Below are 72089 nucleotides of genomic sequence, written 5' to 3'. Positions count from 1 at the left end.
CTGATACATTTGTCCTAGGGTCACCATAGATCAGAAACTGTTTTGAAGGCATATAGCAGCAGCAGCAGCAGCAGCAGCAACAGCACAACAACAACAACAACAACAACAACAACGGTGATTAGAATCACTTCCTTCCTCCTGACTGAACATTTGTGGAAAATATTAACATACATCTGGTTTCTAAGTTTTATAAGATCCTTTGTTAAGGTCCTTGGAGAATTCACACTGGTTTTCTGATGGAGGCAAATCTTTGAAAAAAAACCCATCACGCTTTTTAGCTTTCAAGAACACATAAAATTGCATTGGATTGAGCCTTTACGATTTGCTTCAGGGAGGGCAATTACATCCCTGGCTTCTGTTTCATGGTAGCTCTCAATAGAAGAACAAGAAGTCTGTACAATATACAGTGAACATGATTTACATGCTGTAAACTTGGCAACTAAGCAGGTCGAGCCAGAGAGAGGTATGTGTGCTTTTCTTAGCTCCATTGCAGAGAGATAAAGGAGCTGCCAAACGGCAACATGAATGATGCCAGATCATGTCTCTGAAATGAAGGCAGAGATATCTCCACACTGTCTTCACTAACTGCCTGTGTAGCAGTATCTGAGGGACAGTTTTCAGTGCTGAAAGTCAAAGCTGCAGGCATCAAGGTGACAGTGAGTACATATTTCTTTTCTGATCTTAGCCATGCTAAGAAAGGAAAAGCGAATAGAGAGGAGAATGAGGAAGTGGTAACAAGAGTGAGAAAATGCTAAGAACTTCATCAGAATATATTTCACTTGTTTTGATGGGCTTGATACTTGAACTGTTTTAGCCTAGAGATGTCCTGAGTTAGTCCAGGGGTGAGAAATGTTAGGACCTCCAGATATTGTTGAACTGCAATTCCCAGAAACTGTTGCTAGCAAAGAAAATAAGGAGAGATGGTGGGGATTGAAGTCCAGCAACATCTGGAGGGGCATCTGCCTCCCATTGTTCTGGAACTAGCTGTGTTGCACTTATTCTCTTGAGCTTTCAGATCTGTTCATGAAGTTGTAGTGAAGACTGGTGTGAAGATTGCATCCTCAAGATCTAGGTGGACTGATAGGAACTTGGGTCCACCTAGTGGGAATATGGTGATGATGGGCATTGCAGTCCAACCAAATCTGGTGGAACACATGTTTTTGACTTCTACTCTACCAGAAGTGGCATCCTCCATTGTGCCCACTCTAGGATACAATGATGGAGGTGACTTTCATGCCAATCAGATGGTAGATTTGTTTTAGTATTTAGGGTTTAGATTTAGCAACTTGGGTAGCTCCATCAAAATTCAGAATAAACCCAGAGTGATTTCACCAGCCGCATATATGGGAACCATCAGCCACCACTGCATGCATGAAAACTTCTCTCCAGCATGAATGTGCCATTTTATGTATCTGAAAAGCAGAGCCATGCTGAGGTAATTTTCGGGAGTAGGCAACCGGAATTTTGGCGCCCCTCACAAATTTTGGCACCCCCCCAAACAAATTGCTGATAAATACCGGCGGCAGAAGGCCCAGCCACCCATCTGTGCGGCCGCCCTCCTGTTCTCCCTCGCTGTCTGAGGACTTCTCACCCGCCACCCACCTGTCAATGCAAAAAGCATGGTTGATGGGCCTGTGTGCGTGCGCAGACCTTCCAATCGACCATACAGTCAATTGGAAGGCCTGCACACACACACAGGCCCATCGATGGGCGGGCGGCGGGCGAGGAGTCCTCGGACAGCAAGGAAGAGCAGGAGGGCGGCTGCGTGGATGGGTGGCTGGGTCTTCTGCCGCCGCCGCCTCGACAGTGCCCCTGCATGGTCCGTGCCACAGGGGACCGTCTAATTCGCCTCATTGTTGGACTGCCTCTGCTGAAAAGTAATCTGGTACAAAATTCATAGTTAACTTTTTCCAGTGTGTCTGATTTCAACTCTTAATTATGGCAAAATACTCTAGAAGTGTTATAGGCATTTACCAGTATATTCTTCACTCAAAGAACAAACACCATATGTTCAGATCAATCAATAATAATTAACAAATAATGATGTAGTGAAATAAAGATGCTCCAATTACATAGGAAAGAAATGATGATACTGATAATGATAAAAACAACATTTTTGGGTAATTAATTAATCATTATTGCTCTATTCTTCATTTAAACATTGGATGATGTGTAGATTGGGTTCTAGGGCTGTAGCTGCAGTGTGAGAGGAGATGTGATTGGACTGATTTACGGCTACAGCACGAGGATTTTGGAGGAATGGATTTTAATCATATGTTTTTATATTTTTTATATTGTTTTAATTGTTTTATTGGATTTTTATTGCTGTTTTAATTATGTATAGGCATCGAATTGTTGCCAATTTTGTACGCCGCCCTGAGTCCCTTCGGGTGAGAAGGGCGGGATATAAATGTTGGAAATAAAATAAATAATAAATAAATGTGGGTGTATGATTTGGAGCAACAAAATTATAAACTGTTGCTTATAGGTATAGGCATATATGCTTGAGTGTGGAAAACAAGACATTTCTTCACTATACAGATCAAGAGTACCGGTAAGTATGTCTGGCTTATATCCTCATGTGTATAGGATTTCCATATCCACTATTTGAATTATCTCCAACTTTGCATGTGTTTGTGTGTGTTGGGGAAACCAGCTCAAAAGGGAAATTTACTGCTTTGTGGAATACTTCCCATTACAGTCCTGAAACTGCACCTGTAGATCCTTTTCAATTGCCTTGCTGGATGGAACAGGTGGAAGGTGGAAGTCAACACATCTGGAAAGGCAGAGATTCCCCACTCATATGGCAATTTTCAGTTTGCTTCTGTAATTGAAATGTAAAGAGATGTCTTTGAGATTAAGGAGTCTGGGCGATGGAGGGAAGCCGTGCGCACTGCAAACGCACCTCGCTTCCCTCCATATGATCACCAGGCCAACCGGTGAAACACAGCCAAAGGAGACAAGGTGAAATGACCACCTGCTCCATTAACAACAGCACCACCACACATGTGATGAAATCCTAAGACCTGAAACCCCTAAGTATAGTATATCCCTTATATCCATGGGGGATATGTTCTTGAATTTACCACTGAAGCAGGAAGCCATGGATAACAGCGAACCTATTGAAAATTATGACCTCTGCTCAGTGTCAGATTTACCATTGTGTTTAGATGTGCTTAAGCACAGGGTCCCATTGGCCAGGGGCCCCCATCTTACTGCCTTTTTTAAAAAACATGGATTTTACTTACATGGTGCAATTCTAAATTTGAAGGCATTTTGTTTAGGAGTGATTCCAGACATGATAGAGTTGATAGTCTATGGGAGTGTGCCACAAAGCAGACAGTGTAGGCCTGCTGGGCTTCAGGGCCCAAGGAAGGAAGGGGCCTCATAACTTAACTAGTACAGGGCCTCATTGGTCCTCTAACCAGCATGGCCTCTGCTAGACATTTCCATAGAAACTTGATGGAGGATGTGACTAGGTGAAACTGCGGATACCAGTCCCATGGGTATGAGGGTCATACTGTATATACGAGAACAAGCAGGCTTACATGGGATTGGGCTGGCATTATTCTGAATATTTTCTAACTCAACATACTGGTGTTTTCTTTTGGAAAAAATAATTAACTGGTTTGATTAGTTAGGGCTGCCTGCAGAACCACTATTTTGGAGTGGGCACGTGTGTTCTGGAAAGGCAGCAAGATATAGGATTTGTTTCCCAGCATATCTTTTGATCCCATTTTCTTTTTTAGTAGGGTTGTGTTTTACTATTTCAGTCTGTACTTTTTTCTTAAATGAGCAGCACACCGGAAAGGGCAGTAGAATATTTAATACTGTACCTTTTATTACAGGAACTCATTCTTTGCTGTTGGCACTGTAACAAATGCTGAGCTGTGCTTTTTATTAGAGGTTTGGCTAGCAGGTGGTAGAGGGAACTAATGCTAGTCATGACCTCATGACACAAAGTGTATTCTGGGGGAAGAACTCTTCTTTCACTCATTCTTCTCCCATCTTACTTGTAGTGGGTGTAGTGGGTTAGACCTATCTGTTTATGTATTTATGATTTTTTTGTGGTTGGCTTTCAAGAGCTCGGTTGTGATGATGATAAGGGGAAAAGGCCAGTGTTTCCTATCAGAGGTGGCAAAGCTTATTGTTTTTTCTGTGTGGCACAGATGTAATCTCAAAAGCTGTCTTGGAGAGCAGAGCATTACGAATGGTATCAAATCCTTCCTGGTCTTCGCTCCTCCTTAAGCTGCCTGACACGCTAGATTTGGAAGAAGAAAAGCCTCTCCTCAAGTCTTTAAATAAGCAAACCAATCTTTAAAAAAATAAAAGGAAGAAAGAAAAAGAAAAGGAAAAAAAGAAGGGCAAAAACAGATTAATCCCACTTCAAAACATAAATAAGACTCAAGTAAATATCATGTGCGGTGCTTGGAGGGACTTTGCTAATGAGAGGAATAAACTTTATTCCTCTTAAGGATGGCTAATCCAAAAATATGTGGAAATTGGAAGCAAAACTGCCATCAATGATGTTTGTTAGCACTCACCCCAAGAAACAAAAAAAGAAAGTTCTTGGCTCAGCTTCAGCCGATTTCATAGTTTATGTAAGCACAACCTTCATTAGCACGTGTCACTACAGACAGGAAGGCAAAATATCAAACCCAAAATAAATACAGAAATCTTCATGGAAAATATGTCTTTGGTTAAAAAAAAAACCCTAAAGTTTCTATCTGTGTGTGTTTGAGTAAGGAAACTTTCAGTGCATTCAAAGGGTGGCTTCCTAATTACATTAATGATGTCTACAGACAACACTCATGTGACTGGCACCAAAAACAGCCCCATTTCTCCTCCTTATGTTATCAGAATGACTGATGTCATCATGAAATTTTAGAAGACATCCCTGTTGGAAAAGAATATAGGAACTTTATAGTTTTTTTTTTGGACAAAGCTTGCAGAGCAACAAATGACTCCTGCCTTCACCAAACTATGACAAAGTTCTGTGCCACCTAGGGCCTAAAGCATACAACAACAACAATAACAACAACAACAATTTGTACCCCACCCTATCTCCCCATGGGGACTCAGGGCGGCTTCCAACACAGTAACAGGCAAATATTCAATGCCTATATAAACAAAAATAAATAAATAAAAGTGTTAAACAAAAGACAATACTAAACATTGTACAATAAGTTTAAGTAAACAGTTGTATTAAATAAGTATCATTAAAAGCAATTAAAAACCAGCCAAGGTAAAGTGTCATATCAGTTCCCCTTTGCCCCCTCTCAGGCTTCTCCTCTTGATGCAACCTAGAATGACATTGGCTTTTTCAGCTTCAGCCTCACACTGTTGGCTCATGGTCGACTAAGACTCCTTTCATTAGAATCCTAGAGTTGGAAGGGACCTCCAAAGGCCATAATGGCACTCTCCACACATTTAATATTAAAAGCTTTAAGGTCTGCCTGAGACATTTTTGAGTACTGAGACATTTTAAAAAGGCCAGAAAGGCACCCCTTCTAATCCATACACAGATGTAATCTAGAGTGTCAATTTAAGCCTACTTTAGCAATGAAGTCCCTTCGGGGAAAGAGGGCGGATTATAAATAAAGTATTATTATTATTATTATTATTATTATTATTATTATTATTATTATTATTATTATTTGATACACAACAAGATGAGTACATAGCAAACAAAATCACAGTGCTGGCTTTTGTATTAGATCACATGTCAGACATTTCTCAAGTGTCTAGGACTATGTGATGTATCGGTGGATAAAACATGCAGATCTGAGTAGGGTGCCTTTTGCAGCTGATAGATGGTAATTTTGTCAGTGCCAATTGTTTTTACGTGCTGGCCAAGGTCTTTAGGCGCTGCACCCAGTGTGCCGATCACCACTGAGACCACCTTTACTGGCTTGTGCTAGAGTCTTTGCAGTTTGAACTTTCTTTCTGTTGTTGTTGTTGTTGTTGTTGTTGTTGTTGTTGTTGTTGTTGTTGTTATTATTATTATTATTATTGTTATTATAGTATGTCCACACCACACTGTTGTAGTACTATGATTCTGTGTACTCTGATACACAATGTTCATCTCCCCCTTTGTGTTCCCAATGCTATAGATGGTCCTCCATATCCATGGGTTCACCCACCCATAGCTTGGAAATATTTTTTAAAAATCCAAAACGTAAACCTTGATTTTGCCATCTTATATAAGGCAAAATCAATATATATAGAGAGTCTCACTTATCCAACATAAACGGGCCGGCAGAACGTTGGATAAGCAAATATGTTGGATAATAAGGAGAGATTAAGAAAAAGCCTATTAAACATCAAAATAGGTTATGATTTTACAAATTAAACACCAAAACATCATGTTATACAACAAATTTGACAGAAAAAGTAGTTCATTACACATTAATGCTATGTAGTAATTACTGTATTTACGAATTTAGCACCAAAATATCACAATGCATTGAAAACATTGACTACAAAAATGCGTTTGATAATCCAGAAAGTTGGATAAGTGAGACTCTACTGTATATACTATGCCATTGTATCTAATGGGATGTGAACATCCACAGATTTTGGTGGATGCTCAGATTCCAATAGATATAATAGTATTAGACACAAACTTCAGCAGACATCGAGAGTCCACTGGATTCTTGTTTATAATATTCACAATGGAAATATTTTTTAAAACTTTTGATCATTTTCTAATGAAAAAAGAAATATTTAAGGGCACTAGGTTTTTAGTCTGTAAAATCTGAAAGGGTTGCAAAGCAGTTTTCAGACTGATTCCTTGGGGAAAGATGATGAGTATTGAGAAGAGTTTTAAATAACCTGTCCCCTTAGAGAAAAGCTCTGGTAAATGCTCTAGGTCCCTGGAGTGGGAGGAGGGTAGAACTTGACAGTGTGTATATGGAAATAAACTAGAAAATTTGAAAATACAGAATGAAGAAGCTCTTTGGTGGAATCAGGTAGCAAAACCACTTATAAAAATCTATAATCTATTAATCTGTCTTTCTGTCTGTCTGTCTACAAAGATCTCTCAGTCGCATATAAGAGACAAAATATAACCTCTCAGTGGTCAGAGGATGTTATTATACTATGATATGGCAAAAATACCATATTTGTTTAGATTTTAAAACTAAACAAATGTGGTGTTTTTGCCTTATCATACACCTCTGGGAGCCCAGGAAGGCACAAATGCATGTCATCATGTCATCATGTGGTATTTGGGAGGAATCGGGATAAATAATATGTAATTATTAATTTGTTTTGCAGTAACAGGTGTGAGGAGCTTGCAACGCTCTGGGGCATGTCCAGATGTATAGTAACATCCTCTGACCGCTGAAAGGTTATGTTTTTAGCCATGAAGTAGAAGTCTTTTTGCAGCAATAAGAACAGGAAGGATCCAGCACACTGACCCTTGATGAGATTCCACATAGCAAAAATAATAACATAAAAAGTCATCTAATACAAAGATTTTCAAATATAAAATCATTGACAGGAATCCTCTTGGACAATCCTTTCCTCATCCTTCCTTTCTTAGAAAAAAGGGGTTTTGTGGCTTCAAGCACAGTAGCATCGCCAGGTGCCTGTGGCTGGAATCTAGGATTATGCACAGTTTCATATTCATGATCCCTATGTAGCAGCAAGTTTAGGGCTATGTAGGGACCATGGAAGTCCCCACTTACTGGAAAGCAGCTGCTGTGATTGATGGGAGTCTGTTCCGCTGTTGAGTGAAAAGCAACAGGCTGATGGTTCCACTTCTCCTCCCATGAAAGTTCTCTGGGGTATCAGGGGTAATTGTGACAGGGATCCTGCTTCTGCTTATTACAATTGAGATTTTTCATGGTAGGGGATGGAAATAGCTGCCAGTTGCTTTTCAATTGACAGGGGAATAGATTTCTGTTGATTGTAGTGGCTGCTGCTTGGTAAGTGGGGATTAAGAAGGTTGGGGTAGGAGCAGGGCCGGCCCTAGGTAATTTTGAAGTGTAAGCGAACAGAAATTTGGTGCCCCCCCCAAACCAATCACTGAAAAACAAAAGCGCTGGATAAGCAAAAATGTTGGATAATAAGAAGGGATTAAGGAAAAGCCTATGAAACATCAAATTACATTATGATTTTACAAATTAAGCACCAAAACATCATGTTTTACATCAAATCAATAGAAAAAGCAGTTCAATACATGGTAATGTTATGTAGGAATTACTATATTTGTGAATTTAGCACCAAACATTGAACTGGGATATAGGGCAGTGTGGACTCAGATAACCCAGTTCAAAGCAGATATTGTGGGTTATTCTGCTTTGATGCTCTGGGTTATATGGCTGTGTGGAAGAGCACTGAGGGTCCTTCCACACAGGCATATAACCCAGAGTATCAAGGCAGATAATTAAAAGGCCACTGAAAGGGAATCTGTATTCTAAAATCAGGACAGTAAATAAAGAACAACACTCTGAAAACAAGGGAAATCCAGACAGGAAACAATCAGGGGCAGCTAACACCTCCCAACTAAGGATACCCCCAGGGAGGAAGCAGCCAGGCTTTGAATCTGCAAGACCATTAAATGCTAATCAAGCTGGCCAATTGCAACATTCAGACTAGCCTCATCAGACAAGAGCTCTTTCTCCCACCCTGGACTTTCCACAGATATATAAACCCCACTTATCCAACTTCTCTGAGGATGCCTGCCATTGGTGTAGGTTAACCGTCAGGAGAGAAAGCTATTGGAACATGGCCAGGCAGCCCCAAGACCTGGCCTTGAGGGTGAAGGCCAGGATGCGGAGGTGGGACAGGCTGCGGCCCGCGGGGCGGGCCAGGCCACGGCCGCAGAAGGGGAGGAAGGTCACGCCTGGGCAGAGGGTGCTGTGGGTGGAGGACCAGGAGGGAAGCCCAGGCGTGGCCTTCCTCTCCTTCCACTGCTTTGTCGCCGCCGCCTATTCCGCCTCCTCCTCCTCTCAACAGCAGTGACTTCCGGGGAGGGGGAGGAGGTTGGAGGGGGCAAACAGGGTGGGGGAACCAGGGAGGGGGAGGGAGGCAGGTTGCACCCTTCAGCAACCGCGTAGTTTGCCTAACAGTTGAACCACCCCTGGGTAGGAGTTCCTGCACAGCCACATCACTACAGTGGTTAATCCCTCAATACTCCCCAATAGGGTTCCAGCCATTACGTCGTAATGCACCAAATCCAGAAAGGATAACTAACCACTGAACATGTCCACATCATATGCCCTATGGTGTTTTCTGAAAGGCACTCCCCCGACCCCAAACCACTGAATACATATGAATTTGGGCATCCATGCATTTTGGTATCTATAGGAGGGTCTGGATCCAAATCCAGGTAGATACCAAGGGCTCACTGTAGACCCAAAACATAACTTTTTTTGGCTGAATCAAATGTAGTTTTTAATAAAAAATACATTTCAGATTTTGAAGACAGGGCAGTTTCTGCTGGTTAATTCATGCAGTGCAATCAAGCTCCTTATTCCATGCTACTAATTTGGTTAACATCACATTTTTCAACCTTTGTTAATAAGCTAATCTTGCTGGTTTTAGTTCCTCAAAGGATATAATAGTTACTTTCTGCATAGCAAGGGTAGTTGAGCTGCTTAGAACTGATATATAGGCACTAAAAGCTGTTGCAGTTGTAACATTGCCACAGTGCACCTGTTGGTAAGTGATTAAGTAGACTGCAATGACGAAAACTAAGCCAAAGAAGTATCATCTGGACAAGTCAATTGATCTAATGTTTAAATCTCACAAGTAAGCAATTTCCTCTGCAAAAAAAGTTGCCTTGATTACTTTCAAGTTGTTTCTGAAAGCCCTTCCATACAGTCACTATTTCCCAGGATCCGACCCCATGTTTTCTGTATTAAAATGGATTATATGAGTCTCCACTGCCAGATAATCTGGGATAAACAGAAAACCTGGGATCAAATCCTGAGATATAGAATGTGTCTGAAGGGGCCATGAGTTTGGCGATATTAAGGTGAATTTATCACACGGTTTTATTAACAAGATTTGTTCAGAGTGCTTTGCTTTTGCTTTCCTCTGAGGCTGAGAGAATGTTGTTCATACTTTTCTATACTTTGTTATATACATTGGCTGCCAGTTTGCTTCTGGCTACATTTAAGATGCATTTAAGATTACGTTTGATCTGTAATTGGCCAGAAGGTAGAAATGTGATCACCTAGTATCAGTATATTAACATTAAATGGTTGGAGAAAGTGCATCTATCATTATTAAGACATTGAAGGTCATTGATAATTAATCGTATTAAAGTGCTGACAAAATGTATTCAACATTAAAAACATTACCTCTAATTTTTCCATTAAGCAACAAAATAAAATGACATGAAACATTAATTTCTACTAAAAATGGTGTTGTTGGAATGTATTGGCCATGGTTAAACCCTTGTGCCAGCTGAACTGCTGACCTAAAGGTTGGTAATTTGAATCCATGAGATGGAGTGAGCTCCCATCTGTCAGCTCTAGCTTGCGGGGACATGAGAGAAGCCTCCCAGCAGAATGGTAACACATTAGTGCATCCCCTAGGCAACGTCTCTATAGACACACCAGAAGCGACTTGCAGTATGTTTGCTTCTGACACAATAAAAAATGGCTAAAATATCACATTTCAAATTTGTTGTTGGAAATTTTGAATGAATTAAGTGATTCTTAAAATGAATTATTTCTAAGCTGTCTGTGGGAATCGGATATTGGGGGAACATCTTTCCCATAAGGATTAAGGATGTCTGGGAAATCATTTATTTGAATGTCTGATTGGCAGCAAAGATTTTTTTTTTTACTTTTACTAGTAATAGGAGACTTTTGGTCACGGCACCTGTGCTCCAGAGCTATCTTTACAGAAATGGAATCTCTTGACCACAGTCACTATTTAAGGCGTCTTTTACTTTCTCAAGCTTTTGCTGACTTGGGAAATTGGGAACTGTTTGCAAAGGCCTACAGCTAAACAAATATACATCAAATAATCTCTCAACAATTGTGGCTTTGAGCACATTCAATTCCCTTTTAAATATTGATTTTGATAGTTTTTCCATTTTATGGTGTTTTCTATAATTTAATCTCTTACAAGAGGCACATGGCTATAAAGCAGGGTAAGAATGTATGAATAAATAAAGCAATGAATACACAAATGAATGAATGATGATGCCGCAAGTAGTCTCTTTTTGGGGTCATTTAAGAATCATAAAAAAGTGGTGTGTCTAGTGTGTGTGTGTGTGTGTGTGGGGAGAAAAGAGTGCTAAGGTGGAAATTTCATTTCCCCTCATTAGTACTCCAGTCTTGGCTGCCAGGATTTCAATGAAAAGGGTGAGCTTGCAGAGTTTAGTTGTAAAAGGTAAGTGCAGTCTGTTCGAACAGCTTCAGATGAAAGTTCAGATTCATACATCTGTTTCTAAGCTTGCAGATGCTATAATAACGGTGGTCTGATGAATATTCAAAGGGAAAAGAGAAAAAGAAAAGAAAGGAGCAGTAATTGTCTAGAAGTAAAAGCAAAAGTCACTTTTGGGCTACACCTTTTAAGGACTGCTTGTTGCCAATGGTAGGTCAGGCTGTCATTACCTATTGGTGGGGGCTTGCCATAGCAATGAATCTGTGAATCTGCCCTGAGATTTAGTTCAAACTTCAAAGGAGGTATTCACGTGCTGATTTCTTTTGGTGTTGCATGCTTTCAAGTCAGCTATTGTGGCTCTCAATGGTGGCTTGGTCATAGGATCTTATTGGTAAGATTGATTCAAAGAGGTTTTGCCATTGTTTCCTTCTGGGACTGAAAGAGTGGGACTTGCCCAAGGTCATCCAGTGGGTTTCCATGACTAAGCAGACATTTGATCCCTGCTCTTCTGCAATCGTAGTCAAATCGTCAAGTCATTGCATCACACTGAGTCCTACCATGGCAAATTCAGTACCTTGGAGAAGTCCCTAAATTTTTGGTCAAAAAGATCCTCAGAGCCACTGACATGGAAGCAATGAACTACTACTGGGAACCAATTAAAATGCCAGCAAAGTGTGCTAGCTTTTGAGGTCCCTAAAACTATTAATCAGCCCAGAACAAGTACAAAACTTTGGAACTGGGGGAAGAAACAGTCAGAATCCCTTGTCAAATCAACTCCAAATTATTCATTTATTTACAGTGGGCCTTTGGTATCTGCTGGGGTTTGGTTCCAGGAGCCCCCTGGATACCAAAATACATGGATAGACAAGTCCCATTATATATAGCAAAGCAAAGTTTGCTTTTGGAATTCTTTTTTTGGGAATATTTTCAAGCTGTGAATGATTGAATCCATGGTACACAATCAATAGCTACAAAGATCCAACTGTATTTATTTATTTGATTTATAGCCTGCTTTTCTCCTCATATGGGGCCTAAGGCTTATAGCAATCTACTGTCTCTTTAAAAGACTTACAAATTATTTGCTATTATGCTTGAAGGGCAAATGAAATTAGCATTGCCCAAGGATTCTGGAGCCCCTGGTGGCACAGCGGGTTAAACCCCTGAGCTGCTGAACTTGCTAACCAAAAGGTCAGTGGCTCAAATCCGGGGAGCGGTGTGAGCTCCCATTGCTATCCCCAGCTTCTGCCAACCTAGCAGTTCAAAAACATGCAAATGTGAGTAGATCAATAGGTACTACTGTGGCAGGATGTTAACAGTGCTCTATTCTGTCATGCTGGCCACATGACTTTGGAGGCGTCTGTGGACAACATCGGCTCTTCAGCTTAGAAATTGAGATGAGCACCAACTCCCAGAGTTGGACCGACTAACGTCAGGGGAAAACCTTTACCTTTTTAAAGGAATAACTCTATCCCATGCTCTTTCCCCCCAATTAAAATTGTCCCTCCAATTGCTATTTGTCCTGATAGAAAAAGTTATTAGTACAAAGCCTACACATGTATGTTTTTCTTACCAGGTCAAATAGTCCATTAGGATGGATGGTTTCTGCAGAGAAAAGAGTGCAGGGGGAAAGGAGTAATCACTCTTCTCTGTGTATCATGTATGGATCAAATCTAGGCATTCATCAAATAACTTTTTTATTTTTTTTATTTTTGAAGATATGGAGGAAAGTTTAATAGATTTACTCTTCTAAACCACAGCTCCAAAATTCATTATGGTCCAAGAAAGTATGTTTCTCAAACTTTGAATGTACGAGTATCCATCATATTTTTACATGAGCCTTTTGTCATCTTTGTTTACTGGGTTTCTTTGGTGAAGTCCCATGACCTATAATTTCAATTCACAGCCGGACTGTGGTGCAGCTGGTTAGTAGCCAGCTGCAATAAATCACTACTGACCAAAAGATCATGAGTTCGAAGCCTGGATCAGATTAAGTGCCCAACCATTAAATAGCCCCAGCTCGTTGTTTACCTAAGCAACCCGAAAGACAGTTGCATCTGTCAAGTAGGAAATTTATGGACCGTTTATGTGGGGAGGCTAATTTAATTAATTTACATCACCATAAAAATGTCCAGCGGCGTGCCGGAAGATGAGAAAGTATTCCATCAAGGACTCGGCATCACAGTGGATGATGAAGCAACAGCTCCTCCTGTGGCCAGAATCAAGCATACCCTCATGAAAGGTAGAAGCTGGAATGTTAAATAGCCTCTGTATCTCTGTCTGTATGTTGTATGTCTAATGGTATTGAATGTTTGCCATGAGAAGGTGAGAAGGGCAGAATGTAAATACTGCAAATAAATAAATAAATAAATAAATAAATAAATAAATAAATAAATCTTTATGGTTGGTCTTTTAGCAGGGTTATGTGCCTTCAGTTCCCAATAGATGAGAACAACACCACTAAGAAATTCTGTGATCATTTTATTCACAATTCCTCCAGGTTTGGTTATTTTTCATACATCTCTCTTCTGTTTCATTGTTTTTGGTGCCATTTGATTATTTCACGGTTCAGTGGTTATTCATTTTAGCAATGCTTGTAAAAAAGGGGCTTCTTCTAACTTCTGTCCCATAATTAAATAATATTTCAAATGTGTCAAAGGAAAAAATCAAGGGTCAAGTCCTAGTTTTGTATAGTCAGGACAAATGGATCCCAGCTGCTGAGTTGTGCTGGGCTTGTTTCCACTTTCAGCAGCTCACTTCAATGTGCTGGATAACTGACAGCTTATGCATCAGAGCTGCAGGACACTCAAGGCAGAACAAGGTGGAATATGAATATTTTAGCAGTGACATTTACAAAGATGTACATTCCTGCAAGCAAAGCGGTTGTGTTGCCCCCATAATACTAGGATGACAGAAAATGTTTCCTAGCAGACACTTCTCTGTCTCAAAACCTGGGGAAGTTACTTTTGAGGACTGCAACTTCCCAGACCCCTTTATCAACAATACTGTGGAAACTGCAATAAAAAAGTCTTCTGTTCCAGCTTCAGTGCTGTGACAAGAGCTCTGAAGTGTAAACTGTCAGTGACTGGAGGTGACCAGTCTTATTGGGTGAAACATTAGAGAAATAAAATTACATATATCACCAGAACACATTAGGAAGGAGCTGCTGGACCTAGAACACCTTCCTGGATGCAACAGGTCCATATAGTCAGCATATCATAGAGATATCTTTAAATATTTCCTGGCAGCAAAATATTCTCAGGATCTAGTTTGGTCCTTTGGTACTTTCAGACAAGGAAAGTTATAAAGGCTTTCTTGTTTGGGCTGGGTCATTTCCCAAGAAACAAGTCCTTTCTGGATCTGGTGTTTCTTTATTTCACTCTGCAGAGAACTCCTAGCTTGGCCTCTTGTTTTTACTCTTTTGGGAAGCCCTCTGTGGGAGATTTTCCTCTTCCCTTGGGAGAGGAATGGTATAAGCTTTGGCATCCATGTCTGTCATGTGGGCTACATAAACCCAGGAGAACAGCATGCTATTAAGGTACTACTCACAATAGTCCTTTTATTGCTGTCTCTTCACAGAAAGATTCAAAGGCATCTCTCTACATGGTTTCTGGTCTTCCTCCTCCCTTTCCTTCTCTGACCCATTTCCACACTTCCATATAATCCAGGTTATCAAAGCAGATAATACACATTATCTACTTCGAAAAAGATTATATGAGTCTACACTGCCATATAATCCAGTTCAAAGCAGAATATCTGGATTTTATATGGCAGTATAGATGGGGTCTCTGTGTCTTCCCTTTTTAGTTTTTCCCAGCCCTACCCTTCACACACACTACTTTCACAATGACTCTTCATCAACATGCATTGAGCTATGGCTTGTATATCTTCCTGTTGGATTAAGGGAGTATGCTTTCATTACTCCAAGTGCAGGGCCCTCTGCTTTCCTTACACTCTTACACCCTTCCTAAGCCTTAATGCCCTAAGCGTTAATGCCTTCCTAAGCCTTAATGCCCTAGGGGGCCAGGCTGTGGTGCAGGCTGGTTAGCAGCCAGCTGCAATAAATCACTCTGACCAAGAGGTCATGAGTTCGAAGCCAGCCCGTGTCGGGGTGAGCACCTGACAATTAAAAATAAAATATAGCCCCTGCTCGTTGCTGACCTAAGCAACCTGAAAGATAGTTGCACCTATCAAATAGGAAATTTAGGTACCATTTATATGTGGGGAGGCTAATTTATGACACCATAAAAATCACCCAGCCGCTGTTGGAATGAGGAAGTGCCGTCTCAGTGGATGATGAAGCAGCTGCTCCCCCTGTGGCTGGAATCAAGCATACCCTCAGGAAGCGGGAAGCTGGAAGCTGGAGAAGGTTTAAATTGCCTCTGCGTCTGTCTCTGTCTCTGTTCTATGTTATATGGCATTGAATGTTTGCCTTATATGTGTACAATGTGATCTGCTCTGAGTCCCCTTCGGGGTGAGAAGGGCGGAATATAAATACTGTAAATAAATAAATGAATGAATAAATAAATAAATAAATAGTGGATTCAGATCCTGTCTGATATAGCAGGCTAAGCAGGGTCAGCCCTGGTTGATCCTTAGATGGGAGATCACCAACAAATACCAGGTGCTCTAGGCTGCATTTCAGAAGCAAACTGGCAAAACCACCTCCGAAATATTCCTTGTCTAAGAAACCCTTATGAAATTCACAGGAGTGACAGGTAACAAAGGCACACATACACACAGTGGTAGAGCATGTGTTTTGCATGAAAAGGACAGAGTTCCAATCCATGGCATCTCCCAAACATCTCCGTACAAGGATATGATCCAGCCTTGAGAGTCTTCTGTTCTTAAACAATATATGGTAAAATCTTCATCACATTCTTTATTTTTGCCTTCAGTAGTGAGTGGGGGGACACATTCGAGAGGTTCAGGGGGCCCAGCTCTGGAGCCTGGAGTGTTAGCTTTCAAAAATACTTTTCTCTGTTATACATTACAATGTTTAAAAGGTCAACTGTTCCTGTTACTTGATGATGGAAAAATGGCATGTTTGTATATGCTGTGTTGCTTGCGACTATTCCATTATTTTTAATTGCTTATTATTGAAAAGGAAATAGAGCAAGATAAAAAGAAAGAGAACACTCAAAACCTCTTTTCAAAAAGCCTTTTAAAATACCTTTTGAAAATAACCAGAAGTATAAAAGCAATGAAGTAACTTTGCCATCTCTTGTTATACAGGAAAAACCTCTCTTATTTAGAATTCCAAAATCTAAAATACTGTAAAATAATTTAAATGGGTGGCTGAGATAGTGACACTTCTGCTTTCTGATGGTTCAATGTATTTTGTTTCATGCAGAAAATTATTAAAAATCTGGTATAAAATTACTGTCTGGCTGTGTGTATTAGTGCATATGAAATTTTGTGTTTAGACCTGGGTCCCATCTCCAAGATATTATTCTGTACATTTATGCAACAGCAGGCACTCCAAAATCTGAAAACCCTGAAATCCAAAGCACTTTGGGTTCCAAACATTTTGGATAATTGATATTCAACCTGTATTGTTTTTGCATGTAACCGTGTCATTTCGTTGTTAGCTCCCAAATTAAATAATTACAGGTAAGGATGGTACTTCTAGGCTCTGCCTTAGCCCTGTCAGTCTGCAGTTCCAAAAATAGCAGAGTCTTGCGGTGGTGTAAGACTGTAACAGATTTATTGTGGCCACAATGCCTTATGCCTTTCAACACATTTCTCATTTTCTTGTATGAAGAACAGGTGTTCTTCTCTGTTTTGTGGTAATCTTTGATTTTTGTTTAAATGGCATGTTTTCCATTTTAACCATGTTAGGATTCTTTTCTCAAAGTTAAATATTTATTGGCTTTCTTCTTTTTCCTCGTAGAAGATAGAAAACAAAATAAAGAAAGAACTCAGAAAGTGTGTTGTAGTGGTTTTAACCTCGGACTATGGCTTTGAACCTACTAAGTTGTTTTTTGTTGTGTCAGAAGCAACTTGAGAACATACCGCAAGTTGCTTCTGTTGTGAGAGATGTTGCCCAGGGGATGCCTAGATGTGTTGCCATCCTGCTGGGAGGCTTTTCTCATGTCCATGCAAGCTAGAGCTGACAGATGGGAGCTCACCCCATCTCATGTATTCGAACCGGTAAACTTCAGGTCAGCAACCCAACCTTTAGGTCAGCAATCCAGGAGACACAAGGGTTTAACCCATTGTGCCACTGTGGCATCCCAACCTACTAGGTGACTTTACGCAAGTCACACTCTCTCGGCCTCAGAAGAAGACAAAGGCAAATCCCTTTTGAATTGATCTTGACAAGAAAAATTGGTGATAGGGTTGCCCTACATCTGAAACGATTTGAAGGAACACAACAAAAACAATCCTAATTAATCTTTAATTGTACCTAACCTGGAAAGTGAGGTGCTAAACACCTGGCCCATTTGATTTCAGCCCGGCACTTCTTCCAAGTTGTGCAGGCCTGGTATCCTCCTTTGTGAGAATTATGTCCAAGCCCTATAACCACAATGCATCAGCACTTGAAAGAGTTGCCTGAGAAACACAGAAATAAGTCTCTGCCCCTCTATACAAGACAGACAACAGGGAAAACAGTAGGAGAAGAGAAGAAAAGACGGGGGGCGGGGGGGGGGGGGAGAGGTAGGTAGCTGAAGCACGGCTAGGTAGATAGGCTAAGGACTAAAGTCAGCCCATAGGTTTGAAAGCTTCATCTGAAAGAGCTTCCTGAATACTTTAGTGCACCAATTTTAAACCTTTTACTTCTTATAAATTTAATCATCCAAATCTCCTGAGGGCATATCTCAGAATATGCTGTCAGTGTCAGCGTTCATTGTTTGTGTGTTCCAATTTTGGCAGTTCTCTAGCATAAATCTGTTCCCACCAGTGCTTAATGAAATGAAGTGTGCCAGCCTTCCTCAATCTGATTAGGAACTACAGCTCCCAGCATCTTACAGCCAGCACAATCTCTAGTTTAAGAGATCTGGAGAGAACCAGCTTTTGGAAGGTTGCCCTTAATATGGAAAGGGATATTGTATTTGGTCTTATGACAGAATTTGGAAAAGTTATGTTTTCAACTATAGCTCCCAAAATCACCCATACAACATGGCATAACATCCCAAGTATAAAGAGTCCCAGGCTTCTCTGAATGTGGTAGCATTCCAAAACATAACAAGAGGGTTGTTGTTTCCCAATTATAAGCCTCTATCCAAATTCATCTCATCCTACTGTTTCTAACTCCTCATGAGACAAAGGCAAAGGGTGGCTCCCATGCCACTGGAGAGGGGAATCTGTCCCAAGTCTTTTGCTGGAACTTTGATGGTATTGTCCAAGGTCCTGATCCTATTTTGAGAATACAGCTCAACCCCTTAGGATAGTGCTTTTAAGGGCCCTTCTACACAGCCATATAACCCAGAATATCAAGGCAGATAATCCACAATATCTGTTTTGAACAGGATTATATGGCAGTGTGGACTCAGCTAAACCAGATCAAGGCAGATATTGTGGGTTATTCTGCTTTGATGTTCTGGGTTATATGGCTGTGTGGAAGAGCACTGAGGGTCCTTCCACACAGGCATATAACCCAGAATATCAAAGCAGATAATCCACATTATCTGCTTTGAACTGGATTATATGGCAGTGTGGACTCAGCTAAACCAGATCAAGGCAGATATTGTGGGTGCTTTGAATTGTGTGCTTTGAATTGTGTTATCTGAGTTCACACTGCCATATAATCAAGTTCAGTGTGGATTTTTTACAGCTGTGTGGAAGGGGCCTAAGCTGAGGTTTAAAAACCTGGAATTCAGTCACTGACATTAAATCCACCAGCTACTATTGTCTCCAGACACAGACATCCTAGAAATTGCTTGGACTGATACCCCTTTTTTTTGAATATCAGAAAAAGTTCTTGTTCAGAGTGGCAAATGCTCATTCTGCATAAAGGCAGTGATGTGGGACAGCCAGGGGACATTCTAAAGCAAGTCTGGGCACAAGTCATAAGGAGTCACAAGGCAACTGTGGTTAAAGAAGACGGCATGACCTGATAGTCTGTGATAAAAAGGCCTTTCCCAACAGTTCTAGACAGATCAAGACAGAAAGGAATGCATAGAACAGTGGTTCTCAACTTGTGGGTCCCCAGATGTTTTGGCCTTCAACTCCCAGAAATCCTAACAACTGGTAAACTGGCTGGGGTTTCTGGGAGTTGTAGGTCAAAACACCTGGGGACCCACAGGTTGAGAACCACTGGCCTAGACCCTGCCAGGGCCAAGAAGCCAAGTGGGTTTGTGAGCTAGATAACATGTATTATTTTGTGCCTTCAAATTGTTTCCAATTTGAAACCTTAAGGCAAACCTATCACATGGATTTCTGGGATGAGAGTGTGTGACATATTCAGAGTCACCCAGTGGATTTTCATGACTAAGTGGGGATTTGAGCTCTAGTCTCCACAATCATAGTCCAACATAGTCAGCATTAAAAAAGAAACAACCTTGAGACCAATAATCTCATGGCTTGCATATATGTGACTGTTCCGTAGTTAGCTATCTGAAGAAATCCAGCTGATGCCTGATTTAGCAGGTTGTCTTGAATCTTGACGTTCTTTTAGAGCTGTTTTTGAACCTGGTGTTCTTTCATATGGCTGGGGGAGGCAGCATAGATGGATTCCTATTGGAAAGTCCTGGCTCTGCCTTTTGACCAAGTGCCTCCAAAATGGTCTGACAGTCAGAACCTCCAGCTGTATCCCTCCCCATATTTTGTTGTTTGAACCTATCCTCCATGTAAGAAGAGGGAGCAATTTCAAGGTAAGGTATGATAGGAATATGTGAATTTTGCCCCACTGCAGTGGATGCTCTTGATCTGCAGCCAGCTTTTCTGCTTTCACATATAAAGGCCCACTAGGTAAAGGTAAAGGTTTTCCCCGACGTTAAGTCCAGTCATGTCCGACTCTGGGGGTTGGTGCTCATCTCCATTTCTAAGCCGAAGAGGCGGCGTTGTCTGTAGACACCTCCAAGGTCATGTGGCTGGCATGACTACATGGAGCACCGTTATTTCCCGCCGGAGCGGTACCTATTGATCTACTCACATTGTCATGTTATCGAACTGCTAGGTTGGCAGAAGCTGGAGCTAACAGCGGCCACTCATGCTGCTCCCGGGGTTTGAACCTGGGACCTTTCGGTCTCCAGCTCAGTGCTTTAACGCACTTCGCCACCGGGGCTCCTCTACCTGTAGCCAGTTATATTTAGTATAAACAAGGTTTGAAATGTTTTTCTCTACACTTCTTATGTACTACAGTTGATTCTTGCATAGTTTCCTCTCTTGCAGCTTCATGTGGTTCATCACAGATATCATCCACTTTAGTGTTAATTACTGCAATTACAAATTGTGCAAATCACAAAAGTTAATACAGTACCAGCACTTGAACAGTGCCAACACTTCATTTCTGTAGTGATTAAACTTCTCTGGAGATTTTTGATCAGAGGCTGGATGGCCATCTGTTGGGGTTGCTTTAATAGTGCTTTTCCTATCTGACTGAAGGAGGTTGGACTAGATGATCTCTTTCAACTCTGGTGAAATACAGACAGCCTGGTAGTCCAATGGAGTCTTCTTCTCTGGAAGTTTTTGAACTGAGGCTGGATGGCTGTTAAGGATTCCTCTTCTTCAGAAAAGGAAGGGTAGCAGGAAAGTGTTCATGAATCTGAGGGGGATTTGGAATCTGAGGAGGAGATTTTGCAAGTACCTACATTTTAGGAGAGATGAAAGGAAACAGAGCAGAGATGTCATTCAGCTAGAATAGCTGCCAGAAATGCAGCTGAGTAATTGGGAACTGCCCTAGAAGCTGTGAGGGAACTCAGGGCTATAAAGCAAATGTAGGTGTAGTCAGCTTTTGCTAGTAACAAACTGACTGTAATGCCTAAGCCTTCGCTCCCCTTGTGCCTGATTTGAGTCTGTATCTGGGAAACTGTTCCTAAGGATTTATTGCTGTTTCTTTGTCTAAAGTAAGACTGCTACTTGGTTTGTGAATTTATCAGAGACTAAGAATTGTCTTTACTCTAAGACTACTTTGATTTTTTTGCATTATACCACTGAGTGTGCTGTCCTTTATGTTTTGCTGAAGTAAAGCAGTTTTCATTTATTTACCACATTGTTGTAAGGCTGTTCTTGAAAGACAAAACAGGACAATAGCCATCTGTTGGGAGGGCTTTGATTGTGTCTTCCTGCCTGGCTGAAAGTGGTGGTGGGGGTGAGCATTTTTCATGTGACACACCTGTGGACTACAGGTGATGCATTAGTGTGTCCTGACACAGTTTGGAAAGCTCTGCTCTAGAGCTGTCCTAAACTAAAAATTCCGGCATTGGTGGGTAAAGTGGATTCTCAGTACAATACTTGTGTAGCTTTGAACAATCCCTTGAGCCAAATGGAGAAGGTGCGCTTCTTTTGCAATGTCTGATTAGTCAAGGTGGACCCCCTGAAAACAAATGTTGAGTTATCACAGAAGCATTGTCTGAAATTGAGTGTAGATGATCCTTTGAAAATTGAAAGAGACAGAGCTTGTTCTGCTCCTGCTGCCTGTGTTTCTGCTATGTGCCTACATGTACACACACACACACACACATGGATGGGGACATAGTGGTATGAAAATCCAGATTAGGAGTCCTAGTCAAGTGGCATTTCTTGCTCTAAATGAACACCACCAGCCTGAGGCAGAAGCAATGGAAGTGGCTGACGACTTCTTGGATTACTGGGCTGACAGTTAACTGGTTGGAAGCTTTCAGTCAGAGAGGAAACCTTAGGGGTTGAGGGTCTCATTAAGGCTGAAGAGCATGTTGATCCATTGCCAGTGTGCCCATGGCTCTTACCACCCTCTTTGCACAGCAACTGAAGAGCATTAAAGGACTGGAAATACCTTGCTGTTTGAGTGAGTGAAGGAAGGGCATGCAGCAGGGCAGATTTCATGATGGCCAAACAGCATCCATTCAGCACATCATCAAAGACTGGGAATCCTCAGAGTAATCCCCCCCCCCCCACACACACACACTTCATAATCACAGAAAGCCTTGCTCTTATTCATCTGGCCTGTTTGATGATTATTTACTTCCTATTAAAAGCTGAACTTGGAAAAGTTACACCATTTTGGACTAGAATACCCCAAATCTCACAACCAAAAACCCAGCCAAAGACCCTAGTGAGTGGCAGGTCCTGGGAGTTGCAGTCTCAAATAATAACTTTTTGGGTGCTGAATTTAAGAGAAAAACAGCATCAAGGGGAAGGGTATGGAGGGCCCTTCCACATAGCCTTATAATCCAGAATATCAAGGCAGAAAATCCCACAATATCTACTTTGAACTGGGCTGAGTCCACGATGTCATATATTCCTGTTCAAAGCAAAAAATGTGGGATTTTATTCAGCCATGTGGAAGAGGCCTGAGTAGTGGTTTAATGGCATAGTGATATCCAGAATATGTTGCTATGAATGGTTGAAACCTATGCTTGGAGATAGGGTTACAAGACTGAAAACTGGAGAAGGGCTTTATACCTTTGATGTTCATGTAGAAGAGAGGATTTCAGAAGGAGTTACTTTTTATGCAACCAAGTAACAAGCAGCCCCTGCTGAAATTCCTCATAACCATTAAAAATACAGGAATATCTCCAGTGTTCACTATGGCAACCCTACTGGAGGTGATGAGGGGTAAAATAAACTTTGGCATATGAGTAGAGTATTTTCCCCATATCCTCAAAAAGAGTATCCAGTTTTTCTTCTTTCCCATACTTGCTGAATATAAGCAGTCATACATAGCATATACCTATTTAGAAGTAAGTCTTACTGAATTCAAGATGACTAGCTTCCAGGCAAACATCCACACAGAAGTGTAACCTTAACATCTTATCTAGTTTGTTTCTCAATGTGAAGATGACTTAGTTTAAATTGAACTCAAAAGCAATTAACACTTATACATGTGAGGGCAATCTCTCACCAATCCTGCTGAAACTTTAGCTTTTTGCCACTGCAGTTTGTTGTTTCCCTTGTATATTTTTAAAATTTCTCTGTTTTGAAAATATACATGATTGAATGGACACATTGATTGAAATAATACAAAGAACCCACAACAATGACATCCAACACAAAATAGAGTAAAAATAAGAATTGCACAAAAATCAAGTGTACTGTTCAGGTTTGAAGCCCATGAAGAGTGAAGCACAGCAATAGTTTGACACACTTTGTAGGTGATCAGCACCTTGGACAACTTATATAAAGCTGGTTGTCCTATCAAATTGGAAGCAAGTGAACAAGCAGAGAGAGATTGGCAGATTGCTCCATTAGTAGTCCAGAACATATGCAGACTTGCAACCAGTTGGATGTCCCAAATTCCAGCTCTTCCAACACTTTGTGCTTAGTGGGATCCATGCCATATTATGGTAATTTTTGTTTTAGTAGGGTTAGAAAGATTCATTTTGTCCCTAGATGTGTGTAAAACGGACCTCTTGGCATGCAAAGAAGTTGTGGGAATAAATCCTTTGAGAAGAGCGAGCAGGACTACATTTTCAAGATGAAAAATATTGCAGAAATGTTGCCTTCGCAGGAAGTATTTAATGGGGCAGTTTGGGAGGATTTCTCCAGAATTACTTTCAATTTCTGTATATTCCAGTAAAATGTAACTTTTCTAAACTCTGCCTGAATCCAGCTTTTTAAAATCTTAATGTAGCTGCCTCCTTTTATGGTAAGGGCAATTTGGGTCTGGGGTAATGATTTCCTCAGACACAGGCATTTAATAAAAATAAGGCCGTATTTACCATTTTCACATTTCCTTGTTACCTTTGTGCTTTTTTTTCGGATGCCTAAACTGCATTTCGAAATGCTAAACTGAGGTTTTCAGTCATTTGAATGCTAGAAATGTGGGGTTTGAAGGAACATTTCATGAAGAAGGGGATCCTTAATGGGGGACTAATGGTCTAATTCTCCCCAGTTTAAATTCATCCCATAGATCCATCCTTGTTTGTTCTCCTAAATATTTGTGGGGAGGACAAATGAAGGGCTAGAGGTCGGTGCTTTGCCTAGTTGCTGATAGTTTCTTTCTGCCTTTCCTTTTGGGCCATGTGGCCACTCTTTTTTTATCTGCCATGAAAAATGCCACAATCAGCCACCCAGGGCAGGATTTACAATCAAAGGGAAAGATTTTCAATATCCAAGCAGAACTGCACTGCAGTGAGGGCTCCAATGACCTCAAACCAGTAAATAACACAAACAATTGGGCTTGAGCTGATGTTTTAAAAATAGCACGCCACCTAAATTTAATCCTTAACTTTGCTGATATAGATACTGCCATGTTTCTCTACATATCTCTACTCTAAAATTACTCTCTGGGCTTCTAAAAGAGGCAATGAACAGTTCCCAGGATAGCAACTAGCTCTCCAATCAATGAAGATGGTGATAACCCAGACAACCGAAAAGTGGTATTTTGACACCTCTTCTCTTCACAATATCCACTTTCCGTCTAGAGCAGTGGTTCTCAGCTTGTGGGTCTCCAGATGTTTTGGCTTTCGTCTCCCAGAAATCCCAACACTTGGTAAACTGGCTGGGATTTTTGGAAGTTGTAGGCCAAAATTCCGGCAGACCCACAGATTGAGAACCACTGATCTAGAAAGAGGCAGTGGCCAATCCACCAGGTCAAGTTTTTAGGCTCCCTTTATTATGATCTGCCATGGGCAGGGCCGGTTTGTAATGGAAGCCCTTGCTGGGCACTCTCGCGGCGGCAGTAGTGGCGACCATTAGGTCACTTGCCGTGGAACAAGGAAGTCCTTGCTATTCTCGCGAGATTTCGTGAGATTTCTGTGAGATCTCGCAGAAATCTTGTGAAATCTCATGAGAATAGCAAGGACTTTCTGGAGTTCTGCGGCTGGAGAGCGCTCCGCAACCACCGGTAAGTTTTTTTGGGGGGGTGTAATTTTGGGGGGGGGGGGTAGATTTGCGTACATAGTGAAAAAACCTAGGGCCGCTCCTGGCCATGGGTCTCATACTCTCCAATTTTTGCACCATCATGGCCTGATGATGAGTTCTTGAAAACTTAAATGTTCATTTGTACACAACTTTTGTAACATTTTGGGGTCCCCTACAAATGTACCATCAAACTTTGCTGTTTTTGCTTATGGGCCACCCAACTTTTGTTTGTTTCTCCTAGCTCTGCAGTTGATGCCCTCCCCTGGTAGCATAAGCAAGCAAAACGGAAGATTGACCATCTGTCTATTAAACACTTGTAACTCGTTTTATTTGTATTCTCCCCCACCCCCATGCATTTTATTGTTTGTTTGTTTGATTGATTGATTTACTTTACTTATACCTCGCCTTTCTCTACCTCGAGGTGGACTCAAGGTGGCTTTTTAGAATAAAAGGAGATACAAGTAAAATCACATATATTTAAAACATGCCAAAATTAATATTAAAATAATATTAAATTATTTGTGGAATGAAAACCATGCAAAACATTGATTTAAAAACAGAACAGCAATACAAAAAAGTATGATATAAAAAATAATCAGTTCCCAATGCCTGCTTGAATATACTTGAAAAAAAATCTTCACTTAAGTGGTGGAAAGGCAGCAAAGGTGAAGCCAGACTACTCTCCTTAGGGAGGGAGCAGCCACAGTGAAGGATCTCTCCTACATTTCACTGATGATCTTAAGGTTTGAGCAGGTTCATCCAGGAGTTCTTCTGATAGTCTGGACCCAAGCTGTATAGCAGTGGTTCTCAACCTGTGGGTCCCAGGTGTTTTGGCCTACAACTCCCAGAAATCCCAGCCTGTTTACTAGCCGTTAGGATTTCTGGGAGTTGTAGGCCAAAATGTCTGGGGACCCACAGGTTGAGAACAACTGCTGTATAGGGATTGATCGGTCATGATGAGGGCCTTGAATTTGCCTGGAAATGAACTAGCAGTCTGTAGAGATGCTGCAACAACAAAGTCATATGTTCCCTGAAGACGAATGGTTCCCAGACTTTGGTTTGGGACTTTAGCTCCCAGAATTCATGACCATTGGATGAGCTGGCTGCAGCTTCTGGTAGTTGAAGTTGAAAACAACTGAAAGAATAAAATTTGGAAATCATTGACAAATGAAGATATGTATCTAAGAGCGGGAGTGAGGGAGAGATTAGTTGGTTACATGTTACACAGGTATGTTGCCTCTTGATTCAGGAAACCTACATAAGAGCAGTGCTGCTGGAGAATGCCCGCTGTCCTTGTCAGGGTTAATTTATTCATCCCTATCAAATATTCTTTTCATCAAATGAATCCAATGGTGCATTTCTGAAATCCTGTCCTTGATCTCGCAATTATTCATTGGCTTCTCCCCTCCATTTCCTTACCAGCTCCTGCTGCATGTCTTGTGGCCCTGGCTGTATAAATCAATTGAACAGAAAAATATCCTCCCACTGGGATTAGAAAAGACAGCAGATCTGCGGGCAGTGTGGGGATTTTTTTTAAGTCTGATTGCTAATGATTACCCAGAGGAAAAAAAAATCAAAGAAAAGAAAGCGAGCTATGAATTGGTTCTTTTCCTGGCTGTCCCATCAACATGGGTTCAGTTTAAACAGACATATGATTGGATTAGGAGGTGGGTGAAGCATCACTAATGATACTGAAGGCGGTGGCGGGGGAGCCCTTTATATTGTGAAACAGAGTGCACTCCTGCTCCTGCCCTAGCGATACTGGTATAATTTAGTCAAAGTGTACTGTATTATATCCCTATTAGATCTGCAACGAACTTGTCATCTCTGAATTAACAATTGGAAGTCCCCAGAGCTAGGCATCTGTTAAACTGTGCAAATGTTGTAGTTCATATTTGAGATTCACTCTCTGACAGGCACTGTTACATTTCAATATTTCAGGGGCTTATATTTGATGATCACTAGGATCTGACAGCAGATATGTGAAATTCAGGACTACCTGAAAGTCTAAACTCACAAAATGTCTGTCTATATGTGTGTGATTCATCCACATAAAACAAAGCTGGCAAGTTCTAGCAAACCAGCAAGTAGCTTCATCCATTTATCTGAGTCTTAAGTGGTACCAAAGCTGGTGTAGTCACTTAATAGCCTAACTGCCTCATCACACTAGAGCGTGAATCTGGTTTCTGCCTCCTGCAGAATTCTGGGGTTTGTAGTTTGGTGAGGCCCAGGACCTGTTTGGTTGAGCTTTTTAAAGCCCCCTCCCTAAAGTGGATTTAAAGTGGATCTAAGCTCTACTGTAATGAGGTGTGAATTAGGAAATCCCTGAATCAAGAATCTTCATGAATTCTGTCTGGGCTATTCCAGGTTGCTCTAAAGAGGCGTGAGTTTCTGTGATATAGTTCAATGGGTTTTTGTCAGTTGTTGCTTCTGCATCCTTTCTTTAGATTGTTTTTGGGTGCCGGTTGTAATTTCTCGGGTATGCAGTACTTTTTTTTTTTTAAAAGGAGCGTGATTTACTGAAACAGAGTTATGATTTAAGGGTCAAATTCTTTCTTCCCTGATTTTGTTAGTTATAGTGTTGTGGTGCCATGTTCTATCTTCTAATATTTCACAGAGGAAGACTGGGAAACGTGTGGCCAAGCAATATCAGGCTATGGTTAAGATCGAAAACTTATTACAGATGAAAAACATCCAAGTTACAAAGAGTGGCAAGATTTCTATTCTTTTCCTCTACTGAGTTGAGTGCAAAGTACCTTCATATTTTTAGCTCAGTTGGCAGCAAATAACCTGAGGACAGAGGGGAAAAGTGGGAGGATGAGAGAGAAACTGGGATGTTTGAAAAGCAGCTGAAAACATGGGACAGAAGACAATTAATTGGGACTACCCCTGGCAAAGGAGAGTTAGAGGGTATGCTATTTCACAAATGCACTCTAGCACTGTAATTTATTTATTATTGATTTATTTGCGGTATTTATATACCACCCTTTTCAACCCCGAAGGGGACTCAGGGAGGTTCACAGTGTGGAGCAACAATGCAATGCCCTTGATAAAAAACAGTATAATAAATAAATAAAATTAAAATAAAGGAGAGAAAAGAACAGAACACATTATTCTAATATGTCTCAGAATGAAAAGGAAAGGCACTCAATTGTTGAAAGTGCTACCCTGTTTCCCTGAAAATAAGACAGTGTCTTATATTAATTTTTGCTCCCAAAGTTGTGCTAGGTCTTATTTTCAGGGGATGTCTTATTTTTTCATGAAGAAGAATGTACATTTATTGTTGAACAAAAAATGAACATTTATTATATACTGTACAATCACAAACCAACATAACCAGACAAATTGTGAATCCTATCAAGAATTTCTTATTACTACCATTCTATGGTACGTACATTTACCGATCCTGCATGTTCTGGTGTTCTGTTCTGCAGGCATGCATCCAAACACAAACTTTGCTAGGTCTTACTTTTGGGGGAAGTCTTATATTTAGTAATTCAGCAAAACCTCTACTAGGTCTTATTTTCTGGGGATGTCTTATTTTCGGGGAAACAGGGTAGGAATTGCTAGAAAGTAATCTAGGACAACAGAACTCTTGGGCTGGATCTACACAGGCATATAATCCAGTATCTGATCCCAGATCATCTGCTCTAAACTGGATTATATGTGTCTACATTGCCATATATACCAGTTCAAAGCAGATAATCTGGGATCAGAAACTGCTTATATAGCAGTGTAGGATATTTTTTTCAAATCCTGAGAACTACCTCATCAAAGAGTGCAATGTCCTGACACATTGATCCTCCCTAGAGTAATAATAATAATAATAATAATAATAATAATAATAATAATAATAATAATCTTTATTTATATTCTGCTCTATCTCCTCGGGGGGACTCAGAGCGGATTACAGAACACATAAAAGGCAAACAATCAATGCCTTTTTTTACACAATGACATACAACACAGAGACAGAGGTAAAGGTCTTCTCCCATTTTCATCTCCGGTATCTGGAGGTGATACTCAACTCTGGCCATGGGGAGGTGCTCTTGTTCAATTTTCCATGCAGAGGAGTCTGATATCTTTGATCATATTGCTGCCATGTTTTGCATATCTGCAAGGGTCACCCTTTTACCTTCCCACCGAGGCGGTACCTATTGATCTACTCACATTTCATGCTTTCCAACTGCTAAGTTGGCAGAAGTTTGGGCTGACAGTCAGCAGCTCACTCCGACTCGTGGCTTTGAACTGCCAATCCTCCAGTTGACAGATTTCCTGCAGCTAGCGATTTAATCTGCTGTGCCCCAATATGTGAATAAATTTCTCCTTTTAACCCCGAGTCAGTCAGAAATGTTGAGATAATAATAAAGATACACGCTATAGTATTGTGTTGTCGAAGGCTTTCATGGCTGTAATCACAGGGTTGTCGTGTGTTTTCCGGGCTGTGTGGCCATGTTCCAGAGGTATTCTCTCCTGACGTTTCGCCCACATCTATGGCAGGCATCCTCAGAGGTTGTGAAGTATATGGAACATGGCCATACAGCCCGGAAAACACACAACAGCCTTATAGGATTATTGTTAGGCTTCTAACAACATCACAAAGTGCTTTAAATTAAAGATGGAGAAACACCTTTATTTGTCCCCCTCTCATGACTACATCCCTAACTTTCTTCCTCTTTGTCAAAATTGGGTAACTTTAGTAGATATAACAAGAAGAGATCACTCAGCTGAATTTCAGATAAACAGGTGCAGAGTTTGGGGTACTGTGAGCCTGTATAGTTACATTTCTTTTTCAAGGGGATTGCTGATATAACCTCTTGGCAGAACTGCATGCTTCTGCTAGGGAATTAATTAGTTGAAGTAAACCTACAGGAAGCGGGCTGAAAGATATATAAAATCCATTGACCAAGTGTGGGGAAGATTAACTCAAAAAGCACAGTGCCTGGGTTGCAATAACAACAACCGGTGAGGCTTGAAAGCAGCCGTTGTTGCCTGTCTCGGCAAGGTCAGAATGGACTTTTTAAAAACCCTGGATTTATAACTGCAGGAAGGAATAGGTAATGGGGCTAAATCAATCAGGGATTCAAAGTCTTCTGGAAGAAGGAAGGAGAGAAGGAAGCATGGAAAAAACATTAAGTGGTTAACTAGAGCTTGAAAAGTTACATTTAAGATAAACAAATATAATGGGACACTGCGGTGATCTGCAACTGAACAGGGCATGATGATGCTCTATATCCCAAGACATGATGTGAGAACAGAGATATGGATGGTTACAGAATGGCATTATATCTGTTCTTCTTAAAGGTAACTTAGCAACCTCTTTTTCAGCCTTCCTGCCCATATCTTTAAAGTAAAATATTTTAACATCTTGGTCCAACGTTTTCTCATTGACCCACCCACTGTTGCTAGGGAATGTCTGAGAACTTCTCTGATTTGAATTGCAGTGGCTTTACCCCTGGATTTGTATAAGCAATAAATTAATCGTAGAGGTGCCCATTTGAATTCTGCAAAGTTTTAGAAAGATAATTTCACAAGCTAGGGGAAATGTCATATTTGAATGTATTTAAGATATATAAAGGCTGGTTTTTTTCTGTCAGAAGGGACTTGAGAAACTGCAAGTCGCTTCTGGTGTGAGAGAATTGGCTGTCTGCAAGGAGGTTGCCCAGGGGATGCTCAGATGTTTTGATATTTTTTCCATCCTTGTGGGAGGCTTCTCTCATGTCCACATGGAGCTGGAGCTGATAGAGGGAGCTCATCCGTGCTCTCCCCGGGTTGGATTCAAACTGGCAACCTAAAGGTCAGTGACCAACCTTCAAGTCAGCAGTCCTGCCGGCACAAGGATTTAACCAACTGCACCATCAGGGGCTCCATTGGACCTAGTGAAGTCAGGAAAAAGAAATAGTATTTTTCTATAAGCAGAGAAATAGAGGAATCCTTGGTAAAATATGCATTATCATTAGAAGGTGTGTTTGCCAGATGCTGAATCCTACTTACATCCATCCGTGCATGTGTTTTTTGTCTTCTTTCCCAATTCTGTTGCCCACAAAAAGCAGCTTCAAGTAAGTTGTAGGTTTGGTCTTGTGTGCTTTGGTGGAAAGGCCCTTTCATGTTGGGCAAAATAATCCTTAGGAGCTCTTTAACTGCCATGACTCAATGCTATGAAATCCCAGGAGTTGTATTTAAAATCCTGGGTCTTTCACCTTCTCTGCCAAAGAATGCCAGTACTTTACCAAATTAAAACTCCCAAATCTCATGGCACTGAGCTAAAGCAGTTAAAGTGATGTCAAACTGCATTAACTCCACAGTATAGATGTACCCCCAGTTGAACTGTACACTCAGCTCAATATATTATATCTACCTATTTTTTTTAAATAATGAAAAATATTTTATTTCAAGAGGGCTTTTAAAAAATCCTCATCTCCTACATTTTTCAGATTCTGATGAGAATAACAACATTCTCCCTGCCGGGTTAAATGTCCATCATCAGAACATAAGGATAGACAGAAAATGAGTTTATAACTGGTAAATAAGACAAGTGGGACAAGTAATTGAATGTGTTTCTCTTCAGGATTCCAATCAGGTAGCCAATCAAACTTACCCCAAGGGCAATACTTTCAATGTTCTCTTTTGCCCTTCAGTGTTTTAGATTTTTCTCCCAAGCGTAATTCAGCATTCTGTAACTATCAAGGATATTCGGTCTTCAATCAGCTTGTCTACCTACTCTTAATATTTTAAAATTTCTTTTTTGCACTTCTATAGCTCTTGGACTTTAACAAAATCTGCCGATACCAATCTCTTGTGTGAATGATGTGGTTTTGGGTACATAAAGTAGATTTTCAAAGAATGAATAGAGGGGGAAGGCAAACTGTGGATATGGGGCTGTTTGAAATCCTCAAGGCTTTGTGGTTATTATCCTTCCATATCTACCCAACTGACCTTTTTCTTGGAAAAGAGGAAGTGAATTCCAATTTTGGGAACTACCTGTATTGGTAACTAAAATTTAACCATAACTTTGTAGCCCAGAACCGTTTAACATCAAACTAGATAGAGGCACTGCAAACACTAGCATGATAGTAATAAAGGCACTAGAGTACTCATTAATGTATAAGTGCTCTAGTACCTCTGCTACTAGTAGTCAAATACCTGTAGTACATCTAGTATTAAAAACTAGGGGGAGACTTCCATACATTTTTGCTTCTTTTACTTTTAGTTATTTTTTACTTTCAAGACCAGAAAATCGCCCACACTCCTATCGAGGTTGTCCATCCCTGATATATAGGAATAGGATTATCTATAGACTGAGATAAATAACTCTGCAGGGGTACATTTGCCATTTTCTGGTTGAAAAATAAAAAGGAAAGTGTTTGGGAGAGTTACAAACCATTCTGTGTGTGAGTGGTTTGGGGAGGTTTTCAGGAAAGATCACCTAAAAAAATTATGCGAGGCAAAATTCATTTGGGAGTAGGTTTAAAGGGACTATGTGTGAAGGGGTGGGTCTTGGTGCTGCAAAAGGAAAATGCACAGGAACTACTTTCCTCGTCCCTACAATAAACCCTATGTTTTTATTCATGCTATTAGGTTACACCCAGTACAAAAGACGAGAATATCCTTGAAAGTAGGCTTTTTTTTTCTTCATGTCAGGAGCGACTTGAGAAACTGCAAGTCACTTCTGGTGTGAGAGAATTGGCTGTCTACAAGGACATTGCCCAGGGTACATCCAGCTGTTTTGATATTTTTACCATCCTTGTGGGAGGTTTCTCTCATGTCTGCATGGAGCTGGAGCTGATAGAGGGAGCTCATCTGTGCTCTCCCTGGGTTGGATTCAAACTGGCAACCTTCAGGTCAGTGACCAACCTTCAAGTCAGCAGTCCTGCCGACACAAGGATTTAACCAACTGCACCATCGGGGGCTTAGGAAGTAGGCTGAGAAAAGGCTACATATATGGATGTACATTTGTAATATGTATAAGTATATACTTTTATATACTTATAGTGATTCTCAAATTCACCATACAGAAGTTTTAAGTTAATGATTTTATGAGACAGATGTTTCTACCTAATTAGGTAGCAAAGTCAATTTATTCTGTTTCTCTCCTTCACACAATGTAATTAGAATGCCATGATTGCACTTTGACCACCACAATTTCATCCTGTGGACTGCTGGGATATAACAGCTTAGGGAGGGACACTGAGAATCCTCTGTGAGGGATCTCCTCTGATGCCACTCACCAAACCACAAACCCTAGGATTATATATGATGCAGCCATGGCAATTAAACTGGAATACAACTCTTTACTTTTGCCGTGTGAAAGTGCCCAAAAATGATTAGCAGTGGGAGAGGGCAAGAGGTTTCAGAGAGAAAACTTTGCTTGTCATCTGAACTCTCTCAGTCCTGGGAAAGAGCACTGGGCCTAATTAATATATTCATGCCAACGCTGCAATGCATGTGTTGCCTGGAAATCTACTTCGCATAGATTCTTGAAGCTTCTCAGGGTTGTGTAAAGATGGATCATACCAGAGGCTACTGCAAAGTGCAAAGTGATTTTTACCACATGTAGCAATATAGTGCAGAGCTTGGAGAATTTCCTTTTTTGGACTAGATCTTCCAGAATCCCTTAACCTCAACCAGCATCGTCCAAAATACTGAATTTCCTCACATTCTGTCAAAGGTTGAGCCATTGAGGAGGGCTATTTGAACTGAACAGTTGAGCAATGTCAGATTTCTTATTGTCCAAATTGTTTAGCTGGTTGCCAGTTTTCAAAAAATCTCCTGTATTAAACAGACATCATTGATTTGTCAGCCTTAGGAGCCAAAAAAAGTGTGTCCATTCACTGTAAGAAACTCCACCTATTCACATGGACAAAGGTAGAGGAGCAGAGCCAAGCTGTTCTTCCCCATCAGTTGGCAATCCTCCCTAGATCTGATTCATGTGTTGCCATAACAAAGCCTGCGACTCTTGCTTGGGAAGGATTCCGGCAATTTTCTCCTGCATTTTTGGACTGGAGAAGCCATAGGCCAGCTGCATATTAATCAGCCCTCAGGGAGGTTGGCGGCAGGAGCAATATGAATCATGGCAGCAGCATGTGGGCTGTCTAGAGGCCAGTGCATGGAGGCATCATATCCAAAGGGAGGAGGTTCATTAGAGAGAATTCTAAATAAAGAATTCCCCTATGAAGGCCGGGCTCCATCCCAGAATATGTGAAGGTTTAATGTAACTTGAATTACCAGACCACTGAAGGGGGTTCCTTGGATCTTGTGTGCTTATCAGAAAAAATACCTTTGGTTTTGTGCAAATGTTGAGCACAAAGGAAAAATATCTGGAGATAAGGAAGTGGTGCTATTTTCTCTTCCACTTTTTATTGAGCGCTGCACAATAAAATAGATTCCACAATTTTAAGCAACTACCGGCCAATTTCTAACCTGCCTTTCTTAGGCAAGGTTCTGGAGTGGGTGGTGGCCTCTCAGCTCCAGGGATTCTTGGATTATCTAGACCAAGTCTAGTTTTAGGCCTGGCCACGGTACGGAGATGGCTTTTGTCATCTTGGTGGATGACCTCTACAGAGAGGTCTACTGTGTCCCTGTTGGTTCTACTGGACATCTCAGCAGCTTTTGATACCATCGACCATGGTATCCTCCTGGGGCAGCTTTCAGGAATGGGTTTTGGGGGCATTGCTTTGCAGTGACTCCACTCCTTCCTGGAGGATTGTACCCAGTTGGTGAAGCTGGGGGGGGGGGGGTGCCTTCTCGAACCCTTGGCCTTTGACCTGTGGGGTTCCGCAAGGTTCTATGCTTTTCAACATCTACATGAAACCGCTGGGTGAGGTCATCCGGAGTTTCGGAGTTCGGTGCCATCTCTATGCTGATGATACCCAACTCTATTATTCTTGTTCACCGAATTCCAAGGAAGCCTCCCATGCCCTAAACCAGTGCCTAACAGCTGTGATGGTCTGGATGAGGGCTAACAAGTTGAAGCTCAATCCAGACAAGACAGAGGAACTCCTGGTCAGTAGTGGGTTCGATCGGGGCATTGGGTGGCAACCTGTGCTTGACGAGGTTGCACTCCCCCTGAAGGCACAGGCCCGCAACTTGGGGGTCCTCCTGGAGTCAGCGCTGACACTTGATGCTCAGGTGTCGGCGGTGACCGGGAGGGTTTTTGCACAGTTAAAACTCGTGTGCCAGCTGCAACCATACCTTGAGAAGCCGGACATGGCCACGGTGGTCCACACCTTGGTCACATCCAGACTGGATTACTGAAATGCTCTCTATGTGGGGTTGCCCTTGAAGACGGCCCAGAAATTTCAGCTGGTTCAAAGATTGGCAGCCAGGCTCCTAACCGGGGCCAATTATAGGGAGCATACAACACCTCTGCTAAAGCAGCTCCACTGCAGCCAATGAGCTGCTGGACCCAATTCAAGGTGCAGGTGATGACCTATAAAGCCCTACACAGATTGGGCCTTGCCTATCTACGTGATCGCATCTCCCCCTACGAACCAGTGTGGGCCTTAAGATCTGCTGGGGAGGCCCTCCTGTCACTCCCGCCACCATCACAAGCATGGTTGGTGGGGACGAGGGAGAGGGCCTTCTCGGTGGTGACTCCCCAGCTCTGGAACGTCCTTCCCAGAGAGATCAGACAAGCCCCTTCACTGTCTTCCTACTGCAAGGAATTGAAAACTTGGTGGTTCCTGCAGATCTTTGAGAAAGATTAGTTCTTGGCCCTCTCTTTTGACCCAGCTTAGCACTTTATCCGCTTCCTGGCCCCAAGATCTCCTGTTGCACAAGACTTGAATAGCACCTTATAGCTGGCCATTCCAACGTTGAACTCTGGGTCACCATAACTGGCCTGTAAATGGAGCATTGTTACTAGTTTTATTTTTCATTGTTAGATCATATGTTGTGTATTTTTGTTTATTACTTGTATTATTTTTAAATTGTTGTTTGGTTCTGTTTTTATTATCTGTATTGTATTGTTTTTATCATGTTGGAAACTGCCCTGAGTCCCCTGAGGAGATAGGGCAGTATATAAATAAAGTTTTATTATTATATATTATTATATTGTGACAAATGGATTGCTAAATTTCATTCAGGTCTGAAAGTTATGGGGAAAGTGTGGAGAAAAGAAGATTTGTGTAGATAATGAACCCATCTTTCAGGTCAGCAGTTCAGTTGGCACAACCACCATTACACCACCACGGCTCTAACAATTGGGATGCTTGTGCTTATATAACCTTGGCTACAGAGAAAAATAGTGGTACATATTGACTATTGTAACATAAAGGAAGACAAATGAACGGCTTTGATTATATGTGCTGATGATGGAACTTCCCTATGATTGGTCATCTTCCCTGAGATGGGGCTGGATTGTAGTCAGCTGGCAGAACAGTTTGAAGGTATCCTTCTCAATTCTCATTTGATTGCTTCCTTTAAAAAGCCGTTCTTGTTACTTAACAGGATAGTCAAGACACATTGTTATATATTCATCTTGGCTTGGATGCTGTCAGTTCCCCTGTGACTAGAGCTGACAGTTTTCACAGTAGTAACAGAGTTACCTGTGTATACTGAAGGTTTCATGGCATCAGAAGACATTTCTTACTAGTGGTGGCAGCCAGTAAAACTAGCAATGCACCTCTTACTCCCACTGAGTGAGGTGTTGTATATATACCAGCTTTCATCACACTTTAAGCTGTAGCTCAAAAAAGCAGAAAGCAAGCCTCCAAAACCCAACCCACACAATTTGTTTGTTAAACAATAGGAAAAGGCTAATATGATTTGTTTTTACTGTTGAGTTTTATATTGTTTATTGCCTGGGCTTGGCCCCATGTAAGCCACCCCGACTCCCCTCAGGGAGATGGGGCGGGGTATAAAAATAAAATTATAAAAAATTATAAAATTATTATAATAAGAAACTCAGGCTGTACATAAAGAGCTGCAGAGCACGGGGAAGGGGAAAATTCTTTTTGGAATGCAGTTCCCAGACCAGTTAGCATGCCCATGGATTCAAGAAGTTGCAGTGCAAAAAAATAAGTTTCCCATGTACCATTGACCTGCCAACATGACAGCGGTCATACTGACTGGATCATTTTTAGGACCTGTAGTCCAAAAAAGTAAGTTTCCTATGACCTGGGAAGCTGCCAGCTTGCTAAGATTTCAGGGAAGATTCTATGATGATTTGCCATGGATTATACCTGGAACCATTTACATGAAAATAGAGATACAGCTTATACTGACCTCAATCTCCCGTTGTTGTTGTTGTTGTTGTTGTTGTTGTTGTTGATTTATACCCTGATTTTTTTCTCCATAAGCAGACTCAAATAAGCACTCATATACATTTTTGTGCTATCACAAGACTGCCCATAAGACATCAAATCCTGTACTGTCATCCAGCACGTTTCTGCAATTGTTCAAAATATTTTAATATATGCAGTGACTTCAATCTGGAATCCTGCTAGTGGTTTGAGTTTATATAGCTGTAGATTAGGTAAAGGTAAAGGTTTTCCCCTGACGTTAAGTCCAGTCATGTCTGACTCTGGGGGTTGGTGCTCATCTCAATTTCTAAGCCATAGACACCTCCAAGGTCATGTGGCTGGCATGACTGCATGGAGCGCCATTACCTTCCCGCCAGAGCAGTACCTATTGATCTACTCACCTTGGCATGTTTTCAAACTACTAGGTCCGCAAGTTCCGCAGCTCAGTGCTTTAACACACCGGGGTTCCTAGCTGTAGATTATGTTAGTGTCAACATTTTCTGGGAACTTGGACATGCAGTACCTAGATGTGCAAGCAGGTATCTAGTAACTCTTTGCAAATATTCTCTTTCAAGCTGCCCAATAGGTGCAGTCCCACCACCATCACAAGCATGGTTGTTGGAAACGTGAGAGAGGGCCTTCTCTCTCAGTGGCTGTCCCTCGACTCTGGAACTCCCTTCTACCCCGGGAAGCCTTAATGGCTGTTTCCGTGCTGTCCTTCCAGCAGCATGCTACAACCTTTTTATTAAGGCAGGCTTTGACCGAAGAGAGTAGTCTGTCAGGGGTGTTGTGTTTTATGTAATTTTATAATTTTTTAATGATTTTATTGCTTTCATATTTCTGTGTTTAATTCTATTTTAATGGTACATGCATTAGGTTTTAATTCACACATTGTTATGGTTTTTAGTATTAACCGCTTTGAGTTTCCTTCAGCAGAAAAAAGTGGGGTATAAATACGTATCATCATCATCTCTAGCCTTATTTTGCATGGCCACTATTTGGTGATGCGGTATTCTTGAACATCTTCTGGCTGTTGTTGTGCTGTCAGGGAAAAAGGAGCTGCCTTTATTCTCCTGGACACCTTGTGTAATTACATGGACAGAGATTTACAGTCTGCCAATATCAAATAGGCTTTCTGTCTAGGCCAGCAGGATCCTTAATTTTATGTTGACATGGGTGTGTGTGACTGTGATAGTGGTGATTCTAAGGGCCTCATCAAAAAGGCCCATAGATTCAGCCAGCATCAGGGTGAATCTATGGGGTCCTGGCAGGGGGTGTGGAGAAGCCACCACTCCAAGCCTCCCATCACCTGCCTTACCTTGAGCCTCATCTGATGGGGGGAAGTATCGCCATCTGGTTCCCCTCCATTGCTGGAAAGGCAACACAGGAAGGTTCCCATATTGCTGCAGCAGCAGCATGTACTGCTTCTTCTTCCTTTCTGGCCCGGAGCCTGACTGGAAGTGCCTGTGCGTCATGTGATGGGCTCCGAGCCGAAAATGGATGGGAAGCAGTACACGACAGACAAATCAGCCTGTCTGATGAGGTAGTAAAACAAGTTAGGTGGTTAGTTCTTAGGACACTGCATCCACTTCAGGTTTTAGCCTAAATTTTAAAGTAACTATTGTTTTTTACTGCTGTTAAGTCAATTTTGACGTTAATGACTCCAAGACGTTCTATTCTTAACTCAGGTCTTGTGATGTCCCATGGCCCTCTGGGTCCTGACCCTGGTGCCATTATGGATCACAGCAATGAAGACATGGGATTTCTGCCGCTTCAGCAAGAAGTTGTTCCTGTCCAGATGCCTTTTGTTGACAATTCTAGCTCGGAGCTCATTAAACAGGACCTTGAACAGACACTTATTCCCAGCACCTCTCCCCCCTTTGCGAGAAGGGAGTTTTTGGAAGCTGGCCGTTTAGAAAAATCGCAAACACGAAGAAGTGCCAGATTAGCAGCCAGAGAGGGGGTTAATTAGCTCGTTTCCCCTGAGAATTCTCAGGGAGGATCGCATCTGGACGAAGATGTTGTTTCAGTTCTTTCCCTTGGGAAAAGGAGCTTTGGACACCTGCTTTGTAGGAAGAATTGAAGTTCTTTAAAAGTTTCCCGCACTGACTAATCCGTGCGGAGTCAACAAGTCAGTTCGAAGGATTAACTTCGGTTCCAGCCAAGTGTGGACTGCGTTTAGGTCCGCTAACTTCCAGTCTCATCGTGTCTTGCCTTGCCGTGTTTCTTGTCCTGTTTCACCATGTTTCCAGCCTTGCATCTTTGTGTCAAGTATCCAGTCTTGTCTTCAATCCTTTGCCTTGGACTTACTTTGACTCTAGAAAATCTTGGACGTTTTTCCCCACTCAAACTGCTTGGAAGTTTGAGTGTGTTTCGGTTTGGATTATAACTTTGAACTCTAATATTATATACTGGACAATATTCTATTGGACTATATTTGACCTTCTCTGAAAGGTCTATTACTGAACTATAAACTCTGCTTATTTTTGTTCTAAAATATTAATTCCTTAATAAAGATATTAGATTGTTATTGGCCTCCGTGTATTGGTTCCCAGTGCTCTAGCTGCCAGGGCGTGACAGGTCTTGCAGACTCAGGGGGCTATTACTTCTTTGATCTACACCAGACCTACGCACCATATGACCCATGGTGCATTTGTGGCCCTCTAAAAATTTTGGGTGGCCCATGAAAAACATGGAGGATGCAAAAGGAAATAAGTTGTAATGAATGCTTTATGCAGTGCCACCATACTTAGCTCTTCGTCCACTAGTCACTGTAATTTGGTGGGTGAGTTGCCACTGTGCACTCTCTCATGTTTGTCTCATGACTTACGGCAAGCAACCATAATCAGATTGCCTCTAGTCCGAGAGGAGCAAGAGTTGTCGTATCTCTTTGCTGAGATTTTGTTTGCTATTGGAGTTGAATTGGGACAAAGTGAATGAAGCCACGTGCCATCACAGCTGCCGCTCACTATGTGATGAGCGGCAAAAACATGAGGACTTTCCTCCCTCTCTTGCTGTACGGCCACCCGCCAAGTTATATGAGTGTCTGGCACTTTCTCCAAGGTCAGACACCCAGTTCAGTAGTTCTTTGTATGTGAGCAGCTGCTGTGGATATTTTTTTTGGTTCTAACATTAAAGTTTTTGGAGTGACTTTGTAAAATGAGTGATAAAAAGAAACAGAAGATTGAGTCAGAACATAGAGGGTTGAATCTGGAATGAACAAATAGGTTCTTGTTTATTTGCACTAGAGATGAAATATCACACCATGTTTGCTAAAAAAATAATAGCCAGGTTGTTGTGTGTTTTCCAAGCTGTATGGTCATGTTCTAGAAGCATTCTCACCTGATGTTTCGCCCACATCTATGGCAGGCATCCTCAAAGGTTGTGAGCTATAAATATACCTCACAACTTTTGAGGATGCCTGCCATAGATGTGGACAAAACGTCAGGAGAGAATGCTTCTGTAACGTGGCCATACAGCCCGGAAAACAAACCCTGTGATTCTGGCCATGAAAGCCTTCAACAATACATTAAAATAATAGCCATTCCAAAGAAATACAATCTTCATTGTCATTTTGAATTAAAACATTCTGATTTAACCAAATTGGACACCCAGAAAAAACAAATTAAAGTGCCCAATTTATTTAAAAATCTCAGTGGGGAACAATGGGTTTTCAAGAAAGCATATTCAGGAGCACCTACATATGTGAACAAAAATTCTCCATTATGAACTTGAATGAAAACAAGCAACAATCAACTCTAACTGATGGAATACTTGGAAGACATTTTGAAAGCATCAGTTTCAAACATGATTCTGGAGTATGATAAACCAATTGCTGACAAGGAGTGTGCTATGTCCCATTAACCAGGGACTTGACCTGATGCATTGCAGAAAGTGGGTGGGGGATTGTCTTCTTAGCAAAGCATATAACCCCCTTCCATTTTTAAGGGTATTGTTTCATTTTACACATCCCATCAGGCACTTTATGTTTTCCCAGTCTGTCCCATGTGAACCATCAAAGTCCCCACCCATTCCATTCATTTTTTTGTTTCAGGGAAAACTTCAATATCGAAAGCCAAGGTTACAATGGACCTCATCTCATTTTGGGGGAAAGCAGGAGAATTTTAAGCCCCTTTGTTGTGATCTGTCATTCCCATGCCTTCCTTCCCTCTGTTATACTACCAGTGGTGCAATGGGTTAAACTCTTGTGCCGACAGACTGCTGACTTGACAGTTGGGTTGCTGACTAGAAGGTTGCTGGTTCTAATCCAACCCAGGAAGATAATGAATGAGCTCCAGCTCCCCATGCGGAGACATGAAAGAAGCCTCCCACAAGGGTGGTAAAACATCAAACATTTGGGCATCCCCTGGGCAACGTTTTTTGAGACAGCCAATTCTCTCACACCAGAAAGAAGTTGCAGTTTCTCAAGTCGCTCCTGACACGGAAAAACCCCTCAGTGTTATTATAAACCATTTTGTCACGATCCACTCCTCCCAGGCTTTCCTTCTCCCCATTATCCTCGTGTTATTATAAACCACTTTGCCATGATGCCCTCCTCCCCGGCTTTCCTTCCCTCCATTATACCAGTGTTATGCTAAAAGCTAGCAAGAGCACAATTTCGAAAGCATAGATTACTATGAAGGAGAAAATGCAGCAAAAGCAAAGTGGTGATATTTTACAATAGTGCTATTCCTTAGGATTGCATTAATTTTTTTAAAAAATACTCTTCCAGGTTCATGCAGAAGGATTTTGTAAAAGAAGTGGAGCATAGGAGACTGCTCATAGGAATGCCCATTCCTCCATGTCACTTTTTTTGTGTGTGTCAGGAGCGACTTGAGAAACTACAAGTCGCTTCTGGAGTGAGAGAATTGGCTGTCTGCAAGGACGTTGCCCAGGGGATGCCCGGATGTTTTGATGTTTTTACCATCCTTATGGGAGGTTTCTCTCATGTCCCCGCATGGAGTTGGAGCTGATAGAGGGAGCTCATCCGCGCTCTCCCCGGGTTGGATTCAAACCTGGCAGCCTTCAGGTCAGCAACCCAACCTTCAAGTCACAAGGCTTTAACCCACTACTCCACCGGGGGGTTCCTCCATGTCACTGAAACGATTCCACGTGGGCAATTCAAAACACCCCACATGTTTTGAATCACGTTCTTTTGCTTTCAGGCACATTGAGAGCTAAGAAGATGGTTTCTCTCTGTCTCCTTCCCTCCGCTTCTCTACACTTCTACTACATTTCAGGGACAAAGTGCAATGGAGTTGTCATCCATTGCACTTTGTCTCTGAAATGTCTTAGAAGTTTGTGGAAATGGGGGAGGTCTTATGTCTGATGATGTCCAAAATGTAAACTATAAGAAAACTTACACTGCTTTGCAAATTATTTTTTTAAACATTAATGTGATTTCATGATAATAATCATAAGTAATAAGTCTAAGCAACTGATAGTTATTGAAATTTCCCCCTTTTATAATATGGTGTATTTGCAAAATAGTTTAATCATTAATTATACTTTTTCACGGAAAGTGAGGTGCTAAAAAGCTATCTGTGGTCCAAAAATGTTTAGCCTATTTTAATTTTGGCCCTTACCTACTGTCAAGTTGTGCAGGTCTGATCTATACTGTAAAATTAATGCAGTTTGACACCACTTTAACTGCTATGGCTAAATGCTGTGGAATCCTGGGACTTGTAGTTTGATGAGGCACCAACACTCTTTGGCAGAGAAGGCTAGAGACCTTGTAAAACTAAAACTCCCACAATACCATAGCATTAAGACATGGTAGTTAAAGTGGTGTCTAACTGCATTAATTCTATAGTGTAGATGCATCCAGGGTCTATTCAGTTGTAATATGATCTTTCTCTTTTCCTGTAGCCCTCCGTTTTCCCTAGCAATATCATATTTTCTAGTGCATAATCTCATGATATAGCCAGAGTACAATAATCTCAGGAATGATCCAATTTCCAACCTTGATAATTCTGAGATGGGACTAGTGGATTAAATAAATAAAAAAATATTATAGGTTGACAATATCATCTGCCATCCAAATAGTGCTTTTCGTGTTCCTTCTCAGTTGAGTTGTCATCATCACAAATAGCTATGGAAGAAGAGTGACTATCTCCAAAAAGAATACGTTGTTAAGAGCTATGCCTGTCAGATAATAAAGTCCTGCTTGTGTTGTGAATGAAAAGTGCTCGAAAAGGTTGGCTGGCATAGATCACATGTGCTTTCTTGAAGTGTGGATGTGGGGACAGTCATGAAAAATGCCCCTCTGTATGCTGGAAAGAAAAGTATATGAACCACTGAGCCCTCTTTGTAGCCACCGTACAAAGGACCAGCAATAACCTGGCACTCTGACTATACCATCATCCATTACTACTCCTTTTATTTCACTCTTGTTCTCTTCCTAGGTGACTGTGCTAGAAATTCTACAAGAACACGCCTTCTCTTGTGTTCATCCACAATAACTTTCAATGTTCCCTTCTGTACTTGCAGTATTATTATTAGCACAATGTGTACATTTAGAAGGAAATGATTTGGCCTGTTCTTTAACCAATCAGCGTGAGTCTGAGATGGAGGTTCAGGAAATGTGTTAAAGGGTATTTTTTACCTTACATTGTGATTCTGTTGTAGCCATTAATTTCCTGCTTCCCGGTTTGTTCTGTTCCATGTGGAGGTGGTTGGGGTGAGCAAGGCTTTTTTCTCTTTGTCTGCCTGTTGATGGGATGAGCCAGACAGCAACCATAGCCACAATTTCTCAGAACAAAAAAGGTAGGAAAGTCAAGTTCTTCTCATGGTGAGTATTTATGTTGCCAAGGAAAACCTTTGAAAAAGAGTGTTGGACATTGGACATATCCATGTTGGACATTGGATATTTTTCTGTTAGCTGGCTATAGCCAAAAAAGGATCACTTAAAGTAGAACGGGGAATAATATGGTGTCTAAGGCCATCTGAGGACTCCCCACTTCTTTAGGCACAAAAAGGGACTGTGTGTATATGTGTGTGAGAGAACTGTATTTTGAGAAAAGTCCAGGAAGTATGATTCTCCTCTAAAACAAAGTTTACTTTTTTGTGATTCTGGTGTAAGGGAGGTAGTGAATTGTCTTTGAATTTTTAGGGAGCTATCCAAGGTGCTGAACCTATTTGAGGTCTAGGATTTAGCACAGTGGTTCCCAACCTATGGGTTCCCAGATGGTAAACTGGTAAACTGGCTGGGATTTCTGGGAGTTGTAGGCCAAAACATCTGGGGGCCCATAGGTTGAGAACCACTGGTTTAGCACTTATCCTCCTCATAGTTGTGGTCCAAAGTTTTAAGCTGTTCAGAACCTTGAAACTTTGGATTGAACCCCAAAATAGATTCACAACCACACCAACATCAAAGCCACCAGCCACAATTGCCTCTACTGCCCCTATTGCCCATGTATTGTGAAATAAGAAATGACTATTTAATCACTTCTGGTTTTATTAAGTAAGATTGAGGCAGCTCCTAGAACAGTGGTTCTCAACCTCTGCATCCCCAGATATTTTGGTCTTCAACTCCCAGAAATCCTAACAGCTGGTAAACTGGCTGGGATTTATGGGAGTTGTAGGCCAAAATATCCAGGGACCCACAGGTAGATCACCACTGTCCTAGAGGATTTGGGCAGTGGGCACTTAAACCCGCTAAACTTGTCCACCCTGGGTTAATTATGATACAGGTAAAAGTATCTCGCACCTCCCCTTCCTCCAGCATTTCAAGATGTATTAATGACAGGCTGGATTAAAATAGATGATTCAGAAGGGATTCAATTTTGGACATTTTAATTCTGAACATCAGAGTTTGTAAAAAAAAAAACCTTGATTTTTTAAAAACATGTCCTTCTGTGAAGCAGTGGCTGGAAAAGAAATGCTTGTTCTGATCGGATGCTGAATTATTGCTACAGTTCATTTGCCATACTACTGAAGTCTGACTCCCCCAAAGGGATGAGCAGGGATCAAAAGTCGGCTTGCCATTGAAAGTACATCCATGAGTATGCATCCTTACCAGAGGCAAATCATAACGCTGTGATTGTTATATCAACCAGTTAATAGGAGCTTTTATTCCATAAACACATGATTTATAAAATGGAACACTTGACTTAAATCAATGAGTCAAGCAGGCCTTATTTCCTGGTGATTTAAATCATAATTTAAATCACTGGTTAAAATTACATTGGCTTAAATCTATTCAGTAGTTTTAGCACAGCTCTATCAATTCTTTAAAATATGCAGGTGAAACCATACAACTAAAAGAATATAGTAGAGGCATAGAATAACTGTATAGGGAAGTCAAGGAAAATGACAAAAGCAGGATTAGAGTTATTATGCAAACAGGAAAATAATGGCAATAATTGCTTTACATAACTTTCTTGTCACATAAAAAGGAGGAAGGAAAGAAGGAGGAGGAAAGAAAGAAAGAATGAATGTGGCAGTACCTTTTAAACCTAACTGGTTTTCATTTTAGTATGAACTTTCCTGGATATAAACTAACTTCTTCAGGTACAATACTACACACAAAGTAGAATGCAATAGGAAAAGAGGAAAACTGAATTAGAGTTGGAGTGACTCGGTTAAGAAAGTCACAGCTCAGAAAGACCTGAACAGGGATCTTAATAACAGTGTGTATTAAAGGTTTGTCATTCATAAGATCTGCATAAGTCAGAGATTATTTGATAGAAATTAATGACATCTTTGCTCCAAAGCAACTCCTAATGTAATCAGTGGGAACTTACAACATGGAAGGTTGAATGATGGCTAATAGGACAAATTGTCTTTTTCTGTGTGATTGTGCCTTCAGGTCATGTCTGGCTTATAGTGACATTAAAGCGAACCTATCATAGAGTTTTCTTGGCAGCATTTGTTCAAAGAAGGTTTGCCCTTCCCTTCCTCTGAGGCTGAGAAAATGTAACTTGCCCAAGATCATCTCGTGAGTTGTGGTGCAATGCCTTTGTGCCAGCTGAACTGCTGACATGAAGGTCGGCAGTTCGAATCCGTGAGATGAGGTGAGCTCTCATCTGTCAGCCCTAGCTTCCCATGCAAGGACATGAGAAGAGCTCCCTGCAAGATGTTAACACATCCAGGCGTCCCCTGGGCAACATCTTTAAAGAGGGCCGATTCTCTCACACCAGAAACAACTTGCCTCAATTTGCTTCTGACATGATAAAAAAAAATCTTGTGAGTTTCCATGGCCAATCTGGAATTTCAGCCCTAATCTCTCAGTGTCCTAATTCAGCATTCAAACCATGACATCATGCTGACTCTCAAAAGGACAAATTAGACAGCTACATGGACTGGCTGAATTATGATGTCCATAGGAAAATAAGTACTTACCTGTGGTATCCAGTCACGTTCCAGGAAAGCATTTCTCAAAAATAAGGAGAAGAGTAAAAACTGAAGGATAATATCACTGAACCTGTTTAGGAAGTAGGAACAAAGTCAATCCATGTTTGGAGGAGTAGAAAGCCAGTATGGTGTAGTGGTTTGAGTATTGGGCTATGACTCTGGAAACAAGCTTTGACTCCCCATTTAGCCATGGAGACCCACTAAGCAACCTTGGGCAAGTTACACTCTCTTAACTTCAGAGGGCAGCAAAGGCAAACCCCCCTCTAAACAAATCTTGTCAAGAAAATCCTATGATAGGTTCTCCATTGGGTCACAATAAATTGGAAACTACCTAAGGGCATACAACAATCACAAAACTAATACTTCAGAGGGCAGAATCAAAATTCAAAATTACTTTACTAGATTTGAGAGTTGGGCCAAAAATAATGTGAATTTCAACAAAGGTAATATAAGGTTCTACCCTTTAGGTAGGAAAAAATGAAATGCACAAATATCAATACATCCAATTTGATAACAATACATGTGAAAAAGATCTGGGATCTTAAAAGACCACAAGTTACAAATGAGTTAACAGTAAAATATTGCAACCTTAAAAGTCAATGCAGTTTTAAACTGCAACAGCAGTACAATGGCCTGATCAACAGAAGTAATAGTATCACGCTAGTCTGCTTTGATAGGACATCACCTGAAATACTGTGTCCAGCTCTGGTCAATACAATTCAAGGAAGATATTGGCAAGCTGAGAAGGACAATCAAAATGGCAAAAGCTGTGGAAATAAAGTCCAATGAGGAATGGCTTAGAGAGCTGAGCATATTTAGCTTGGAGAAGAGAAGATTGAGAGGTGGCACAATAGTCATATTTAAATACCTGAAGTGATGCCATGTAAAAGATGGGGATGTTTAACGACATCCTGAGTTTGGGTAGAAGGAACTCAAAGAAGCGATTTCAATATTTGCGTGTAAACATTATGTTGGAGCATACTGTTAGATTCTCATATTAGTGTTCTTCACACAGTGGATTTGCCAAGTGGAAGTGTCTTGTAACTTCATAAGTCTGGAATGTAAATCTTATGCAAATGGTAATGCAAATGATGATTAGGCAAACTGCATGTGATAAAATATCCTGCCTTGTCTCTGCTATTTCCAGTAGGTGCTGTATCCCTTTTCGTGTGGAGCGGCAAAGGTAGTGAAGGAAGGAAAAATGGGGTGGGGAATTTCCTCTATTGATTTCATTCAATTCTTAGGGAAGATAGATTCTTATGTTGCTCTCCTTGAACAGCAGAGAACATAGATTTCTCTACATAGATATAGATCGGTTATTGTGGGATAGGTTCAGTGGATGTGATGTAATTGAAGATCAAGGGAAGGAGAAGCTCCTTGGTGTTCCATAGATGGAAGTGCAGACTACAACTCCCAGAATCCTTTTTCACTTCAACTCCCAAAATCTACAGCCAGCATGAAAATTCTTTCAAGCTTTAGGCTTTTTTTCTGGTAGAGTAACCTGCAGGCTGATTGAAAGGAATGAATACTGAGAGGATCCCAGGCAGGATAACATGAGCAGAGCTCCAGAAGGACAAATTCCAAAAACCTGGAGAAGGAGGTGGAGGAAAGCACAGTAGAGCTGGCCAGGTTGTTAGACAAATAGTACTCTCTCTTTTACCCAGGGAGATGGGATAGGAAAACAATTAAGGGAGAATAACGAAGCCACATCCTCCTCTTCTCTCTTTTCTTAAAAAGAAAATTCTGTAGCAAGAGCACACAAGGATGGCTGTAGGCCAATGGTTGAGCCTCCAGCTTTCAGGGTCTAATGGAGTTTGTTTTCTTGCCCTTTTGCTCTCTTCTTTTGCTGATCCCAATCTGGAGCCCGTTTGGTTTCTCCCGCCAGCACTGCCTCGGCTGCCTCTTTCATAATGTTTGTCTGAAAGCGAGGATGTTCTGAAATTTTATTTGTCATTAAAGAGACAGATGCAAGGAAGAAAGAACCCTGAACCCATTAAATCCTCAGGGTTAAGAAGCAGTTTCTTAGAAGGAGGATTTCAGCAAAGAAGAAATGAGCCTGCGTATGGACATCAGTCTGCAATGTATGAGTCTAGAAATTTTAGTTAAAAAATCAACTCCAAAACCTGAGTAGAATGGCAAAAGGAAAGTGCTTAGTCCACCCCAGGATAACCTCTATTTATTCTGTGTGGTATTGCTTCTGGCCATTTTAAATGCCTGGATGAAAAATGACCCTTGATTTATCCACAATTCATACCAAAATCAATAATTTGGGCCTCCAAATCTACCCTCAGCTTATACATGGGATCAATTTATGCAAAGGTTTCTATAGTATTTTTTCTAGATACACAAAAAAGATCTCCTCACTTGAAAGGTGTAGGCAATGGGCAGCCCTCCAAATATTTATTAGATTTCAATTCCCACCAGGCTGCTCCATTGGCTATACTTAAGATTGTTGGGAATTGTAGACCAGCACTATCTGAACAACCATACTTTTCATGTCCTGCTATATCCTGAATGTCCACACATACAATTAACTCAGTCAGTCTGTAGCGAGTGGACATAACATCAGTAGAATCCACACTGGATTTTAATCTAACTTTTGAGGAGTTATCCAATGTGCTGAACTCTATCTTCTAAATCAGTGGTTCCCAACCTTTTTTTGACCAGGGGCCACTTTGATTAGGGACAAATTTGACCAGGGACCACTCTCCAACATTAGTACCAAAAGGGTTACGAATCAGCTTTTGGTCAACTTTAGATTCGGTTTGTTATTTGGGGTGCTGATTCAGAAAATTGCATTGGGTAAACCACATCAGCTCCAGTTTCTGATACAGAACATGTGCCATCCAGTAGTCACCATCTGCTTGCCCACAGAAAACTATATGTTTTAAACTAGAACTGATTTGGTCTATCCAATGCAATTTTCTGAATCAGCACCCCAAATACCCCAGGAACAGACCTAAAAACAAAGACACCAAGGCATCCCCGCTTTGAGATGCCACATGGAGATCTCCACTCAGGAGGAAGGAGGACGAGGAGAAGCAGCAGTCAGGAGGCTTGTTGTCATGGATGTGAGGGTGATCTGGCTGCGATATCTGTCACCCCATTTATTGCCAGGGTTGATTTGGCTGATCTGGCTGGTTAGGCAGGTGTCCCCTTCTTCCCTCACCACTCCATGTGTGTCCCTCCCGAAGCTGCACGCTTGGTGGAAGAGGACAATGTCCCAGGTATAGAAGGAGTGTACCGAGATCTCCAGTCTTCGGTCCCGGGTATACGATAGCGCCCCCCTGCTAGAACCTCCGAATAAGCTTGTTGTTGTGCCTTTTGTGGGTAGTCAGCCTCTCCCCTCCTGACATCCCTGTTGCCTCAGCTCTATAAGAGGGTTTCACGAGACAGTCACTCTTATTGCAATGGTGTAGTAACAGTGAGGCCGTGGGCCATATTTTAGTTCTTGGGGACCACTGGTGGTTCTATGATTCTATGGACCACAGGTTGGGAACCACTGCTCTAAATAACATCAATACTTGTACAACTCTTTTAAAATTCCTAATCAAGCTCCACCGACATCACAAAACAGATGTGGGCTGATGTGTATTAGGGATGGGACTTTGCTATGCCAAGATAGACGGGCAAATGATGGGAATGTTTTGCTGTAAATTGCCTGATTTCCTGTTTTTTTGTTTTTTTTAAATAATAGCAATGACAAAAGGTGCCTCTTTCTCCATCCAAATTAGACTGCCTGAATCCTTCTGGAAGCTCAAGTGTGGATTTATACTTGTATAGGCAGGTAATCCTAGTAAATTCAAGAAATACAGCTAGGCCTAGTACAGAGAGAATCATGTTGTATCTTAATGCTATACTGCATTAAATATGAAGAGCCTCTGAGGGGGGAAAGAATGGAAAGAGAGGGAGGGAGAAGGAAAGAGAGAGAGAAAGAGAAGGACTGAGATTGAGAGAGAGACATCATAGCATCAGTTCAGGGTTACAAACAGGGTTGAAACTATAGGAATCCAACCTAGATTTTTCACGGCTCCCCCCACCCCCACAAAAGAGGTTGGGGTGGGGAAATGTACACTCAAAATGTACCTTTCCCCCTCTTTCCCTACAATTAATAGCATTATATAAATTTTTGGCTGGAGCCATAGGCTACATTACTGATAAAACAAAGCACAAACATTAAAATGTTTGCAATTGCAATATATAAGTGTCAATGAATTTTAAAATTCTAACCTGACTGGTGCAGGAGCAGAATTTTAAGCAGCCTCCAAAGACATTAGTAATCTTTTTGGACACTCTCCCGAATCTTCTTTGCTGAGATAGAGGGGGGAAAGGCTGCATTATATGAATCCCTTTTATGAACATCCCTCAAAAGAAATATCATAATATTCTGTGCTGAATCATCTGCCAACTTTAATAGATAATAAGCAGGAAATCTCTGTCTGGGAGATGCATACAATGGGCAAAGAAGGAGATAATGGTTAATAGCGGCTTTGGTGGGAGTGTATGTGTTGAGTATCCATTGAGGAAATGTTCCAGGGGAAAGGGTTAGTCATCTCTTCCCAGTGTGGCAGATATGACAAATTGTCCCCCGCGTGTCTGCTTAGGAGCCCAAAGAAAAACATCTGGCCATCTGAGCTCAGATCTCCTAGACAGTGGTATAATGACAATTCTAGAAGTGCAGGTGCTCATCACAACAGTCCTCATAGCCAGCACCCTGGGCCTGACAAGTTACTTTGAAAAGTAATGTGTCCCATTTACTCATGACAATGTTCATTTTACCCATTACTCTGCTGAAAAACAACTCAAAACATATCGAGTTGTTCTATTCATTGCTTTCCGTGACTTGAAAGGGGCAGGGGCTTTCACATAAGGGATTTTTTCACACTACAGAATGATAGTACTTCATTCTCTATGGTTCCATCCTGTGGAAGGGGCATTTAGAATCCTCAGCTGGAGAACTTCCTGGTGCCTTTGATCTGTCATGGGGTGGGTTTGTGAAATGATTTATAGTTTCCAAATCACAACCTCCCTGAACCGCTGCACTCTGGATAGCAAGTGTCCCAGAAGCAAACAAAGCATAGCAGAGTCCTTTCACAGCAAAAACATGCTTCAGCCCGTCTATCAGAAGAGTTCAACTACCAGCACCTGACTCTGTCTACATACTGTTTAGTAAACTCATGGATTCAGGTTTTTATCCAAAATATCCAGAGGCTTTAATCTTCACTGTTGCAATACAGTAGAATCTCACTTATCCAACATCTGCTTAGTCAACGTTCTGGATTATCCAACCCAGTTTGCCTCCTGCCCTGATCCAAAACTATTTCTCTAGACAGCAAAGATTGAACTTTTTATAGATGTAATTTCCGACAATGTTGCTACTGTAAGTTCATTTTATGCAATTCTATCTTTGTTTGTAGTCAATTTGTTAGTAGTCAATGTTTTTGTAGTCAATGTTTTCAATACATTGCAATGTTTTGGTGCTAAATTCATAAATACAGTAATTACTACATAATGTTACCATGTTTTGGACTCCTTTTTCTGTCAATTTGTTGTAAAACATGATGTTTTTGGTGCTTAATTTGTAAAATCATAACATAATTTGACATTTAATATGCTTTTCCTTAATCCCTCCTTATTATCCAACATTTTCGCTTATCCAACGTTGTGTCAGACCGTTTATGTTGGATAAGTGCTGTATATATAAATGTACAACCAGGATATACAGATCCATTTTCAGGCTTGTCCTTGCAAATGAGCAGAGCCCGCTTTTATAGTCAGTTGCAAATATGTCACCACTTACTTAGGCAATCTCTCACAGGCCGAGGATAATGGTCCTCCAATTGCATTTTCTTGGGGGTGGGTCTGGAGGTGACTGAAGAGACCTATTCTTGATCTGCATGTTCTCTTACAGTGAAGACATCAGTTTCCGGATGGAAGGCAGTCCCGATCCGGGTTGGCTTGAAGCACCTTCCTCTTGGCATATTTCTCCTTTAAGTCCTCCATTCGTGCCTCTTTGAATTCTGCAGCACTGTTGGCAACAGCTGACTTTCAGTTAGAGTGCTCAAGGGCCAGGGCTTCCCAGTTCTCAGTGTCTATGCCACAGTTTTTAAGGTTGGCTTTAAGCCCATCTTTAAATATCTTTTCATGTTCACCAACATTCTGTTTTCCATTCTTGAGCTGGGAATAGAGTAACTGCTTTGGGAGACGGTGATTGGACATTCGGACAATGTGGACAGTCCAGCGGAGTTGATGGCGTAGAAGCATCACTTCAGTGCTGATGGTCTTTGCTTCTTCCAGCACGCTGACATTTCTCCGCCTGTCTTCCCAAGAGATTTACAGGATTTTTCAGAGACAACACTGATGGAATCACTCCAGGAGTTGAGTGTAACGTCTGTAAACAGTCCACATTTCGCAGGTCTATAGTAGGTTGGGAGAACAATGGCTTTTTAAACAAGCACCTTGGTATCTGTAATGAAGTATGAGTTTTGTATTCATGTTTGTTGTGTTTAACTATGTGCTTGTGGTTTGGTTGGGTAGGTGTGAGACGGCGGCAGCCATTTAGTGGCTCTCCTCTGAGGCAGTTGCCATGGAGATGTGGGCGAAGTCATCTGCCAAGGGGAGGAGAAGTGAAGAGGTTTTTAAAAAGTGAAGCCTCAGTCTGTGCTCTGATGAGGCACAGGAAAGATTGATTCCAGGTTGATGGGATCAAGAAGACTCAATTGTTCATTTTGAGTCGGTTTTAAATAAGTTTGGTGACTTATTTAATGTAGTCTGTGTCCTGGAAAGGCACAGAGAATCTATGATAGTATATCACAGGGATGACTGTGGTTTGAAGTCACTGGATAGTCCAAGTTTCAGACTTTGGGAACCAATCCCAGCTGGACTTACAGAGATCCATTGAAGTAAGAGTTTAAAAGGAGCAGAGGAAGAGGTTTTAACTACTTTAAGTAAAAGAAGTGATACTTTAGAGAGTTTGATTCATCTCATTCTAGTATTGTAACTGTTAATAAGAATACCTCTAAGTGAAACATCTTTTGTAACCACCAAGCTTGTGCCTGAATAAACTTGATATTGTTCTTTTTACATCAAAGCCTCTGTCTATAGACTCCCTCAGCACAATTGCGCTACAATTTTAACACCGAATAAAGTAAAAGGCTTCCTCTGAGCTATTGGGTGTTTGAGCACTTTTATAATCTAAAGGTGTCTCTCCACACAGTAGTGGCTGCATTTCCACTAATCGGTGGCAGTTATCTTTTATTATTTGGGACATCTATTCGTTATTAATTGGGTCTTCAAGGCTACCCTCCTTTACAGTATCTCTATGGATGTCCTGATCCTCAAACACTCTCTGTTTCATTTAGAAAAATGCTGTACTCGCAGAGCACAGGCGGTGTTGTATTTCAGTGTCAATGTTGACTTTTGAGGAGAGGTGGCTGCCAAGGTAGTGGAGATGGTTGACATTTTCTAATGTTACAATATTAAGCTGCATTTCTGGCCTTGCAGAGGGATTGGTTGGTGCCTGTTGGAAGAGCACTTTGGTTTTCTCGATGTTCAGTGAGAAGCTGAGCTTCTCGTATGCTTCTGCAAAGGTGTTTAGAGTGTCTTGTAGGTCTTCTGAGTGCGCACAGACTACATTGTCATTGACATATTGGAGTTCTATAACATATATTGTTGTGACCTTGGTTTTGGCTTTCAGTCTACTGAGGTTAAATAGCTTGCCATCTGTCCGATAGATGATTTTCTCTCCGGTGGGAAGCTTCCCATCAACAAGATGAAGTATCATGGCGATGAAGATGGAAAATAAGGTTGGGGCAATGGCACATCCCTATTTAACACCTGATTCCACCTTGAATGGGTCACTTTGGGAGCTACTGCTGTCCAAGACTGTTGCCATCATGTCATCATGGAGAAGTCTCAGGATGTTCACAAATTTTTCAGGGCACCCGATTTTTTGGAGGATGGTCCAGAGAGCGCTGCGATTCACTGTGTTGAATGCCTTTGCAAGGTCAATGAATGCCATATATAGAGGTTGATTTTGTTTCCTGCATTTTTCTTGGAGCTGTCATCCAGTGAAGATCATGTCCACTGTTTCGCTGGAGGGGCAGAAGCCATTCTGGGAAGGTGTCTTCAGAGACAGGTAGAAGGTGGTTTGCTAGGATTCTTGCGAGGATTTTCCCAGTGGAGGTTAGAAGGGTGATACCTCGATAATTTCTGCAGTCTGTTCTATCCACTTTCTTGAAAAGGGTGATGATGGTGGCATCTTTGAAGTCTGCTGGGATTTTCATGGTCACCCGCACTTTTTCAATGAGCTGGTGGAGTTGTTGTATCAGCTCAGGTCCACCCTCTTTGAAGATTTCAGCAGGGATCCCATCAGGTCCGCTGACTTTGTTATTTTTTTGTTGGCTGATGGCATTGCTTACTTCTTCCAAACTAGGCAGTGCTGCAAGCTCATCCCTGGTTTGTTGTTGTGGTATTTGTGAGAGGGCCTCTTCGGTCACATTGGAGCTGCAATAGGTTCTGGTAGTGCTCTTTCCAACTTTCCAATTCTTTTGTCCTTCAGAAGTTTGGTTCCATCTGATGAGTGTAGAGGGTGTATGCCATGGTTTCTTGGTCCATAGGGACCAAATAGGGTATGTTGGCAGATGTAATCCTTTTGCAATACATCTCACATGGTTATGATTTAGCCATTACCACGTTCCCTTAGATATTGTATCATGACATTCACAGCCACTACCCAGGCGCTATCAATATTCCTTATGTTCATCTAACAGTATTTTTTCTGTGGCTAGAAATGCTGTGTCATTTCTATCTAACACAATCGAACTACAAATTTCAGGATTCTACAGGATGGAGGCATGACCGTTAAAGTGGAATCACAGTCCTATAACTGTGTAATGTGAAAGGGCTCCTGTGAGCAATTGTCATCACTTCCAAACAATCTCCAAGGACATCTCTAAATAGAATGCCTTAAAGTACAGTATGAATGCTCATATCAATGGAACTGATACCTGCCATTTCATTTAGTTCTGACAAAATATGTCCTAGGATCCCAGGCATGACTCTGTGGTGTGCTTCTGCTAAATGTTGCCCATAGAGTCACACTGGAGGACCTAATGATATCTAGGGAGGTATTCTTCCTAGACATTTCCTAGGTCCTCCAGCACAACTCTGCTTTGCTTTTGTTGGGCATTGTTTGTTCAATAAAGTTCACTTTTATCCATAAATTTCACTAACTGCAGTAAGTTCTGGAACGTATTCCCTCTGGATATTATGGTCAGGTTGACTATCTTGGTTATGCAGGCTTGATAGATTGTATCTTCTTTACCAGGAGATATTTATAGGAAGCAAATCACGGTAGTTGCCTGAAACTCCAACCATAGTGGTGAAGGTGCCAGCCACAGATGCAGGCAAAACGTCAGGAGAAAATGCTGCTAGAACACGGCCATACAGCCCAGAAACCACACAACACCCTAGTGATTCTGCCTGTGAAGCCTTCGACAATACACAATGATGAATCTCAGAGCTGTCCAAGACTGCAAACCTAAGATATTAATGAAGCTGCACCTCAACAATGTTGGTGAACTGAACCTTGCTCAACATGGCTTGCTATCTATTTCTATCCTGCTCTCACTTGCAAACAGCTTCAGTCTCTGTGGCCACATCCCCAACCATGACCACAACAGAGGGGGAAGTGAATGCTGACATGTCGCTATAGATGATGGCATAGTTTCTCTCTGGTGTTAAGAGCATCTGACAAGAACTGGACAGGAGATGGGATGAGATGATACTTAATAGGACCTTGTAGTAAAGTCTGGAGGGAAGGATTGGTGATCATTCATTGTGGCTGCCTGGAACCTTTTTATTAGATATGAAGGAACCACACAACAAAAGTGCTATTATGTTAGTTTGTTGGGCCTACAAGTCTAGCTCATTTTAGCCATCTGCTTGCTTGAGTTGAATAATCAACACAAGCTTTAATCAGAAATTAAAATTTGCCTCTCAATTAATTGGGAAGGCAGAGACTGAAGAGCACAGCTGCACAGGCGTGCCAGCCCCTTCCTCCCTGTGTCATATCAATGAAACAGCAACTTAATGATTACTTTTCTTTTCTGATGATAAGCTAGAACATATCTGGCATGTTGGGGTGAAACACCATGACTCTCCTTATGGCAATAAGAACCACAGGCAGACAAAGCGGACAGGGCTCAGTTGCAATCAGTGTCAATGCAGCTCTGAAAACTGGATCATCTGTGATACTAATAAGAGTAGAAGCTGTTTTGACTTGGTTGTTGTTATTGCAATATAGAATGTTCTATGTTCCATATTCTCATAGAGATGAAATAGTGGAAATCATCAGAAAGACTGAGAAACTCATGTTACTCGTAAACTGTTGCATAGTGCTACTGTACTGGTGCTTGAACTTACTGAGAAAAAAATAGACATGTCTTGGGGCAGGGGAGATTGCTATCCTTTGTCACAATAAAGAAAATTAAAACAGGGATAGGAAGTTTTGGAAAGGAGGGTTACAGGCTAATCAAAGCCCAATGATCAAAGAAATAGATATGTTTCTATAAAGTAGAAATCTGGAGGCTTGCATAAGGAATACAAGTTTACCTTCTTGTTCTGAGCATGGAGCCACTCAAGCCAAAACAAAGCAGAAAAGGAGAAAATAGTCTAAAAGGGAACTATTAAACAAGTGCCCAAAATATAACAAAACTGAAAAGGTGTACTGCATTGGTACAAAAATGTTACTCATATCAGATGCAATCTGATGCAATCATCTCATGGCAGAAATAGTGGATAGTGAAACCCTTAGATTTTTGGTATAAATCTTTCTCATGGGGAGTATTGTTGAAAATAATGAGTTTAGTTGCATCTGTCTCTGATAGGTAGAGATAAGATGATAGAGGGGCTGGGGAGAATATAAAAATACCTTCTGAGGCATAAGAATTAGGCTGTTTACTCACCTTCCATCAGTCAGACCTTGTGTCTATGACAGCTTTAATGCTACCACTGTGCCTAGCTGGTGAATACCCATAAAATGCTGGTAAGAGAAAAGGAGAGAGGACCTCTGAACTCAAGCATATTACAGTAAATATATATTTCTTATCTAGATAGATAAATGCCTGTAAGAGAAATTTATCTTCCATGAAATCCTGTAATAATACAGATACCTGTATGTTTGACATACACAAAATACAAATGCAGGCTCAATCCTTTACAAGGGTTACATTATTTAGCTGACTCCTGGTAAATGTTTCCTAAGGTGAATGTGAAAGTGTGTTGTCGCTGTATGCATTCAAGTCATGTCTGACTTATGTTAGTCTTAAGGGTGTCAGAGTTTACTTGACAGAATTTGTTCAAATGGGGTTTGCCCTTGCCTTTTACTGAGGCTGAGAGAGCGTGACTTGCGCAAGGACACCCAGCGGGTTTCTATGGCAGAGTGGGAATATGAATCTTGTCTCTCAGTTGGACACTCAAACTACTATACTACGCTGGCATTCCAAGTAATATAAATATGAAAGTATCTGATGACAATGCTAATACAATATAAGATGAGTCATGCTCTATATGCACTGTAAAGTTCAATATATAAGTTATCTGCTTAACAAGAAGTCTTTGTTTCTCCCCTGTGTGAGTTTCCCTGTTTTAAGAAAGCAAATCTAAAGATTACTTTACTATGCTGCAAGAGTATTCTCCCATGTTGAAATGTATTGAGATTCTGATACCTACATGTGTTTAAGTTGCATGCTGATGGCTTATGGGACTATATTATTGTTCATGAGGTGGGAACCCAGATAACAAGAAGTGGTGAGAGAGTACTATAGGTGAGCTGAAAAATGGCAAATGATCTTCAATATTTTAGTCAAAAGAGATGGGCTGGGAGATGTGTGTTGGTGCTCCTGAACATACCAGAAGCTGCAACATGTTATCAAAAGTGTGTGTGTGTGTGTGTGTGTGGTGGGGGGTGTATGTGTGCACCTTCAGGTTTCCTTATGCTGACTCTATGAATTTCACAGGATTTTCTTAGGCAAGGTATACTCCAAGGTGGTTTGCCAATGCTTTCTCGGAAACTGAGCCAACAGCATCTGGTATTCCCTGGAGATCTCCCTCCCAGATATTAACTGGGTTTGACTCTGCTTAACTTCCACAATCAACTGGAATCTGGTACCTCCAGAGTATTTATACCCTGTTGGCAACAATACACTATCAAATATACTCTTATGGCACTAGCAGAAACTTATGAAAGCAAGACAAGTGGGGCGGGAGATGCAAAATTGAAAAGAGTGTGGCACACCAACACAGTTCAGCTCATATTGTGCCAGGTCCTATCACTGAGCAGCAAGAGATGGCTAATATGAAGATCTAATTGGAGTGCAATCCATGGGCCAAATGTTTTACAACAACATTTTCCCTATGGATATGGAGGTTGTATTATATTCCATGTTCTAAATATAATTCTAACTCCATTACACTGGGCCACCTTTAAACAACAAGGAGTGATGGTGATGAAGTCTCTATCAATTTACCTGTCATTTCCCCCTTTATCTGCCTGTTGTACCCTCTTCTGTTGAGTAGTGAGAGGCATTCTCACCTCCAGCCCCCACCCGTGTTCAATTAGTTGCTTGCTGGAACGGAGCCAGAGCAGGAGGTTACCAACAAGTATGCTTGAAGTTTTTCTATTTAGCAGAAATACCAGTGGCTATTTTGAACACATATTCCCTCTCCAAGTGAGCACCCAGACTGTTCAATTATATTTCCTCTCCAAATATTCAAAGGGGTCTCAGAAAGCCAAACAGCCACCAGAGAACATGTCATTCATTGCAGCCCTCTGATCTAGGCATGACAACACCCACTCCGCTTCCTTGAGCATAAATCAAATAATTGTGGCGAAACATAAATGCATGTTGCTATTATTAACGGGCCAAGGCTGTTGCAAAGGCACTAAGTAGCAAACTTTTTGCTTATAATAGAGAAAAGGAAGGAAAAATAAAAAATGTAAGGGTGAGATCTGACATAAAGCCTAAGACGTAACCTTGATATTCTTGTAGCCCTTTCCTGGTAAAGAAGGCCCCTTTACCTTTAGAATAGAGCAAGTAATAAAAATAATGGAATCCTTTCACTTCATCACACCACTTTTGAAGTCTTCATTGTTTATGGCAAAAGGAAATACAATGGACTATTGGTATCTTTGGGGGTTTGGTCTAGGATTCCCTGTAGATATCAAAATCTATGGATGCTCAAGTTCCATTGCCAACCAACCCCCAAAATAAATGAGATAACATAACAGATGTGGATTAAACTATGGGCAACTTTTATTAATGTTGCCTAATTAAACTTTGTAACTTTGTAATTGGCAGCTGATTCTAAAGTATGGTATGAACTTAGTGTGGATAAAGCTGAGGTAGTGGCCCTGGCCAGCCTACCCATCAGCTACTTTGGGCAAAACACCTGTGTCCCTAGTTGCAATAACCCTGGGTGACCACTAAGGGAAACATGATGGAGAATTCTGCCCCAAGGATTTATTGAAGTCAGACTCTCCAGTTCCGTTCGCCCTCACCTCGGTCGATTTAACCACAGGTGAGGGTTCCCATTCCTGCCCTACACACAAAAAGTGTGGGCCTTGGGTGTACACCAAAACCAAATCCCTTGCTGTTTTCTAGTATGCCTATTTAAAACCATATCATCCCAATTTGCCCTCTTTAAACAGTATAGAGTAGGTGAAAAAAAAACCCCTAGAACATAAGGGAGGGAGGAATTCCTACCTGGCCCCAAAGCTGACCAATTTAATTATCCTGTTAATGGGTGGGAGGGTGGGTTGGTGGTGTTTAGAATGAAGAAGAGGGGCAGAATACTAACACTGTAGCTCAGCCCCTGGAAAATAGCCCCGGCCAGGGCTACTTTCTTTCAGTCTCTTACTGAAAAGAGACTGAAAGAAAGCACTTCCCAACCCACAGCTGTGGGGGGGGGGATTAATTATATACAATAGCATGATAAAATGGCATCCCTTATATAAAATGGCAAGATCAAAGTTTGCTTTAGGGATTTGTATGTATATGTGTAATATTTTCAGACATTCATGGGGCCAGAGTTCATGGCAGAGGGGAGGGGGGGCAAATGTGCACTCTTTATACACTAAATAGGCCCCAGGTAGTCCAGGAAAAACATTAAATTAGTTTCTGGCACAGCCTGATCATACCATTAGTCAGATCAAGTAGCCTATAGCTGTGTCTTTATTTGCACTGATGTAAGACAGGAGCTTATGGCTAACAAGTGGCTCCATAAGGAAGGAAAATGGAAAGGAAGTAAGTACTGAAAAGATAACAAAATATAGAGATGGATGAGAATATAAGTTATATTATGAAAAATTATGCTAAAGCAGCCTTCCAAAAGCTGGTGATGTTGTAGCCTGTTCAGATTCTGAGTGCTCAGAAGATGATAAAGGGGATGCTGGCTCCCATTTTATGGAATGAGATTTAGCTTGTCTTTAAAAGGAGCTACCCAATATGTTGAACCTATTTGCTACATCTTATAACTTGATCTATTTCACTCACACTTATGCCACTTTCATTACACTATGACTCCACTTTAATTCTGCTGGCTGCTGCCCATAAAATCCTGGGATGTGTGGTTTGGTCAGAGGTAACAAAGATGCTCCCGGCCCGAAAATCCTAAAACCCCTAATCTGCCAATCCCAGGATTCCATAGAATGAAATAATTGCTGTTAAAGTGAAATAGTGGTATAATGGTGCAGTGTGAAATGAGCCTGGATGTTTTGGAGTAGGGGGAAGGAGAGCTTCAGGTTGAAATGATTACTGGAAACACCAAACTTGAACAAATACTGTAACATGGTCAATATTTAGAAACCAAGGCATAATGTGCTGCTGGGAAACCAGATACAGATAGTTTTATGATTAGACTTGATGAATCTCTGATTGCATGAATAAAGGCATGCTTCTTAAAATAATAATGGGTACTTGGTGCCTTTGGGGTGGAATATCTTTCAAGGGATCTGAAGGATAATTTTTTCCTCATGGGTGGGGTTAAAGAATCATTGCTCAGGAGGTGATTTTTTTCCCCTTTGCAGAAATGGTTAAGGAGACTATGGCCGTGGTACACCTGCATTGTGGGACCAGTCTTTGATTAAACTTTCAAGAGTACAGACGCTTTTGATGTATAATGGAGGGAACGTTGTACTGTAGAATATTGTAGAATTATGTATTTTCCTCTACAAATGAGCTCTATTCCAGGAGTGGCTCCGGCAGCTTGATTGAAACTTCCCCTTTCAATAATAACTTGCAGAGGTGGAAAGATTGAACAATAGCTAAGGCTGTACATTGGCCTTATTAAAGAAGATATGTTTGCAATGAAAGGAAAGACATAATGACTGGGGTGCCATAAAAGAACTCTTGAATAAGATAAGTGTTTATTTTTCAGTACGGAGATAAATGTGAAAAGTGCTTCCTGAGATGGCTTGCAGGCGCTGGGGGGATTAGCTTCGCTGAGTCGGTTCCCGAGAGGCATCTTATCCCCAAAGCAATGGCAAAGATGGGAGGATTTATTCAGGTATAGTTGGTAGGCACAACATATGCTCAGGGTCACCTCCTTCCCACTCTGACACTCTTATTACTTTCCCCTCCACACTACAATGCAATGAATGTGAGGGCCTCTTTCTCTCCGAGTTCTAGATATGATTGTTAGGTTGACACTTAGAAAAGAAGCCTGAATCCTGTAAGTAGTTCCTCCTGGCCTAGCACCCCAAACCTGATAGAAATATCACGCAACCAGGTAACAGGTGAAATGTTCTGAAATTTCTACACTTTTTCTACACAATCATCAAAGACAGGATTGTTAGAAAAAGATATGAAAGCACAAGTATCAACATTTAACAGCTGAAAACTGGGACATGTATGACCAAACAATATCAGAGTGCAGTCAAGATTTATTATTTATTTTATTTATTTTATTTACAGTATTTATATTCCGCCCTTCTCACCCCGAAGGGGACTCAGGGCGGATCACATTATAACACACATAGGGCAAACATTCAATGCCCATAAACACATCAAACAGAGACTAAGACACACACGCAGAGGCAAGTTAACCTTCTTCTGAGGGGATGTTCGATTCTGGCCACAGGGGGGAGCAGCTGCTTCATCATCCATACTGATGGCACTTCCTCATTCCAGGTCGTAAATTAGTTAATCTTGCCTCCCCACTTTATAAGTGGTACCTTATCTCCTACTTGATAGATGCAACTATCTTTCGGGTTGCTAGGTCAGCAACGAGCAGGGGCTATTTTTTATTTTTAATTGACGGGTGCTCACCCCGCCACGGGCTGGCCTCGAACTCATGACCTCATGGTCAGAGTGATTTAAGGCAGCTGCTCAACAGCTGCGCCACAGCAGAGAAGAACACACAAGCTAGGAGAAGCTGCTGCAGTTTGCTTTTGCCTGGGCTTGTTGCGAAGGCCAAGACGCTAACCCAGGGGTCCTCAAATTTTTTAAGCAAAGGGCCAGTACACAGTCCCCCAGACAGATGCAGATGAGGCGGGACGGGATGGGACAATAGTTTGAAAAAAAAAGAACCAATTCCTATGCACACTGCACTTATCTTATTTGTAGTGCAAAAAATCATGATGAATAATCCAGTACTTAAAATGAAGAACAATTTTAACCAATATAAACTTTCCAGTATTTCAATGGGAACTGTGGGCCTGCTTTTGACTGATGAGATAGTCAAGTTAATTAGGATTGTGGCTGTTGTGTACCTTCACATTTTTCCTAGTCTTGCTACCAAGGATATTATCATGGGACTTTAAATGCATAACTCTCCACCCAGCTGTCATTTTAATTCAATGTAATAGTCAGTAAAAATAATAAAAAAGAGTACATTAGATTCAATGTATATTTAATAAAAAAAGAATAATTCGATTTTGACTTCTATTTTTTCCATAGGCTTAAGAAGTAAAGAATTAAAATTTTACTATCAGATCAATAGATATGAATCTTCCTAGGCCCAATTCAACATTCATATCATATCTTTGGGGTCCTCCATTTGTGAAAGGTCCTTGAAGTCAGTGAAAGATCATACAACACAATGATACAAGATTTGTTATTTTTTCAGTATAAATAGTCTCTAAAACATTAATAATTAGTAAAAGCGGAATATAGTCAGGTTTCACTAAATAGAACTGAGTTTCAGTTTTCTATATCAAAACCTTTATGAACTAAGAGTGCTGGTGAACTAAATATTTTCAGGGGCAGCAAGTAAACAAGAAAAATATAAATATTCATAGTTTTATCCAATTTCATTCATTTATTTATTTGGTTTCTGCTACTATTTTTGTTCAATGCAGTTCACTCATTTGTTGAAATTTCTGGATTGACAGACTGGCAATCCTGGCCAATCTGGGATCCCATAGAAAATGAATTATGTAACCCATCAGACTTGATTCAAGAAATGGGCTTATTTTGGTTTGTTTGGGATAGCTCCCATTTGACTGTAGCAATGTCACTACAGTCAAATGGGATCAATTCCAAACAAACCAAGATAAGCTTGTTTCTTGAATTAGTCACACTAATTACCCCTTTCAACTAAGGATCACATAATAAATGACATGATATCACAGTGTTACCATAGTTCAGGGGTCCTCAAAGTTTTAAAGCAGAGGGCAACGATCCCTCAAACTTTTGGGGTGCTGAATTTATTTATTTATTTATTTACAGTACTTTTACCTCGCCTTTCTCAACCCCAGAGGGTTGTCTTTAATTGTTTTAAAATACAATTAAAAACAATTAAAAGCATTTAACTCCATACAACAGGGTAAATCACGTGATCCAAAGGCATAGTCTGGACTGTTCCATTAGTCAGTTACACATCTTTTGTATCTATAATTGCACCAGATTTTCGAAGGCTTGGTCAAAGAGCCACGTCTTCACTTTTTTGCGGAAGATCAGGAGGGAGGGGGCTGAATAATCTCCCTGGGGAGGGAGTTCCATAGCCAAGGGGCCACCACTGAGAAGGCTCTGTCTCTGAATTTCTATGCACACTTCACTTATCTTATTTGTAGTGCAAACAAACCAACAGGAAAGAATAGAATTTTTTTTAAAAATTACCAACATAACTTACCAGTATTTCAATGGGAAGCATGGGCCTGCTTTTGACTGATGCAATAGTCAAGCTAATTAGGATTGTTGTTGTGTGCTTTCAAGTCATTTCAGACTTAGAGTGACCCCAAGTCTAGAGTTTAGGGCTTGTTGTTGTATATTTGTTCAGTCGCTTCTGACTCTTCGTGACCTCATGGACCAGCCCAAGCTAGAACTCCTTGTCAGCCGTTGCCACCCCCAGCTCCTTCAAAGTCAAGCGAATCAGTTCAATGATACCATCCATCCATCCATCCATCCATCCATCCATCTTTCTTGCCCTTGGCTCCTCTTCCTTTTTCCTTTCATTTTCCCCAGCGTCATTGTCTTCACCAAGCTTTCCTGTCTTTGCAGGAGGAGTTTAGGGCTGGGGCTGGGTAAATGACCTTGGAGGGCCACATCTGGCCCATGGGCCTTACTTTGGGGTCCTCTGCTCTAATAAATTATCTCTTTTTGCCCAGTTGAATTAAATGCAAACGACTTAGAGCTCTGTTTTCACTAAGTGAGGCAACTTGAGGATCAAGGAGGAAGGTGGGAGGAGAGGAAAGTAAATGGGAAATTTTCAAAGCAGACAAAAAGGTGGAATGGCATAAGATTAATCAGAACTGTCTCAGCCAAATTGAGACAGAGCATAAAAGAGAGACAGGTGGCAAATGACCCTCATTAGAGTATATCATGAAAAAAAACACAGGCATTATTATTTCCTAAATACGGAAATAGCATTATACAGAGAAGTCTTGATTAACAGGCATTTGTTAAAATCTCCTGAAACACAGAGCAAAAGTTGACTTGAAAAATCAGAAAATGTTAATGGAACAGAATGAGTATTATCCAGATTTTTCTAGAAATGATTCAGGCCCCAGTGGATCTTCTTAGCTTCTGTCCCAAACTGAACACATTTCCTTCTGTTCTTTCCCCAAGGCCTCTGCTCAACAAAGAGGCCTTCTGCGTTTACCTCCTAAAGATATAGAACAGCATGTTCTTGCTGTTTTTGATGATGATTGTGAATCAATTTTGAAACCACTTCTGGCATCTGGTGACATCTTGAAGTAGCATACAACAAAAACAATTCAAAACAAATTACAATTTGTTGTGTGTGTCTTTGTTTCTGACTAAGACAGACTCTGTTGTAGAGTTTTCTTGGCAAATTTTTTTCCAGAAAACATTTACCTTCCTCTGAGGTTGAGAAAATGTGTTTAGCCCAAGGTCAACCAGTGGGTTTCATGGCTGAATAGGAATTTGATTATCTCCAGAGTCATAGTTCAACACTCAAACCACTACACCATGCTGGAACCATCAACTAGTAAAATGTTTAAGATTGAATAACCAAAGTTATCGTGTTGTCGAAGGCTTTAGTGGCTGGAATCACTGAGTTGTTGTGAGTTTTCTGGGCTGTATGGCCATGTTCTAGAAGCATTCTCTTCTGATGTTTTGCCCACATCTATGGCAGGTTTCCTCAGAGGTTGTGAGGTCTCATAACCTCTGAGGATGCCTGCCATAGATGTGCGCCAAACGTCAGGAGAGAATGCTTCTAGAACATGGCCATACAAACTGGAAAACACAGCAACCCAAAGTTATCATCAGCGAAACATCTAAAAATCAGAGGTTCACAATATAATAGTCAAACTGGGCATCAGTCAGTTTATAAAGGGGTTGGGTGAAGAAGTCGGTATTCAACAGGGAGCTGAAGAATTCCATATTTGGTGACGGCTGTAGAACTATGGATAATGGCAGCTGGCCAGTTCCATACCAACCGGTGAAAGGAATTTGCTGCAGGTTTTATTCTAAACATTGAAAGAGCCATCCAAAACTATTGAACTTAGGTAAGGTAAATCTAGTTGTGTTCGACTCTGGGTGTTGGTGCTCATCTCTATTTCTTAGCCAAGGTCATGTGGCTGGCATGACTGCATGGAGCTTTGTTACCTTCCCGCCAGAGCAATACCTATTGATCTATTCACGTTTTCATGGTTTCGAACTGCTAGGGGCTAATAGCAGGAGCTCACCCCGCTCCATGGATTTGAACCGCCAACCTTTTGGTCAGCAAATTCAGCAGCTCAGTGGTTTAATCCGCTGTGCCACTGGGGGCTCCTGACTCTTGAAATTAGTTTCCCTAATAGTTTCAATATATTGTATAGCTCCTTTACTGTTAAGACAAAAACCCTGGAGCAGATTTACTGCCTCAAAGACATGAGGTGTGTAACGGATTAGCCTACGGTGCAGGGTAAGTGTATAAGGCAGTTCAAGGTCTTGCTTGGAAAAGCTAAGCCAAGAAGGGGGAGGAGTCACCAGGCTGCTTCATGTGAGGAAGTGTAGTCTGATTGGTTGGTGAAATTGGAGGGAGTTGCTTAGCAACCGGAGGTGGGCGGAACCAAAGAAACAGTTGGGGGTATTCAGCCAGAGAATGTATAGATAGGGTTTTTGTGTTTGTAGAGCTAGGAAGTGAATGTTAAGGAGGAAGAGAGGAAGGTTTTGGGAATTGTTTGAGAGACACCTCTTTGAGGGAAAAGTAATTAGCCTTCAGGGTGAAGTGCTATGAACTATAGTGAGCCTCTAAGGGTTTGGAGTGCTCAAGTTTGGAGCCTCTGGGAAGAGGTCTCTAAAGTTTGAAAAACCTGTTAATATTTCTTCGTGAAGGAACAATAATTTTCAAGAAACTCCAGTTTAAGAACCATTCACTGTTAAAGCAAATCCTGTTAATTTATTGAAACCAATACACAACATTTCTGTTCAAGTACAAATAAACATCATAATTCAGTTTTACTTCACTTCAAGTGTTCTTGTGTCTTCCTGGCAAACATTATAAAAAGGTGGCCAGTCTGCTTATTTAATCAACACTCTATAAGACAGAGTTTACCTCCATCTTTGGGTCACTCTGCGTGCTTGCAGTGGAGAGTGGTGGCACATATATGTTATAAATGGTGGCAGCAAAAGTACTTAATTATTAATTGGTGGCAGCAAAAAATAAATAATATAATTTGGTGACAGCAAATGGCCGCATCCCTTGCAGAGTGCATTACAGGGTTGGCTGAAATTCAGGTGTAGGAAAAGGAAAACATAAATATAGGGACATTTTTGGAGGAATTTATATTTCTCTTTAGAAATCTGATAGAAAATAATTTGAGATTTTTAGAAAATTGAATGCCCTACTTAGGAAAGCCAAGGATTGAATCTAGATCCATTTGAGGGGGAAACCTATGCATTTTTGAAGAGTTATATTTCATATTGTTTGCTTTCAGAAACAGTTTTGTTCAATATTTAGGTCTTGTTTGTGCTTATTTTCTGTTTTAATGACCTGTCTTGTCATCATCTGCAATGAACAGGACAGGTCTGCAAGCTGAGCAAGGAGCTTGTTTTTTCTTAAGAAGATATCCTGTGCTTAGCATTGTGGGGGAGCAGGGGACACCTAATTAGGAAAGGAGAAAGCCTGGCAGAATCAATTGCAATGGAAAAAGAAAGCAATTAGATCCAAGAACAAACATGCTGGGTGCAGAAGCGGATACATTCTGAAACTTTCCTCTTTTGTATAAATAATGTTGGGAAGTTGTTTGCGGGGACCAAATAACACTGATGAGGCATTCATCTGATTTTATGATGGGCCTCTCAAGGGAGCAAAAACTCGATAACCAATTGGCACAGAATGGGAAAATGTATGTCACAGCTGACTGACACGCTAGACTGGGAAGCAGTATTTTCTCTGGAGACTGCCTCCGAACGATGCAATTCTGAGTGAACTAGATTCATGGGCAACGGGATGCCAGCAAACAAAGGTTAGTCAGGAAAGAATTCTTTCCCAAATAAGGTGAGCTAAAAGCTGAAATTTTCGGATTTGCTCATGGCCCAGAAATCTAGAAGGGCAGGTTCTCTGGGCTGGGACTCATCTGTTCTTTACATATGGGACAATTACAAGACACTTTGTGGAGCAATGCATGATCTCTCCTTTAAGTCAAGCTTCAAAGCCACATAATTGGTTTTGGCACTCAAGGCTCCCTTCTCCCACATAATCTTTTGTGAAATTACAAAAATACCAAACTACATTCAAAATCAAAACAGATTTAATAATCATTTGCTGGGCATGGAGAGGCCCTGCTCGTGATCCCGCCTGCGTCGCAAGCGCGGTTGGTGGGGACACGAGACAGGGCCTTCTCCGTGGTGGCCCCCCGACTCTGGAACACCCTCCCCAAGGATCTCAGACAGGCCCCTACATTGGCAGTCTTCAGAAAGAACTTGAAGAGCTGGCTGTTCCAATGTGCCTTCCCAGATTAATAGGAAATCTCCAATACCAAGTCCCATAAGCACTTTATTAGAACTAAGATCGTATATCGCACTCTGCACTTGCCCTATAAGCCTTATATATCACCTGTCACATCAGCACTTTTAATCTTGTACCCATTACTCTGGCCTGGCCCAGTTTTATTGTGTTTTAGCATATTTTTTATTGCTTGTTGTGTTGTCGAGCAAATTTAGGGTTTGTCCCTGGAGCAGGGACGAACCGATGCCCTCTGACCGCAGGATTCAATCCTGGCCAGCGGGGGCACTGCGAATTAAAACCCTATTTCCCACAATAATCTCACCCAAATTCTTGAAGAGAGAGAACCGAGTTGTCTTTATTTCGAGTCAGCTGACGCGGATGTCAAGACGCAATTGCTCGCCGTGATGACATGTCACATAATACAGTGCAGCAATTTTTATAAGCAAAAAGACAGGCGGAGCAATTCAAATCTCTCTCCCCGCCTTTCCCCGCCCAGTTCCACTCTGATTGGCTCTTTGACTGGGTGGCTCGAAATCCCCCCAATCAGATGGCTTCCTACAGTCTACCAATCAGGGACAAGGGGTGGGCTGAGCAGCGATTAATGGACAACCAAGCAGATTATGAAAAGGATGGATGAGTCAATATGTCCAATCTACATATGTGTCTGACACGCTTGTATTGACAAAGGAAGAGCTGTTTCCTGAATAATTGTGTGGATGAAGGGTGAGCTATTCTTCCTTCTGATGGCCTGCTCCGAACTCAGAAGGGGGAACCGCCCAAATAATTGTCCATGCAAGGGTAGGTGATAATCTCTGGGCAGGGTACTCCAGCCCATCCAAGGGGGGGGGGCTGTCTGCACGTAGCTGAGTCAAACCTCAGTCACTCTATTTTTTTCATATATAAGGCATTTTGGGAAGGGAGACATATAGGAATACATTCATAGAATCAGAAATCATATTGCCCACTCCCAGCCACCCAAAGGTCTAGAGTTCATAAAGTTTCATACGAAATCCAGAATCCAAAGGAAAGATTGTAAAGCATGTGGTTTAAAACTGGCTTTTTTCCTTTGTTAACTCCTTTGTCTGTGTAAACAAAAGGGAGTGCTTCTGTCACTGGTTAAAGAAAAGATTAAGGAAGTTGTTATCTCTTGCCTCAGGCTAAAAGGTCAAACACCTTTTGTGCAGAGAGTTTTAGTAAACCACAGTAAACTCCAGTAAAAAGTCTCAATCACCTTCTACTATAAATTATGAAATATAGAACATAAAGTCTTGATTTTTGAACTATCTTTTACAAAGTCCTGGGGGGGGTCACCTCGATCACATTTTCCCCCCTTCGGGGCTTGGAAATGGCTATGAACATTTCCCAAAGCCCCAACATTTCACTGCATGCAGGGCCTCTGCCTTGGTAGATCAGATTGTGCCTTTTTGTTGGAGGGCAGGAGCTTGAAGAGGTGAAAGCTGAGGTTCAGCCAGTGGTGGGTGATCCCATGGTGTTGAAGCAGATGTCCCTTGGTCTGGAGTCATGGGAAATGGAGCATGAAGGTGGAGGTGGTGAGGGCTGGGGATGATGGAGGCTGTGATGCAGTACTCCCATTTGGCTGCCTTTTCTTGGCTGCAGCTTGGCCCCCCCTTTGTAGTTGGCAGCTGGGGGCAACTGGGCACAGCTTCTGCGCCTCACAGCACGGCGCCTCCTGGTGACTGCAGTCAGGTCCAGCACTCCAACAGATGAGACAGCACTCCAACAGAGGAGACGGAAAGGAGAGAGTGCATAGGGAAACTAAGGACAGATTATAAGCCCCCCCCTCCCTCCCGTGGTTAGTCAGGGAAGTCACTCATACCTTGTGAGGGCTCCAGCAGTCCTGGGGTTCTTCTTTGGCACAGCTCTGGTGAGGGCGGAACATCCTTCCCTCATGGTGGTCACTGGTAGAATCCTGTTCACTTCTTCTGGGACATCTTCTGCCATGGCGGCCAATTCTGTCCCCTGGTGATGTCATGAGGGCCTCCTTGGCAGCGTCAAAGGCAGACCTGCACTCAGTAGCCCTTTGCCAGGGCAGATCAGGCCAGCTGGAGGGCCCCATGCGGGGGTCTGGCTATAAAAGCCTGCCATCTGCAAGAATCCTTTCAGCAGTGTCTTAGTCTCTAGCCCCTGAGCCAGGCAGATGGGGCTGCTTCCCTCGTGGGGGTCTTAGATCAGCCCCCAGGTGGGGCTGTCTCTTCTGGGTGACTGGGGGTCCTGGCTTACCCTCACAGGACCATCTCCAATGGCCTCTGGGTTCTAGCTGCTGCATGAAATCCACAGTGCACTCCGAGAGCCCTTACCCAGGTCTTAGAACTGTTCATGGTGGCAGGTATGGATTATGGGTCTTGCAGTCTGGTCTGATGTCCTCAGTCAGGTGGTTGGGTCCGATCCTCTGGATCTCTTCAGCTGTGCCTGGAAGGTCCCCTGGACTCTGTAGTGCCCTCCTCATATTTAAAGGCAGTTAGAGGGATTTTTAAAACATTCACACGCATGCACTCAGGGAAAGGGAGGGAGAAGGACCCGAAAGGAAGAAAAGAGATTGTTGGGGAACTGTGGAGAGTGAAAGAGTGCCTTTACTACAAAAGTAAACCAGGATTTTGACTGTATGTTTATAAGGAGAAATGGGGATGCTGGGAGTCCCCTTCACAGGGGAAGGAAGGGGGGGGGGAGAGAAAGCTTTGAAAAAGGAGAATGTTGAAGCGCATTTTGGCCTAGGAAAACATGAAGTGGAAGAGAGAGAGAGAGAGAGAGAAAAAAACTCATATAGAAAAATACATCCATTCTTCC

This window comes from Anolis carolinensis, chromosome 1 (genome assembly GCF_035594765.1).
Source record: "Anolis carolinensis isolate JA03-04 chromosome 1, rAnoCar3.1.pri, whole genome shotgun sequence".
In the NCBI taxonomy this organism is placed as follows: domain Eukaryota; kingdom Metazoa; phylum Chordata; class Lepidosauria; order Squamata; family Dactyloidae; genus Anolis; species Anolis carolinensis.
The sequence above is the reverse complement of the archived record's forward strand: the minus strand, read 5'-3'. Positions refer to the sequence as shown.